The sequence below is a fragment of the Neodiprion fabricii genome, chromosome 3 (assembly GCF_021155785.1).
Source record: "Neodiprion fabricii isolate iyNeoFabr1 chromosome 3, iyNeoFabr1.1, whole genome shotgun sequence".
Taxonomy (NCBI): domain Eukaryota; kingdom Metazoa; phylum Arthropoda; class Insecta; order Hymenoptera; family Diprionidae; genus Neodiprion; species Neodiprion fabricii.
In genome coordinates, this window is record NC_060241.1 from 32,934,124 (window position 1) to 32,997,384 (window position 63,261).

The following is a 63,261-nucleotide window of genomic DNA, read 5'->3' on the forward strand; positions in this document are numbered from 1 at the left end:
ATTTAAGTGACATTCTGCACACTGGCAGCATATTTGCATGGGCTTTTAATTAGCCAGCCTTGTGTTCGCTGAGCCGGTGATATAATCAGGAACGTAGGCGAGCTGGTGCCCTGATGACGAAAGGAGGGGGTTGGTTATGAGCTTTCCGGTGCTAATTAATTATTTCCACGACAAATACCCGCCTCTGCTCTTCGCTGAAACCTCCAGATATATGCGACGTACAAACAGAGACAGTAAAAACGAGCTTGCACCTTCCACGGTTTGTCGTTACCTCTTATATCACCATTCGCTGCAGTCCGTTGAGGTTACTTTCTGCGTTAGAATTTGATGTTTGTTCGTCCCGATCGCCCGCCAATCAAGTGTCCAGACTCTCATAACTAAAAATCTGGCCACCTTTTCGATCGAGTAAGGACCGAATAGTTTGTCGTTGACGCGAATGAAGCTCAGGAATGAATTTCTGCGTGATTTTGAGCGTAACCAGCGCGACGAATGTAAACGGTATCGTTAATCGGCGTAACCGAAGCTTTTTCCCTACTTTTCCGTAATACTGAAATAAACGAGCTTCGCTTATACGCGTCTACGGGACCGCCTCCTCATTGTAATGAGCTTTCCGGCCAGCCCTCTTCCGCTCGCTTCCGTCTCTCTCCGTTTTCTCTCTCTCCCCTCTCTTCCTTGAACATCCCTTCCTGCGTCGCGCCGCCCCTCCTTCATCCCTGTAGCGACAACCGTTCCTCCCATTTCATATTACGCTCTTCGTCCTCGCAGGATCCTCCGTGAATCCTGAAGCCTTATTCAAATCAGAGAGTCCATCATCGACCCGGTCTATTACCGTAAAAGAACGGTTCGTTGATTTATTTATCCAGTACAATGGAGTGAACTTGAGCACGATTCAACGTACACTTGAATGATCATCATTACCGTGTTTGCCCGCTGATTGTATTTTCGGACTGAATTAATTCTCAAACGACAATGTTAAAAATTATTCGAATAATTGCCGACAGCCTGAATGACGTTTATCAACAAATTACAGTACAACTCAATCGAAGCGAACCCCGTTTCCGGTATGGAATTATATTGGGAAACTAGATACTATTCTTCTCGCTGCAGCATTCGTCAATCCGTGGAAAAGAGGGAAGAAAAAATACGGTAGGGGAAAAAGTAAAGAATAAAAATTAAAAGGAGCTGAAATATGAAAGTTTGTAATAAGAATATCAGATTCCTGGATGAGGGTAACTGTTTGCCGAGATCTCTAAACAGGCATTGCAACAGAACTGTACCTATATTGTATGGTTAGTTGGTTCTTGTTATACCTATCCTATGTACGAACGTCCTCGAGTTTAGTTAGTGGTAACCTCATTTCTCGGGTTACAAACTTAACTCGCTGTGACCTAAAACAATATTGATGAACTGACAGGGGGGTGGGGGACGAGGGTTGCCCATAGCCTTGCACCACGGATGAATATTTATTTTGGGCTTGTTCTGTTCTCTGCCCTTGTTCTCTACTGCTGGCTCTTACCACGACGAGGGCTAAGCATCTAAGTACCCCGAAATGTTGACAGAGTTAATAGCCATGTGTTTGATTTGACTACTGTTCGCCAGGTAACACGCCCCCCCCCCCCCCCCCCCCCCCGCCGATCCCTGGCCCTTACATAGGTACACTTAACAGAAGAATCGTAAGTTGCGCTCTCTTCAAGTGCAGAGTTAATTTCGGAAATAAATTGTTACGGTTATACTCTCACAGTTCATCGGCAATATACTGTCGGTGAGTAAAACATTTACTGATCCTAATAAGGCGAGCACTGGTTTATCGTATGTTCGTTAATTGCGTAATAAATTATTGTGCAATCAGTTATTGAAATGTTTCCTTCTCTTGTATTAAATCAGCGAGATTTGTCAAATTTTGGCGGATGAAAAAGGACGAATGAAAAAATTAATATCGAGCATCGAATACGATTTGTGAGGCTTCGAGGGAACTTTTTTTGTCTGTTCGTATTATAAATCTCTTGGGCAGGAGAAAAATAATATGCGGCAATACAGCCAGTTAGAGTGTACAACTTCGTCAAAGCAACCTTGTTATTTTCCGATTCGCTAATTCGTTTATAAATTTGCATTTTCTGTGTCAACGATTTCGAGAAGTCGGGAGTCCGAGACTAATTATCACATAACAAAGACTGAACAAAAGCGGTGGAGCGGAAGCCGAAAAGGTTATGCAGATTGGTAACTGTGAGCGAAGAGCTGCGAGAGCCGAAGCTGCGGAGGGATGAGCTTCGGAGACGATTCGAAAATTATTCTCATAATGAGATCTGACAGGTTATCCAACAGCCACGAGTAAAGCGAATCTCGCTCTGAACGTCGAGGTGTTTCAGCAAAAAAGAAAAATAAAAAAAAAAAAAAAAAGAAAGAAAGAAAGAAAAAAACGACCTTTCGCGAATATAATAATAAATTCTTGTTTTCCTGGAGGATAGCTTACATAGGTACCAATGCATTTACCAAACTTCGTCATTCAAGCGTCCAATCTGCATTATTGCGTTAGGGCGTAAAGCATGTCTTGAATGAACTGTGCAGGTATATTCCTCGCCATTTGGAAAGCCTCGATCAGCGATGAAACGTGAATACCAAAGTAAGTAAATAAGGCTGGAATACAGACCCCGGGGGGCACGCGAAGAAATCGACGGATCCATTGATCGGAAGCCACGGTGAACCGCATCATCCTGCGACAATGGATCGATCTCTCGGCCGAGCGGACACTCTTAAAAGTCCGGCAAACTCTCGCCGATTCAAAACGCGAACCCTCGACATACTGCGTGCCCAATCGACTGTTCAAGCCCCGACCAAAACACTTAATTCTTGCCGGTCACTATACGCTACTGTGCGTGCAGGCTTTGCTTTACGATGAAACTTTACTCAAGTATGCGAAAATACCAGCCCTAATTCTTGTGACTTGAAAAATTTGCGCCAAGTTTGACAAGCTTCTTCAGATCCGTGTAAAAACGAAATTCTCCCGGGTCCGATGCGACGTATTTTAATATTTCGTTATTGTATAATTCGTCGGCACTATTTTGAGCGACAGCTTGATTGTGGGTATTTTTATTAGAGGCCATCGATACGATGACTTGTCAAACTCCTGCGCTGAAATGGATTTTGAATGTCTTGTCGACTAAATTTTCTTGCTTCGTTTTGATTTTGCGAAAAATGTTATGAATTTTTTACTTATTTGACGGGGGTTACAGGCAGAGTTGAGACGTCCCTGAATTCGACACTTTTGCAAACGACCATTTCGTTCAGTCAAGCGTGCAGGCGAACAAATTCAACACACGCAAGTTGGAGTGGGCTTACGTTTGGTTCCGTAGGTCTTTAGACCTAGGTATGTATGGTTTGCATGCCGACTTATCTTTGCCGAACTTACATCTGCGCAAACAATTTCTTAATCACTAAGTAACCTTCTATATAGCTACGAAAGCTGTAACGTTTACGAGTATGTGAGCGTTTTTTTTTTTTCTATTTTCAAAATGCAAGATATGAATTCAGACAGCTTTTGTACAGAATAAAGGAACGAGGTATAGCTTTTATACATTCGCTTATAGCTTGTGGTACGATTGTTTGCGAAAATAAGAGGTGATTCTCGTAAAGAAGTTACGTAATGGAATATGAATTAACGTATGATTCCGCGTTCGGAAGGTATTAAACTACGTATGCGTGATATTATAGTTTCAAAGTGCATTTTTCGTTCGACTCTTGACGTCGTCGTTATTGTTTGAATTATTGTATTTCCGAATACGGCGATTCAGATTGTCGACTCTATATCTGAATACAAGAATGAACTCGCCCTTGGAATCCGCAGGCTCTTGTTTTCTTAGTAAATATTTTTATTAAGGCCCTGGAGGCTTGAATATCTGAATACCAATTGCTTCTGAAACGCTTCGATGCAAAAATATCGAGAAGATTGACGTATATTTATCTTGCTAAAATGTTTAAATTTTCCGGAATCCAAGGCAATCGGTTAACAACGCTGGAAGCGATTTATATTCGCGATTTATATTTCCGATGGAGCGGGGAAAACGGCAAAAGTATATTATCATTGCTCGAGAACCGCGTAGTGGGCTTTAAAATATTTTTCCTACGATCCTGACGGTGTAAAATATGTTATAAAGAAAAACTGTATTCACAGACGCAATTTCAAATAAAAATTTAGATAGTAGGTATATTGAAATACTGTGAAAATGCACGTATTTTAACCAAAAAAAAAACATACACCATTCTTTAATATAAAACTTTATTCGTAATAATAGAAAAAATACAATGTCACAGCTCATAGATTATAAAATGAAGCGAACATAGTGGAAAAAAAATAATTAATAACCATATTGGATTAATTCACGAATAATGAAATGTCGTGTAATTATTAATCGATTAATTGCGTACCAGTTATCACGCAATCATCACCCTTGCAGACTACAGCTTTCTTGAGGCGATTTCTGAACAAATGCCTTCGTCTAGAAGGCATAGTGTACCCGATATTGGTTATTTGGAAAGCGTCCGTTTTCAAATCATACGCCTCGACATAATTCTGTAAAAGAAAGATAAAATTACCGAACGAATTTACGGAACTGGTACGTGTCACATCATTCTTTCAGTATTCTATATGGATCGAATAATCACATCGTTATCTTCAAAGATGCAGAAGAGATTGTCATCCCCGTTAGCCACTCTTCTAATACAGCTGTACGTGTTGTTTTTGCAATCCTGACATTTGCACGCAAAATCCGCGCTGCATATCTGAAAGGGAAAAAAGTAATGGAAATTCTAAAATTGCATAACGAGGTATTGCAAGAGATGATAAAAATATAAAATATAGCGAATTACAGCCATGTTTGGATCACTGTCCGTTGGACATCCGGAGGTCTGCGGTTTCTCAGATTTCTCGCCTCTGTATTCGATGAGCAGTGTTCTGTCAGTACGGAGGTAATGACTTAGCAGCGAAGTGCCGTCGGATGATGCATCAGTGCCAGCCATATCTAAAATAGTTGTAAACAGATCCACGCTACTCGCCGGATACTGTACGGTTCCCTTCGAAATCCCTGGACCGCGAATCAGTAAGGGAACTCGAATGTCTGTTTCGTACGGCTGACGTTTGTCGAATGGCAGGCTGAATTGTCCTACGGAGAAAAAAGAAAAATCGGAAATGTTATTGAGTGAAGATTTGAAAAGTACGAAAGAAAGAAAAAAGGTAGAAAACTTGAATGTTCTTTTTTTTATGCAAAAACGATCACTCGAATCACTATTTGACTTGTTTTATCAAACGATGGAACATTCAAGTGTCCCGGTAATCCTGCCATTTATTCAGACATCGCGTGACACGTGATATTATTTTTCTCACCGACGTGATAACCGTTATCCGATGTGAAAATGATGTAAGTGTCGTTTATCAAGTGACGTTCGAGGAGTGTGTTGTAAACGTTTTGTACCAGGTCATCGACGGCTAATAATGCCTCCCAACGACGTCTGTAGATTTCGTCCAATTTCGGCAAGATAGATTCCGGCAGTGGCGCTGTACCAAAGCGTGCCAAAAAATGCTTATCCTGTAGAAAGTTTTGACGTTACGCAATATTCGGCACTATCATTACGTCTGATAATCGACAATTATTTCTGTATATTTTCAAGTGGGATTCATAAACCGAGTGAAATTATACCCTCTGTCGAGGAGTGTTAAAGTTCGGTGTTCGCATGGCTTTCGTCCCTTTAAAGGCGCCATCGTGTCTCGGCGCTGGTGTGAAGGGTGCGTGAGGAGCCGGTGGTGCCAGAACCATGAGAAACTGATGGTCATTATTAGTGTTACGCGTTTTCAAAAATTCCATCGCAAGATTTCCCTGGAAATAGACAGCTTCGTTCAAGTAAGAAGAAAAAGAAAAAGAAAGCCCCCTTGTATTGGATTTGAGCAAAATAACCCCCAACAAATACATAAATATATCGGTAACTGCAGGTGCTTATATAGTCTGAAATACGTATAAATTTCGGATAAACAAATTTACACTTACGATCACGTCAGTAAGGTAATCCCCGGGTTTATCACCGTACTTTTTTTCGGTACCATTTATGGACAATGTGTAGTCATAGTATTTCGAATTACCGACCAGTCCAGCCCACCAATCCCACCCCAGTGGAACATGCGATGGCCCGCCTGCTGCCCTGCTTCCATACTGAATCGGTTTTATTGTTAGATGCAAATTTCGCTGGTTCAAAATCGCTACCAAAATTATTGACTTTATTTTTTTGCAGAACCAAACATGTTTCAAGAATGCTTCGAAACTATCGGTTGTACATATAACGATAATAATGATCATAATAATCTCTACCAACACTCACAGTAGACAATAATGTTTCGCTTTCTTGGTTTTAGCAGCAGTTGAAATAAAAAAAATAAATAAAATAACGGAAAGGTGAGTCGTGTTCCAAAAACTTTGTGTCTGTATGTATTTCTCGCCAGTCAATTGTCCACATCTACGTGTAAATATAATTTTCTTTGTCGAAGACTTCAGTTGACCCGCAGATCGAGTCGCGTTCGAATATATGTATCTCATTTTGAAATTTTTCCTAGTTTTACGATAAACTCGCACAATGTTTTGGTTCGAAGGCAAGTTAGTGTTATAGGTGAGTATCCTTTCTTAGCGCGTTAGGTATTGGATTGATTATTCAACGATTACCTGGTTCAAATATTTTCCAGCATAAAAAGTGGTGTAGGAGGATGAGTCACGTTTTATCTGTTGTGCGAACGTATTCGGCTCTTGGTATTTCTGCCATTCCGGGCTGCTGCATCCACCCGCAATCGAATTGTTGACGGTCAAGTGATTGTGCTGGTATCGACCAGTTAGAATCGACGCTCGATTGGGACAGCAGATCGGCGAGTTAACAAACTAATCAATAATTAATGTAATTTAGACGATTCAACAGTGTTCTCAGTGATCAAAGTGCTAACCCATGTTTATAATTCAATTTCATCCATTCTGAGATATAAATCAGAACCTGTGAGTCTATGTGAAGAATAAAATATCCTGTGCATGATTCAGAGCCAGTGCATTTCGGTACTTCGATATCGGTTTGATTGTAATTTATAGATGACACAGTAGAACAGAGATTTTGACAAGGAATAGCCATAAGACGCCAAGATGTCAGTTTCTTCGGAACTCAGTTGAAAAAGATGTTTGAGGTATGCTTGGTTTCATGAAAATTGCTTAGTTGCTTAAAAAATTGAGAATTTATAGATGGTATGCTAAATGATGTTTCATTATAACTTTCCCCATTCGAAAAACCCGGTGAGTTTATATGTCTCGTCAACCGCGATCAACGTTTCTTCTGTCAGGCGACATCTGGTGGAGAAATACAAAATTGGTTGCATATAGGTATATGCATATGCCAAGGTACATGCATACATCCAGGTAGCTAAAAATGCAAGCGATCTTTCACTTTTCATACAGCGCTTGGTAAAGGCGGTTACTGCTTTCACAATTCGTTACTACAAGTATTTAAACACTTGAATTTCCACAATTGAAAAAACCTAACTGAAAATTTTCGGATGAACCCAAGGAATCTCTGTTTTCATTTTATACAGTGGTACAGAAATCCTTAAGATTCATCTCGAATTTCCTTAAGGCGCCATACCACAGTAAAAATTATAAATTTTCAGGTTTTTTTTTCATTTTCTGTTAGATGCATGTTTTAAGAACGTTCTCACCAAATTTTATGAAAAAAATCGTATAATTGACAGAGATTAAGCATTTTCTGTGAAACTGTTTCGAGCACGCCAGCAACTCCATTATATGGAAACTGCCGCTGATATTGTCACTATACTTTACAACTACGGTCGTACGGGCCTCGCGAAAGTATTTAAAGTATTAGATGTCAAAATCGGTAAATTAATAATTTTTGTTTCATATGTGAATTAGCTATCACTAAAAATTTGAAAAAAACATGCAGTTGTCCACCATTTTGTTGATTTTTGAAATACACATTGACTTTTTGCTACGTGGTGCTATAGACGTAGGTATCTAGTTTATATTTATATTTTTTTTATGATTAACGGTATAGTTTAATCGCAGTCAACGGCCGAGCAACAATTTCACCGGAGTGCACTTTAGGCTGAGAGAAGGGGAGAGGAGGGGGGTAGAGTACCGCATGAGGAATTTACTAAAATCACGGCAATTGATTGTGTAATTTATGCAAAATAATCGGCTGTCAACAAGTGTTCGCCATCCCCTGAAAACGACAAACATCGCACAGTATTCCAATTAAAGAAAGAAGCAATTTCGCGTTCATTCGGTCCATGACTGCCTGCAGCGCTTTGTATACCGATAATAATAAATAAAAATTTAAGACAAACAATTTGTCTTACGCGCATCATCCCAGTATATTCATCATGGTTATATGAGGGATTCTCCGTCAACTCGGCCACTTTTTTTTCGGCCATCTCAGATCTGCCCCATAATTCCTCATATCAAAGTACTACTACAAGGTACTCTATGTGAATTTTTTCAGAATTTTTAATTCATTATTTGAGAAATTGCCATTTTTTTTTCAAATGAATACATCTCGGAAACTTGAAGTAACTGAAAAAAAATGACTCTACACAAAAGTTGTAGTTTTTTGTCAGCTTTCGAGAGGAATTTTTGAAAAAATTTTTACGTTTCGGTAACGCTGATTTTTTACCAAAAAAGGAAGAAATCATTTTTTTTATTCAAAAAGGACCCTTTTTTTTTGCTGAAAAATTTCAGTCTTCCAAGATGTGTGACAATATCGCCAAAAAATCGCCAGAGTGGCACGGATCGAGGTTCTAGGGTAAAAAAAATGAAGCCACACAAATTAATTTTTTTATACCGGAACCTCGACCGAATTTGTGTGGATCCGTGCCACTCTGGCGATTTTTTGGCGATATTTTCACACGTATTGGAAGACTGCAATTTTTTCAGCAAAAAAAAGGTCCTTTTTGAATAAAAAAAATTATTTCTTCCTTTTTTGGTAAAAAATTAGCGTTACCGAATCGTAAAAATTTTTTCAAAAATTCTTCTCGGAAGCTAACGAAAAACTACAAGTTTTATGTAGAGTCATTTTTTTTCAGTTACTTCAAGTTTCGGAGATATATTCATTAAAAAAAAAATGGCAATTTCTCAAATAATGAATTAAAAAACCTGAAGAAATTCACATATAGTACCTTTTAGTAGTATTTTGATATAACGAATTATGGGGCAGATCTGAGATGGTCGAAAAAAAAGTGGCCGAGTTGACGGAGAATCCCTCATACATAGAATGACATATGTAACTTGTTATACGTATATTATACTACACGTAATAAGAAAGCAACGCACCAATTCGGTGATAAATGAGCCAGTTAAGTGGAAATGTTTTATTATATAGCTCGGTTTAAGAGATGAGACGTTGTTCGGTTATATTAAAAAAATACAAATTGCACTTACGCAGTTGGCAAAGACAGCTCCTTGATCTCCAATAAGTTTCTTCGTGTTTCGCAGTGGCGTCTATAATTGTGCAGAAACAAGACAACTGTATTAGTAAATTAAAGAGAATAAAATGTGAGGCAAATAACCCATTATTTCAAGATGATCGTAACAATTACATTCCTATTCGTACAAATAGGAAAAATTTTTAAATTAATAATAAGAATAACGTGAAATTATAATTTATTACTTACCATTCCACCGATCGTCAAATCCAAATCATCAGCTATGATTAAGACTATATTCGAAGCTGTAATCGCAATCGGTGTACAAACACATATCAACGCAGTGAGTATTGGGATACTCATTATGCAGCTTATCCTTACGTATTTTAACAAAGGAACGATTTGCTCAAAGATATCTCAAACATAAAACAACTGTACTTTTACATAACTTAAATAAATTCTGAAGAGTGATAAACATATACCAGTGCCACTGCAACGTTTGCGTATGAATCTTTATATGAAATGACGCACTTTACGCCGCAATCACGGGTCTACTGCCTTCGATGGTGCTTCCCCGTCAATTGTTTCAATTTGAACATAGCATGTTCATAGTCATAAATACAAACAAATATTAAAGAAAGTTGGCCTTAGGAAACAATATGTAACAGTTGAGTAGGTAGGGTGATCGTTGGTGGGTAAATACATACTTACCCTAGGGACTTTCATGTCTTACCAGCCTGTACAGACGCGCTGATAAAACAGAACTCACACACCTGCATATTACAGAACATACTTATGGCCTACTCATCTCTGCTTATGGTATATATCTAGGTTTTAAATTTATCCAATGTATTTGTACTCTTCTACCATGCAATACTCATAATAATACCTTGATTATATCCATGCTACTGTATTGTGCTCTTTTGCTGTTGTAAGGGCCGTTTGACCCCAGAGTCTAATAAAACTCTATATCTCTCTGAGATCTCTAGGTATATACGAAAATTGTCAATACTGCTCGCGAAAATGTATACAAACACAATACTCGAGCCTGTCAGAATTTTTTTTAGAAAAATTCCAAATCATATTAAGGAACAAATAACAACATAATTGATGCTGTGGCATTATATCGATTACAGCAAAATTTTTGCAAACGCCTTTCGCCACGTGATCTTGGCTGATACCAGCGCTGCCTGCGACGCCTACGTCAAGTCATAAGTTCACAATGGTTTACAATAGCTGCGATTGCGAATGACGAGATCCTAGTGTATTCCAAAAAATGTGGTACGATTGTTTTTTTGAATTCGTTCCTCTTTTCGCGTAGATAAAAGTAGACAAATTACCACTGCGTAGACAATTCGACTAGTACTCTGAGCAGTCAGTAACTATTTAATTAGCGTACATTTTACGAGATACCTAGGTGCATAGCTACACTAATCTGATTACTTAATTAATTCAAGGCATTTGAGTTATTGCTCAGAATCAAATAAGGCACTGAAAAATTACCTCGAATGACAGATAAATGTGAACATTGTGAAATACATCAATAATTCTGTGGAATCCAGAAATTATTCGTAGCTAAGGAGCTTTCAATTACTACGTGGGCGCTTATCATTGAGGTTAAGGCTAGTGATTCAAAGTATGTCCATGTGATAATTAGTGCGATAGTGAAATCTTCAAAGTAGAAAGTCACGTTTGTCATGGGGAGTAACTTGTGAGGTGAGCTTTGTACGTTAGAAATTATTCGTGTGCGTTGTTCGTTTACCGTTCTTCGTTTGTGTCAAAAATTTTGAGAAACCATTGCTTGTGCCCTAAGTAAAAGCTGATTCTACAAGTATTCGCAGGTATACATCCATTACTTTTGCCAACTCATTCTGACTCAGATAAAACTGTCGCGAATATCACGTCCTGCAATTTTGCTGACATATTTTACTACATTTCATTCATATATGCGTTACGACTTTTGATTATCATCTATGTATATACCTACTTCTAATAATAACTTTCTTTGTTAAATAGCTTGAGCCAAAAAATTGTTCAGGCACCAATTTGGCTTGAAATGTTTTTATTTTTTACTATTGTAAAATTCCAAGCATTCTTGTGCCATTTATTGTAATTTCGTAACTGAAAAATACAAATTGATTAATGTCTAACGGGTTAAAAAGGTAAGGGTAATCCTCTCATTGTGACTTGCATGTTGTTCGCTGGTGCTGGTGCTATTTAAACTGGCTGGGATCTGGCTGTAATTGTTATTTTCATTATCACCAGAAGTTGTTGATCTATTTGCAACTCACCACTTCACTAACTCAACAAATAAAGAAACTAACACACGTGTATTATTAGTCTAAGAATAAGGACATATCCGTGTATTGCTTAACTCATTATTTTCACAATACCATGCGATGGTGTTTTTCAATTACTCAAGTGAGTAGCCGTTTAGCTAGATATCTTAGTCGTATGATTATGAGTTTTCGCATTTGTCCACCAACGCTTATTGTTTTTCAACCTTTTGTAATTCATTTATTTCAAATGTTTATCATCTTGCAAACTTTGCTTTCCAAGTTGTGGTTTTACATCCTTGAACTATGTTATATTAAAGATTACGAAAACCTGAAACGACGTGATAAGAACAAGGCTACCATTTTGATATATTCTAAATGTAGAATCTGACTGATTACTTTAAGCTCACAGCTTATATATTTTTTCATTTGGATAGTACTTTAGAAGTTGAATAAGGAAGTTTAAACATTTTTAGGGTTTTCAATTTAATTGCCATTGGTAAGTTAAAGCTAGTCCCAGTTAATGTGTCTTCACAGATATCGATACCTTTATGAGATTGAGAAAATGTCGCTATCGTTTGCCAAAAGTCCTTGGACGATGTGATTTGTGCTACTGTGGTTCGTTATCTAACTAACATCTATGAAATAAGTCAGAAAAGAAAATAATTTGAATCAACCAAGTTTTTTCTACAGTTTTCACTAAATCATTCAAATGATTTTCTGTTAACTTTGCTTCCAATTCTCATGAATGGCAATTCATACTTTTGAAATATAGTATAATAGTTTTGCAAAGGCCTAAAATTTTATCTTGTTTGAGAGAAATTTAAGAAGTTGGGGAAAAGTATTTTTAAATTTTCCATCATTTACTCCTTGCCCAAGTTGTATTTTTTTTCATATCATTTTGTAAACGATCTTATAACAGAATGTTCTTACATTTTAATCGTACCAGATCCTGGTTTCTCAAATTCTGAAATACTGTATCTCATAATATGAGTGAAAGATTGCTACTAAAATTTGTTAATACGGACATCCTTGGCGTTATTGTTCTAATTTTTTGCTGATCATCCTAATCGGAAAGATAATTTTATTCATTGTCATATGGTTCTTTTTTACAGCCGCAGTTAAATTCATCACAAACCATTGAAAGAACAAAAGTACAGTTTATGGAAAGCAATTGGGTGAATGATTTGTGCGACCAATGATTGCCAATTATTGGTTGTCGACTACTCCTAGCGATGCTATATGACAAGCAAAAGTTCAATATAAAGTAATCGGTTTGTCCAACTTATCGAACTTACCTTAAACTCCAAATAGATTGGCTCTCCGTAATTATCATCCATCTCGTACCAATTGGCTTCTTCATTCCTAAAATAGTTTAAGAAAAACACCGAAGGTACAGATCAGACTCTGTCCCTGGCTTTTGTGGTGATGGTGAGGAAGAGAGTAGGTCGAAAGGCAAACCATACCACATCCACGTCTTCTACTACCACCACGGAGTATTCTGAGAGCAACTTTAATCAACTGAGTAGCGGTGGTTCGTTTAGCAACTCTGCTATCACTTCCTCTCTTCGGCGTATGACGCGCGAACAGCTTAAAGGTTTACTAAGGGATCGAAGGCTACCTGTCTCAGGAAACAAGACAGACATGGTATACAATCCTCGGTCATATAAAAAAAGCAATGCTGCTGCTACTGATTAACGTTATAATACATGACACAGTTTTTGAAAATTGCTTCGGTAATCCTTAAATCTGGACACAAAAAACGCCCTTCCAAAAAATTTCTTTTCCAAGTAAAACTTTGAACGTTTAAGTAAGATTTAATGCAGTAACTTTGCATGTCAAAATTTTTCATCACCGACGGCTTTTCTTCAATAATGTGTATTTGGTACCTATCAGTAGCATCAGTTTACTTTATATGGATTCATGTGATATATTATCATTCATCCCATACGCACTACAGTGGTATTATTTTAATTTTCATTTGCCAGCCTCTTCCTAGAATTGTGTCTCTATTTTAAATTAATCTTGAATCCCAACAATCTAGGGTTTCTCTGAAAATATTTAGAGATCTCTTGACAGATTAAAAACTTGAAAAAGTGTCGTAAATTCAAACTTATTCCATCTAACCAATTTGGCTCATACTGTATGATAACACAAATTTATTTAATTTTTAATTTATTTACATTTATTAACTATTAATAAAACGAAAAAAATCTGTAACTGTATGTCATGCATACATTTACTTAATAATTAAAATTAAAATACTCTGCTTGCCAAAAATATTTTTGTCCAGTTTTTTTTTTTTTTGACAAAATTGACATATTTTAGGAAAAGTCAAACATTCAAATATCCTGTGTGGTCTCTGAATATTTTGTTATCCGGCCCAAATTTTTGGGGAATGAAAATATCTTTGATTATGGTGGAAATTTGAATATTAAAATTTAAAATAGCACCTCTATAGTGAAAATTTGATGATAGAAGCTAACATCTATATTTGGAATTCAAAACAGTTGCATCCAAAATCATGGTTCACGTTGATAACAAATTTTTTTCACCTTTCACCTAAGCATGAATATTTCTACGACTAGCAGATCATTTCTATAATTAACCAAATAACTCTTTATAGCCTACACGCATTATAAAGACTTGATAATTGCTTGCATGTTTTACTTGTGTTCATTATGATCCCGCCATACTAATAAAATAAGTAGCTATTGCTTAATTCATCATTTTTTTTAAACATAATTTGTTGCTAATGTGTGCTATTTCAGAAATGTATGTCTGGGTTTAGGTACTGCTGATAAACACGTGATTTTATATCATAGACAGATGTTGTTAATAGGAGATTCGATGTAACTAAATACCACACTTTGGACACCACACAAATTAGTCAATTACATATTTTCGAACAATTTTAGAGTGTGAAAATCGTCTCGATTTGTTCATAAATTTATTATGGTCACTATTAATTTAAAACGTGGCTTCAGTCACTAATTGACTTAATCCAATTTCAATTATCGGTACAACAACAAATAATGATTCGTAGTACGAAATTTAGTATCAGTTTGTAGAATGATAGTAGGGAGACAGTTGCCCCTTGACCCTCCACTAAACAGACTGCCCAATGATAATGAGTCAATGATACACCAGTCAGCCAGTACTCACTGGTCAGTTCTATTCGGTTGCTCGATTTGCTTCACTTTAAATTTAGAGGGGAAATAACAATGGGTAATCGTGAACTGAGGCCATATAAAGACTATCTGGTCATTGATATGAACTTGGCTGAGCTGTTTGAAGTAAATTAGACGTAAATAAACAGTTTTCCTGTACTATATAGTTTTCGCGTTATTCACTCGAAAATGGCCGTTCGTAATATTCCTTTTAAAACTGAATTCTCCACAGGCTTTGTAGTTTAAATCAACATTAATTATCGCACGTTATAAATACATTTAGATACAATTTCGATATTTTACAACGCCATATGTTTGAAATGGTAACATAATTAGTTGCGTAAGTGAAGCTAGTTTCAAAGCCAACATCACGACTGTGATACAAGCCTTGAAATCATTGACAGGGATAGTGAGAGTTTGAATACTGAATTATTATGCCCTCACCCAAATAGTTGGAACCTTAGGTCTTATCGTTCGTGTGTTTAAATTAGTTGAACTAAATTTATGTCAGAAATCCTGCTGAGTAATACATCAGCCATGTCGTAATTCTGCAAGTTTTGCAATTTTATTTGTGCTGACAAGCATAAATTTTCAATTGCAATCACAGTATTGTAATGCCGCACTAAAGTAGCTTTGTTAATTTTGACCTAGCATAGATGTTACTAATAATGGAAAATTCTCTCGTTCAACTTACAACAATTTTCGTTGAATAATTCTTGTTTTTGACCATCAGATAAATCGGTTGGGAGCTACAATGTCGGAGAACACATCAGCCGTCAGACGTACTAAGGATACTTCAACTGCTACAAATGGTACTCGACAAAGTACACCGGCAGCAAAGAAATCCTCCCATACTTCACAATCGCATTTGCATTCCAACCAAAACAGTGATTTGGATGTAGATCCCGATAGCTTAACGCTATGGCATCATCCAATAAAAACATTGAACTTTTTTCTACAAGAATTACTTATCAATGTTGTTAGTTTAACAAAAAACACTTTCAAATATAGAAAAACAGTATGGAGTATAATAATGATCGCCGGATTATTTTTACTTTCGAGCAGAGTCTCTGGACCACAACAGCAGGTGAGATTATATTTTTGAATATCCATATAACTATGATTAATACCAAAACTTTAGATAATTTTTAATATATTTAGATATTACTAGACCTTTATTAAACAATGAGAACAGAGCATTGAAGTTTCATATTTTCTTCTGCAAAATTCTAGTGTGTAGTTTCGAAACAAAAAAAAGAGCACCACAGACTTATATTAAATAAATAATAGATTTCAATGTAAAAATATATCTATCGTACAAGTGGATCAACCCGAACTTATTTAACCTGGTTACCACAGCTGTTTAAATCCTGGGAGGCCACCGTCGTATGGTGGTTCTACTGGGTAGGACTAGGCGTATTATCGAGCGTTGGCCTGGGAACTGGGCTTCACACTTTTGTCTTGTACTTGGGACCTCACATAGCCTCTGTGACGATGGCAGCTTATGAATGCGGAGGGTTAAATTTTCCCGAGCCTCCTTATCCAGACCAGATCGTGTGTCCATCTACAGTAGATCCAGCATGGACGGCCAGCGTCTTGAATATCATGAGAAAAGTACGCATTGAAGCAATGCTGTGGGGTGCTGGTACAGCTTTGGGGGAATTGCCACCTTATTTTATGGCACGAGCTGCACGACTTAGTCGGCAAAGCGACAAAGATCACGACCAAGGTCAAGATCAAGAAGAGTTGAGAGAACTCGAAGCATTGGAGGCACTGGAAAATGGAGAAAAATGTGTTTCATTGGGAATGCGTGCCAAACTAGCAATGAAACATTTTGTCCAAAAGGCTGGCTTCTTAGGAATACTTGCTTGTGCATCGGTAATTTTACAATACCCAATATCCATTTATTTCACGATAAAAGTGAAACTTGCGATTGTAATTAAATATTTGCATTATAGATACCAAATCCGTTGTTCGATCTTGCCGGATTAACTTGTGGACACTATCTTATTCCATTCTGGACTTTTTTTGGTGCAACACTAGTCGGAAAAGCTGTAGTAAAAATGCACATACAGCAATTAGCAGTAATTGTGGCATTCAACGAGGAACTTTTAGATAAAGTAATTGCTTTGTTAGCAATTATTCCAGTCATTGGCCCAAAGTTTCAAGAACCCTTGAAGCGGTATCTTATTGAACAGAAACAAAAATTGCATGACAAATCCTCTATAGTAAGTATCAAAATAATGATCAATATTATGTTGATTTGGTATCTTATTTTACTTAGATTTCGAATGAATGCAATTTATTTCGGCTATGCAAATACTGTATAATCAATGATTTGCACTTTTAGGAAGGATCTACAACAATTTCTTGGCTCTTTGACAAGTTCGTCATGTTGATGGTGTGCTACTTTCTCGTCACAATTATACATGCTTTGGCACGTAACCACCATCGTCGACGTACAAAGTCGTCAACTGATTAATCTTTAGAAGAAAATTGAACACGGACTGAAAAATAACTCTTAAACGGTGGGAGGTAGCACTGATGGAATAGAAACTTACACCATAGGCAAAGACGTGCATAGATGATTCGAGTATTTTCCAAAAATGAAAAGAACTACTCGTCGATTATTATGCGCAGAAATGAACACTAACAGATATCATGTGAGATATCATTTCATATTTTGATACCTATGTAGCTAGGTTAGCCAATCTAGGTATACATGTTAGAGCGGATACTAAAAAGAATGGTTTGCTCAATTGGTGTGCTACTAGCAATGAGTGAAGATCATGTTGTTAGTTGGGGCTTATTGTGGTAATACAGAAAGGCAAAATTATTTATTATTTCCTAATTACAAATGTCATTGAGAGGGTGATTTTTTTTTCATAAATAGTACTTTTGGGTTTAAGGTAGTACATATAAGTTGAGCCTGGTACATCAATAGACGTGTGCAGCTAAACATGGCATAAAAACTAAGTACATGTCGCAATGGGATGCTTTCTGAAGTTACTGAAGCGACACAAAGTCTACTATATGAATTGGTATTTCATTTTTACATTGTCCGTATGCTTATACTGTACCTAATAGCCAATATCACAACAATATAAACTTTCCATTTTTAATGGAAGACTTGTGATTTTCAAGAACTTGATAAATGATGTTATTTAAAGACTTCAATACACTCGTCGCACGTAGTATTTGTGTTGCGTCAAAGTAATCCACATCGACATATAAAGGCCTTGATCATTATAGACATAAGCATAGTTAATTTATGAACTGTAACAGTCCACGGTAATCTTAATGCGTCAATATAGTAATGGAACCGCAGAACCATAGGACAAATCATAAATTGGATTTTTATTTATCCTAAAGCCAGATCCCTACATTTGATGCAGTATTACGCAGTGATTTCATGGTGGGAAAATAAAAGAAAATCAACGGTATTGTGAGTAACAAAATTTTGCGTGCTTGATCTGCAAAAAGTAAGAAGTCATAAAGATACCACTACACTTTTTGTATGAACGCGGGGAATTTCATATATAATAGTTATTTGTAATATAGGCATCTCTGTGTCTAATTCAAATTTTTTTCATAAAATCACAAAAGATTTAAAAATCATTGGGCACGCACTCACACTGTATGGGTGAATCGTTATTTTCACCGTGTTCTTGGGCGTAAATGGTAACATCTAAAAGTAAGGAAGCGAAATATGCAATTTGAAAGAAATCTATAAAGACATAGTTAGGTAAGAGGCGGATATTGTCTGCCATTTGTATTACTCAAACGATAAAATAGATCATAGGCTAGGCATTATTATCAAACTACTAGCGAATAATTTACTATCCTGATTTTTAACATGGTGTTGCAGATAGAAAAAATCGAACGTCAGTACCTATTGAAATACATTTTCGATATATTTTAAAACTACATCCGACCGGAAAAAAAACAATTATAGAATTCCGTAAAAGTGATTTAATTTAAATAGCTACGGGAATCAATTAGGTAATACCATTATGGTGAAGCAATGAATTATGTCGCACCGATTAGAACGGTCAACAAGAAACTAAGAACGTGTTCAGCAGAATGATTGTTAATAAATGACATTCTTCATTAGAATAAAATTTAGTTCCAAAATTACAACTAAATAATGTGTACTGTATCAGGTGATTAGAATATTATTTGATCAACACATATTATTGTTGTTTATATATATTGTTGTTATTATTGATATGTAATTATTATTTATTATTATAGAAATAAGTGGCGTGCTTCCCGAGTAATCTGTGTAATGTAAGTGTGAAATGTCTGGACACATTCGTATGCAATTGAATATGATTAAAAATAAAAGGTATAGTAATTTAAAAAAAAAGAAAAAAAAAACTCAAAACAGACAATCTGTCTAAAACTTTTATTTTTCAAGTTATCATCGACGTACTGCTTCACAGAGTTTGGGGCAAGGAGCATTTGGTGACTCCCTAATTACAAGAGTAGCCATTGCCTACTGTATTGCAAGTTAAAATAAGTAAGTAGTATTTACATTCAACAACAGCTTGTATTATTTTACTAGATTTTACGTTTATTTGGATTTTACAAGATGACTAAGTAGTTGAACTTGGTTCAGCGATAAAGGTGATCTGCTTGAATATTTGCAGCTATTTCAGATTCCCATTTATCTCCATTGTTGAGTAGCTTCTCTTTATTATATAACATTTCTTCATGAGTTTCAGTGGAGAACTCGAAGTTAGGTCCCTGAAAAAAGAATTAATAATTGAATTTCATTAAATTATAAATGAAGTTCCAGTTAGCAACAGAACGTGTTTAATTTTTTTGTTTGACAGAATAATGCCTTATTTAATGCCTTCTCTTCGTCTAATACCTTTACAAAATGCCATATTTTGTATAAAAGTATTAACTTTCTGTGAGAGTGATCAATATTTCGAATCTTGGATGTCGATAGTTCATTTCAACGAAAACTAGTGCGCTCATTCGTTAGCATTAAAGTATGCTTAGGCTGATTTTTGATAGTGTATCAATTTATATCAAGTGTTCATAACCTTAAGCGAAACGAAATGTTACTAAGACAATCAAAAGTCAAATGAGGTAAGATTTAAAAATATGCCTATTCTTTCATACCTCCACGATGGCATCAACAGGACAAGCTTCCTGGCAGAACCCGCAATAAATGCACTTGGTCATATCTATGTCATAACGAGTTGTGCGTCTAGAACCGTCTGGCCTTTCCTCTGCCTCAATTGTAATTGCCTGAGCTGGACAAATAGCCTCACATAGTTTACATGCGATACATCTTTCTTCGCCTGATGGGTACCTTTACAAAATTTTAGTAATGATAACAACTTGACTAATAACAAGTGATTAAAGCTTGAAATAGTCACCTTCTTAACGCGTGCTCTCCTCTGAACCTAGGGCTTAAAGGTCCCTTTTCAAAAGGATAATTTATAGTAGCTGGTTCTCTTAGCAAATAAGAAAAAGTGATTCCCATTCCTCGAAAGATTTCTAAGAGGAACATATTGTTCACTGCGCGATCCGTAACATCGTTCCATTCCATCGACTCCTCTGGTGGAGTAACAATGTAGTACTTGTTCCGAATCGAAGGACTGGTAGCAACTGCACAGCGAGCTGCACCCAGAAGCTGCTTACCTAAAATTCAGATATTTTTCAAAAGACGTATGTAAATTTCTTTAGAAGATATTGCCAAATAATAGTAAAATTAGTATTTCATAACGGTTTTGAGGTTATGAACCTATTACACAATAATCTTCACTTTACACAGAACTTGGTTATTGGATTTCGACTTCAAACAAAGGCCATTGGCCAGAACGTAAAATTTTATTCAATGACAATTGTGTTTGCGGGTTTTAATGAAATTATTATTACCAGTCTGTCGAAAGATCTGCACGGTCGCCATGGCCGCTACCTTTTAAAAAAATCTGTGTGCCAATGCGAGTGAAGTTAACAAATTTCATGTGAGTGTTGGTACAACGGCTGGAGGGGCGAAAGAAGAAATACGCATGCATGCGCAATTCGTAGTGCATTCGAAAAATGGAAAGTTCAATTTTATGATTCTATTTGAGGGATAATAAGTTATCAGTTATCACGAAACCACGGTCGGTTTTGGGTAATGTGCTACGCAGTTAACGTCGAGTAGCATGAAAAAATAATTCACTGTGCATTAAGTGATGGGCCAAGGATAAAATAATGCCCAAATTTTGCGTTCATCTGAGACAACAGTCGGCTCGTAATTATAACATTGTTTTGCCAGTGCCGTACATATTTATATAACATAATTCGCACACAATTGTGCGGCTTTCTATTTCCTAATTAGCTGTATATAGTTGAGACCGCACAATCTTTGCACAGACAGCTTGTTTCTATAATATCAACTGATATCATACTAATTACTACACATAATAGTACTATCACAGCATAATCAGCGGGCTACGCGTGAAAATCCATCATATCGTATTAAAATAACGTGAATACGATGTCTAAACGCAACATGTGCAAAGGTTGCATGTGTACAGGCATGTCATGCCGAGGCACACCGCGTAAACGCATCGCACAGTCGAGCTGCGCCTGTCAGCGGTAGGTAGCTTCACTGCTGAGGTCCCGTATTCCCGATTTCACACTTGGTGGGTTAGATTGTTGTGTCAATTCCTCGGAAGTTTTTATTCTCGGTGCATGGTGGACGGAAAATATTTTCATAAGTATCGATGAGGTGATTGGCGTGTAATTATTTATCTCTATTCAAAGACCCAATCTCGGTATGACGTAGGGTAGGGGAAGTTGGCTCGATGAAAAATTTCGACAAGAGAAATCCGATCTAGGGTATCAGCAAGAGCCTTGTTCCTTACTCCATGGTGCCAAAGGGTCACGTGACCCCTATGTTTACCAAAATGGTGTTCTTACTGTTTTGCAAGAATTTTTAAGTTCTAAAAATGATTAAATAAGGTCCCGCCTATTGTTTCCGAGTGTTAATGTCTCATTACTGATACCCAACGGATGCCCTTTCTCGCATCAGTTACGATGCGAATGTTTTCAAGACGAACTAGCATCGTTGAACTACCGAGCATTCTCTCAATCAAAACGGAACTGCTGAGCAGAAATAGACTAGATAAACTGACTAGATTCTTCCATTTTCGCCACCTTTCGCTCATTATCCACCGTTCACGTTATTATCGAGTATTTATCTTACAGCTGTGATTTTTTTGTCATCTCATTGTAGAATTATCACGGACAATGAACTCCATTTTGGGTGCAACTTTACGGTGTGTATTTGTGTGGCAGGTGTTAGACGAAGGTCTTGAATGGCTTTAAAGAGCTACACGGTACTGCACCTGCTGTTATGCTGAGATTCTTTAATTCTAGGTAATGTGCTATAGTTTGCTGTCAATATAATTTTTTTTTTCTCCATCTTTATTCTCTTTACGCTTACCACTGATGCTGCTTACCAACATTGTTTCACATGTTGTGACTGTTGTACATATCTACAATATTAGTTCAAGCTCACCTGCTTTTGTTGTGATTCTCTCGAATGAATTCGTGTCAATGAAGTTCAAAAGGACAAGTCGACCCTGTTATTTACACTTCAGGACGGCACGTCTTTTTAAGTTTGCGGCTGATAAACTTTTTAATGTGTACATAGCTATATGACTGCACCAATTGTGCACACAGATCTAACAATAACATTTCACCTGAAAAAATTTCAATTGTTAAAAAAATAGCGAGTTCAATTTACATAATAAATTAAGTAAATTCAATGTTATTATAATTAAGAACAATCTATTGGGTTTCAGTTCAGTATCGTCCTTACTCATAAATACAGCAGTTCAATACAGATGAATAGTATGATTATTGTTCATTATTTTACCCCTCGGTCATTGCACGAGTACAAAGTTAGTTTTATTGCCAGAAAACTTTAAAAATATAAATCCCAATATCAACTTTCAAATCGATTTGGCCTAATATACAGATCTAGTGTTCAATTCAGTTTGATACATTCTTGAATAATTATATTGCATATTTTGTTATGTCCGTTTTGAATTAGCTGGAGTAAAATTGGCGATGACTGAACAAACTGTAGAATTAAAAACTTTCTTTGTTAACTATATTTTATATTTATGAAATACAGTTTTCATTCATCTTCCGCTGATTCCTATTGAACTTTGTTTTCAGCTGTGGCTGTAGATGATCTAAGGAACCACTCAGCTCGGATGGAAAAGGAAATCTAAATGACACGCAGTGTTTCAGTATAGCATTTAGAGCTACGGCCATAGGCTCGTCAAAGATGGCCACAAATCAAGTGGATTATCAGTGGTGAGTACAAAAAGTTTTGTCAGTCATGAGTCAGATGTGAAATATTTATTTAAATGCACGATATAAATACATAGGTATGCATAATAGAAAATATGGGTATAAGACGCCATCAGATATACAAATAGCTTTTTCACATTTTTACAGGGCTTATTCCATCATGGATTCTTCCAGAGTTTCAACATTTTTGATATCAATTTTGTTGATTGTATACGGCAGTTTTCGATCACTAAACATGGAACAAGAAGCCAGAGAAAGAGAGAAAGAGAAAGAACGAACTAATTTGCTGTCAGGAATAGTTAGCACGGGACCTTCCGATTGTGCTAATGGCGGAGGCGTTCAAACTCTAGAAACTATGCACGCTCTATGTTTGCCTCTCGGAGCTTCAGTCTCCCTTCTGATCATGTTCTTTTTCTTCGACAGCATGCAAATGCTCTTTGCAATATGCACTGCAAGTGAGTATTACTTTAATATGCAATATTTTATTCGAAAAGAAAAGATAAATTTTCATTTTTCCTCCCAATCCCTCATACATACAATACGTATGGTTTATACATAATAATCAAACTGTGCTGTTTGTGTACTAGAAGTAAATTAATCGTTGATTAGCTCACTTAAATTTTTCTCAGATAAGAATGTTGTTACCTTAGTATAACCGAAAATTGGAAATTTCACTGCCAAAGCATTGAAAAAATTTTCATGTTTTTGTTCCAGTTATAGCTACGGTAGCGCTGGCTTTCTTGCTGTTACCAATGTGTCAATATATCATCCGACCTTGTTCTGATGGGAACAAAATATCGTTTGGTATGTGTGGGAGATTCACAGGTGCGGAGCTACTGTCATTTTCCCTGAGCGTGAGCATCGTGTGCATCTGGGTACTCACTGGTCATTGGTTGTTGATGGATGCCATGGGAATGGGTCTGTGCGTTGCATTCATAGCATTTGTCCGATTGCCAAGTCTCAAAGTTTCCACTTTACTTTTAACGGGACTCCTCATATATGATGTTTTTTGGGTCTTCTTCTCGTCCTACATATTCAGCACAAACGTCATGGTTAAGGTTGGTACTTGGCTTACAGGTGATCAAAACCATAAGAACTTTCATGCAGATAATGTTTAGATATCTACGAAAGATGATTATACTTTATTTATTATCGTATCCAAATATTCATTAGATAAACATTTATCCTCCACAGGTCGCAACACGCCCTGCAGATAATCCAGTCGGTTTGGTGGCACGTAGATTGCATTTAGGAGGTGTAGCCAGAGAAGCTCCTAAACTCTCTCTACCTGGCAAGCTAGTATTCCCATCTATGCATCAAGCAGGGCATTTTTCAATGCTGGGTCTTGGAGACGTGGTTATGCCAGGTTTACTGCTCTGTTTCGTCCTACGTTATGATGCATATAAAAAAAGCCAGTTATTGCCGGGCGGTTGTGAAACAGGTGTTCCTCCGCCACGCCATTTAAGTCGCATTAGTTACTTCCATTGTTCGTTGATTGGCTACTTTCTTGGACTACTCACTGCAACCGTCAGTTCCGAAGTCTTCAAAGCAGCCCAACCAGCACTTCTCTACCTCGTACCTTTCACACTACTGCCACTACTTACCATGGCTTATCTGAAGGTAATAATTTTAATGTTTGTTACGCTTGAACGTATTCTTCTTTCCCTCTCAATGAGAAATGGGAAGTAGTAACCAAATCTTTACTCAATGAAGAATGTTGATTTCATTTCACTACAATTAACTGTTTGATATTTTTATTGAAGGCTACTAATTTTATACATTACAGGGGGATTTACGTCGCATGTGGAGTGAACCGTTTATAACTCATCCACCTTCGAAACATATGGAAGTTTGACAGCTGTCACGATCCATGCCAAATCACAATTTCCACCACATAAACATGTATCGTGAGAATTTCGCTGTCATTCAAGATCATTATCTTTCTTTCATCAACATCATTTTGTGTAAGTAATTTTTTTCCCCATTTACTATTTTATTCATGCGCAGTGGAGTAGCGCATAAGTGCAGTGTTGAATTTGCAAAGAAGAAAGAATTGTTTGTGTTATTACTTTTGATCCAAAAAAAAATAATGAAACAATAATTGACGTCAGAGAATCTATGCAAATGGACTGCTTGTTAATAATCAATCGTTGTATTATGGGTAGATTGTATAGTTCAATTTAATTTTTTCTGACATTACTAGCTGGGGAAAATGGTACTGGATTACAGGAGAACTAATAATTAGCAGTTTATTGCAATTTCTAGTTTTCGCATTTTATACGTGATATAGGTAATTTATTATTATGTATCTCAATTACTTAATTTGGCTTTGAAGAGATTAAGAGTTATATGACATGTAGAGGTAATTATTTCCGAGAATACTAGTTTCCTGATAATTATCTTGCATGTCGACTTTGGTTTTAACGTGTAATTACAGTAATACCTATTCTAAATTTAATAACAATAGAAAATATTTCCTTCAATTCCTCAAAAACCCAAAGAATATACACGTTGGTGCACTGTACGACACAGCTGCATGTATCAAAATTATACGTATATTACTTCAAGTCCCTTTTTCAAAAGTAAATCTACAAAAATATGGTTTGTGGCATAAGGTATAATTATACGGTTTAATAGAATAACAACTGTGCAAAGTTTATATTAGAATAGATTTTGGTCATTCTACTGTTTGCTTTGTTAATATAGTATTTCTTAAACCCTACAAAATATTTTCAAAAGTCATTTCTGTCATTTAACGCAATAATGTCACGAGCATTTAAAACATTCAATAAATTTGTATGATCGATTCTGAAATATAATGTGATGGTAGGCTTGTATAGCATTCTGTAGCTAAAACTCATTAACGTAATAGGGCAAAACAAAAATTTGCTAATGTGAAGAATTTTAATTCACATTCATTTTTGTGAAAATCATTTTCTGAGTTGTAATCTAAAGTTATGCGTGATTTATGATAAGTATTATCATTCATTAAGCGCATTTCATTTGTTATATTGTTGAATATTTACGTTAGATTATTGCACTCTCCAGCAATTTAGAGATTATATCGGATAGATCATTTGGTAAATTTGTTACTGTTGGTGGCATCCCAGAATTTCTAAGACTGCCGGTGCAGATTTAGTCAAATTAGGTATTTATCGAGAAGCTGAGTCAGCGAACAGATTAATTTTTTTATTTTTATACTATTAATTACTCCCTGTCATCCAGTACCTTTTGGTCTATCATACTATTATTTGAATGTAAACACTAAAGGTACATAATTCATACAGAAAAAATATGTTTTAATTTATTATGGAACGATTATAATTTGAAAGTGTACGTAACATATTATTAGAGTTATGACTATAAGTGATCATTTGACGATTTCGCAAGTGCATCCAGTGAAGAAGTGTGCAGGTTGTGACTTTATTTTAAAACCGCTTTAGTTTCATACAAAACAACTTTTCTGTACATACATACATATATACATGCATACATACATACGTACGTACATAAGTACATACATAGGTAAATACACGCACACACACATATATGATAATTTTTAATGTTTTAAGATTATCTAGAATTATCCGACATCGTAAAAAGTTGAAGTTATTTAAGTAAAATTGTTGCACGAAGTTACGGACAAGGAAAGAAATCTCTTGCATTGGAAATATTAAATATTTCCCTACATAAAAGTCTACAAAAAAATATTGAATTTCATCATTTTCAGGAGCAATAAAAGTAGGTAACGAAACATAATTGCTTGTGTGACAACGGTAGTACGCGATTTTGGTGAATATAATATTGTTTCTTGATATTGAAGAAAATTGAGGCACACTCCTTATAGCTCGTCGAGTTATTCAGTCAAGTTAGAAAATTTATTATAACGTGTTATCAATGGGTAATCTATGGTTCTTTCTATCTATGAATCCCCTGAATGCATTTCAGCAGTTATGCACATACTAGTCTTACCCCAATTCATACGTTAATTATCAGAAATTACAGCGTGCAAACCTAGAATAACAATCAATTATTCTGTAACTTACATCTGCAACTTTATTTATTTGCTAACTTAATATTAGCACAGAAAAATAGATCCTATATAAAGTAAAATGATGTGTTGATATTAATGTTTTGAGAAGAAATCGATTTGAATTTATTCAAAAGTAAAATGAATGATTACACACAATGATATTCAAATTACTTTTGGAATAAAATAAATATATATACATATACATGAATTCATACATGTATTGAAAATATTCAACTTTCTCCTTGCCAGATATTTCGAACAAACATCGTACCCTTGCAAGAGACTGCTACGTTTCACTTATTGACTTAATTTTAAAATGAGGAATATGTGGAGAATAATGAATTAAGGTCAAACATTAAAATAACACTTGTATATGAAGAATTGCATCTTTGTCAATAATACCTAAATCAATAGGTTCATTATTACATGAGAAACATTGGTAAAAAACTTTAAGCTCCTGTGTGCCGACCAAGCCAAGCAAATGATGGTTCATTGATCATCAGAAAAATAGTATTTTGACATCAAATTACGTGTTGATATTGAAAAAATAGAGTTTAAGTATACATAATATATAATATGTACAATCAAATTTTCTTAAGTCTGTTACAACTCAAAGACGACTCGTATGTCTTTAAAAAAATTAAACACTGTTGTTGATCTGTAATCTATAACCAAATGCATCAAAAATGTGGTTTAGAATTACGATCTCAAGATTCTAAATTATCATACAAATGCAATGCTTGATTAATTTATTGAGATTTCAAAGTTTTAAAAGATAGCATATCGTTCATTGCATGAACTTCACCCTTACTGTCAGCAGTTACTTGATATTATGTAATTTCAATATAAAATTGAAAGTTGACCAGAATGGTTGACTCTAAATGCCAAACATAATGTTCCATAAATTAAACTTTGTGTTCCAATAGTTTTATAAATTTATTTTGGACCTCACTAAATTATAATTGCTTCCAATTGTATGACAGAAATCTCAGATCTTTAACCCTCGAACGGTACACTTTCACAGCCGATCACTAACCGTACCCTTGAGTGTTTGCCACCCGACCGACTTCAAGATACAATGATTTCAGCTGCAATCAAGATTTCTTCATAAATCCAATGCATAATTGTCTGTTAAACGATTAAAAATGCAAGGGAGTAGGATAAAGTCGAATATCGCAACAATTGGTTATAAATACATATGAGTCATTGAAGTCTGGCGACTGAAAGCATTACACAATGGAAAAAAGAGCTGGGTATGCCACACCAAGTGTAACGTTCCTGGGTTAATTTTGAGCAATTTTCTTGCAGGGGGCGACAAAACTACCATAGAGATTATTCATGACCATAAGACTAAACCTTAGTTTATAAAATACGTGAGAAATAATACATGTTCAAATAACCCAGATACATACTAATAATACATTTTCACGGTAGATCGAAACAAATTCGTATGTACTCAAGTATTGAAAAAAATGTTACATACCTAACGTCTCTGAGGATATCAGATTTTACGAAAATTATTATGAAACAAATCCAATGAGAATTCGGTATAAAAGATATTTATTTGTATAATTTCTAATGTATTGATAAACTAAGTATAACGTTTAAATTAAAGAGTCTAAATACATTAGAAATACAATTTACGCTAGTATAAAAAAGAAGAACAAAAAAACGAATTGAAATAAAAATCGCAAATTGAAACTTGAAACAGTAATTTTAATTATTTTTATTATTATTGTTACGATGTACGAGATGTTCTAACAATAAGAGCTCTCGCTTGTACTATCGCATGTGTGTGCGCATGGGCACCTGTGTGCTTGTGTATTATATACACCCTTCTATAGTTGCAATTTTCGCTAAAGATTAAATGGATGTCAAATATTTTCGAAACTCGATAAGTTTTAAACTTTTCTATTTGCAAATTTTGACACGCCTGCCACCGTATATGTTAAGGTTTATTTTCTATATTACTTTGTCAATCAAAAATTCAGAGAAGTCTAATCGTGAAGATCTTATGATTTAGATTGTGAAATGTTAGCGCGAATTTATTGAGCACTCTTACCGTGTTTGCAAAATTATTGTAACTCACCACACCTTACAAAACTGTCACTGAAGGAAACATTTTGTTTCGTTCTATCTAACTAAAATTTACGAATTTCATTGTAATTGTTAGTAACATGAAAGATAGGAATTTGTTTCTTTTTTTTTTTTCATATTGATCACAGGTATAAGCTTTATTTTGCTTTCGCTTATATACTTAAACTATTTTCCCATTGCTATTATAGTGTTTTTGTGAATATGCGAACGAGAATTTTAATTTTTTATATTCACATAATATAGTTTGTATTATAAAAATCTGATATTCCGATTTATTGGACACTATTTCAATACTTATACATTATATATGGCCATCGATTACAACAGTGGACTTGATATCTTGTCATTCTTGCCAATTTTATCTGGGTATTAGAAGAATTTTGTATAGTTTATAAATAATAAGTCACCACTTATTTCCATCCAACCCATTCAGTTAATAATTTTGCTTTTTCTATTGACAATGGGCTGATCACAATTGGTAAAATTTGACGTCCTATTAATTTCACGATAAACAGTTTGCCATTAATGGAGGAAAATTATCTTTACATAAATATCACAGACTGTATTGGTCATCTATTTATTGCACGTCATTCCATCGTTGAATGTTTTACCTAGTTAGTTATGTTTGAGCCTGTTATTTATTGCCATCTTGTTATGCTGCTGCTTTTGCATAGCATGACACAAACGCATAACAAACGTCCAACTTTTGTTAATTTGTGATACCAAGGTTCTTGCAATCGTTACAGAAATTACCAAGTTGAAGTTGACCTACAGGTCTTGTCATAAGAAATACTTATTTTGTACTTGCTTATTGCATGTGAGTAAAAAGTATGCTTGATTCAAATTGTACATCGTCTTGCCATGTTCTGTATCGGCGACTTCCGCAGCTGATAGAAAGTTATGTTTTCATAGGTTGATTGGAAGTGAACCAATTCTAAATAATTCGTAATAACTCAATTTATTTTTATTTCGATAGATGCTTTCTTTGAATAAATTCATACCATCAGAATTTACTATTTCTTTATTTTAGCCGAATAAACTCACTTAAAATAATTATGCATAGCTATGGTCATGTAGTCGACAAATATGCATGCATATATTAACAAGAACCATTCACATTTTCTCAAACTATTGGAGAAACCAGCTTCCCTGAAGCAGCAGAACTTGACATCGTAAATCACACGGTACTTTGACTAATTGTCACATTATCCAAATTCTTTCTGATACTTTCTAACTCTTTCATATCTGAAACGGAGGCTTCACATTTATAGACAACCAAAGAATGATAGAAATGTACAGCGAATGCTATGAAAACAATAAGTACTGGAATTACAATAATTGTGCTAGCTGTGGCAGCTGTGAATGAATAGTCCCAAAATTTAACCCAGCATAAAATAGCTACTTCTACCAAAAAGAGAAATAGCCCTAATACAGTTGAAAATGCCCAAGCAAGTTCTATAAAGCCGCGCATTCGCTCATGAGGGGATTCAGTTACTAACCGAGCAATTTGAAGTTTACTTATAGCTTCGACATTAGGCAGGAGATACGTACTAATCATAAGCGCAAAGATATGAACTGATACCAGGACAGTTGTACAAACAGCAAACATTACAAATAGCCATTCCGGTACTGCTGTCGGTTCATTTATTTGCAACTCCACCATAGCTACCTGAAACAAAGAATGACTTAGATTAAAATCTAAACTTATTTTCAACATAGTTTGCGACACATAGCAAATTATATATTTTTCATGTATATTTTGTTCACCCCTGTTCAAATACTGAAGTCAGCTGGTTCAATGTGAAAAAAAAATCAAGTTTGCAATTCCTTCGCACAAGATATTTTGCAATACATATTTAAAATTTTTATCCTAGCAGCAGTACATCACACGTTAATAGCTGACGTAATATTATTTTATGTGGTGTTGTAAGATTAAGCATCACAAATAATTGTAAATTTCTACAAGTTAGCTACTCCTTATTTCATTTCATATAGTTTCAGCGTTTACGATCCCAGAGTAGGTATATATGAAATGTGTATAATATTATGGCTGATAAGAAATTGTGTGAAACCATTTGAGCTAGCGCACATTAAAATTTGTGGTGTCCATAATTTTTGTGTCCTTCTACAGACTGAGACAGTATGTGTGCCATTAAATTAATAATGTTGAAGTATAATATTCACAAGCACGTTGGAATTAGTAACAGGAAATATCAGAAACTTACTGGAAGTAACAGAAAATTGTTTGGAAATAATTATTCGTTAGCACGTACCTGCATCAACGTTCTCGAACCTGTAATTTTGTTCTTGTTGTATTGATGATAACTTTGAACTGATAAGGATAATTTATGACCTAAAGCACCTACATCAGACTTACGATATATACCGAGACTGTAAACCGAATATTCTGCATTGTTCCAGGAGCAATACTGTCAATTTGGTTGATACTCCAAATATCAACCCCAGAGTTAAACAACCATAATACTTTTTTGCCAATATTCGAATCGACATTTTCCGGTTTTTTGGAATCTATGTAGCTATACCGAAATATTATAAATTTATTTATTTTTCGTTTACGAAGTTTGTCAGTAACATGTCAAAATGTAATCAGCGTTTTTGAAGACGAGGATTGATTATACAAAAATCAGTTACACAGGGCAAATGTTCTACAGAATATGTTCTGCAAAAAGGAATTTGAGATTCTTATTATAAATAATCCTGCATAAATTATTCTACAGGAGAATTTTTCTACAAAATATTGTTCTACAAAACATTTTTCTACAGAAAGTTTTCTATGGAATAGTTTTCTAGTTTAACACAGCTACCATAATACTTGTTTGACACAAAACACACATAAATTCAACACAAATAATTTAAATTGAATTAGACTAAATTAAATTAAATTAAAATGTACGAAATTGACGATTCAATGTATGATTTTGAAGATTTGATGATTGCTCTGAATGTTGTGGGTTGTGCCAAACATAATCTGTAGGAAAATATTGTTTAGCATTTACTATGTAGAAGTGATTTTTGTAGAATTGAACCGCATTGATTTTTTTACATGATTTTACTGCTTTTTTTGAAATTTGATGAAGCTGAAGATAGCTGCTAGAGTTAGCATCCAAACGTGTTAAACATTTGGAAATAGAAAAATGCAGTTTAATTTTATCCTCATGATTCTATAAAAGTATTAGGGGGTTGAAAGTATTTTACGAAATTTTGATACACGAAATTTTTTTCATCACCTTATTCGAATGAACATTAGAACGTTTCGCTGCTACCTCTGGCTGCTAGTTTCAGCCTCGTTACAATTTGTTTTCATCTCAATGCAAATTAGGGAGTAGCACGGTGCACACGATAGATGATATAATTCCTTTCCTGCTCTATCATTAAATCAAATGGCGAACTAATGACTATCATCTCACCATGGCAAATCCACTTAGCAGTTCAGAAGTAGTTGCAGTAGCTTTCAGCTTAGCTCTACTCATGTGTAATCGCCTCCACGATAGTCCCTGAGGGCTATCCTCATCCTCAAGGTTTAAAGTTCTACGCGATTGCATACCTCTGTTGCTCATACACATGCAACAACAGGTGTTGCACGAACTGCTCACTGGATCCAAGTAATTACTATCGTTATATGAATTGTTACGTGCAATATATGGAGGTGTAATCATGTCCAAAGCAACATATTTGTTGTTTTGCCTGTGCTGCTGAGAATTTAGTGTAATTTCATTTTGCATCGAGTGAAGCGGTTGTTTAGATCCATAGCTCAGGTACATATCATTAACTCTGTTCAGTTTCTGAAAATATCCCGATGTTGAAGGTCTCATTTTTTGTGCGTTGTTCAAATACTTCCACGAGGGCAATGGTAGATCTATTTGGGTTCCTTTTGTACACTTTTTGTAAAGCTCGTCTTCTGAAATTGATCTGCTTATTTCTGAATGCTGATAACTGGATCCGCTTGGTTCTCTGAAACTTTTATTATCAATATGTTTCTCCAAAGCATCATTTTGTATGATTTGGAATCTGTTTTTATCCATTTTTATGTTATGTTGAAAATTTAAATTAGTTTTCACAATTTTCAGTTATTCGCACACTTTGTAATAAATTATACAGAAAGTTATGCTGCGCGTATAATATAAGTTGATATAACGCATGTACATATATACGTATATATATTCACTCTGTTCATTGTAACAATTATTTTGAAAAGACACGTGAGTTCTAGTTCTTAGAAAAAATCATCAGATCTGATCTGGTTAAAATCCGTACCACCAATTCAAGAGTGACATTGGTTGTGTACGTGAACAGGTTGCACAGAAGTGAGTTACAAATGTTGATAAACACTGGTTATAAAAAATTCTTGTGCAGTTTATGTGCAATACCAAGAGTCTGGCCACGAATCAAAACAGAGCACAACTGTCAGCTGGGCTGACTAGCAGATGTCGTATAGCTTCAAAGGAGAAACGTGTACTGGCCTGGCATAACAGTTTCTAGGTACATACTCAACTAATGCTAAATCATAACAATGCTAATAATTGCCCCCGAACCATATCGCCCACGTAACTACCTGTGTGCTTTGTCAGTGTGAGTTAAACTAATGAATATACTAACATTACCATCCAAGTACATAACTGTGCTGCTTATTTTCTCTCCTTCTGAAGCATTGAATGGAATTTTATGAAGCACGGCCCTCTGGAGAGAGAGAGAGAGATAAAGTGAGGGAGAGAGACAGAGAGACCGAGCTAGCGCGGGAGGGACAGAGAGAGTCAGTGACAGAAAAAGACGGGGAAAAAATCGGAGTGAGATGGAGTGTGAAGAATTCCGCCCCTCCGTCAATGTAAAGGCTAGTCGTCAATCAGGAGATTCATACAACAGGTGAATTGTTCAACTCTAACTCATTGTCCAAGTGACTTGCAAAATAAGTACATCGTGTGGTTTAATATCACCTTGGCGTGGATAGGGCTTCCCAATTACATCACTGGTCAGCTCAACAGGATGTTCTAATATTCTGTTATTCGATTTGAAAAACAATACAACTATTTATATCTAACCTTTTAACTATTATTTCTCATCCTAGTAAATTGTATCACCAGAGGAGAAATTTGCGTAACTTTTTCAATTTCATTCAATACACGAAGCATTTTTATATTATGATCGCACACGATAAGTCCGTAAGTGCTGCATAGGGCGTGTTCGGAAATTGACTGAAAGTACTGTCAGTATTGAAAATAGTATAGTCCAAGTGACGTATACTGTAGATTTTCAGTACTGACAGTACTTTCAGTCAATTTCCGAACAAAGTGTTGGTAGGAATTATACAAGAACTTTTTCATAACATCGTTAAATCGAAACTAGAACTTAGTATATAGTGAAACATAGAATTGGATATTATGTGTATCTATAATTTGCACTTTGTGTGCAACATTTAATTTACAATTTGGTTTTAAATGCAACAATTAAAAGACGATTTTTTATTTATTACCGTTAACTTGGCGTTTAGCGTTTTTTTGAGTACATGATAACTGGTAAGAGAAGTGTATGTGTTAATATTATGAGTGGTGTTAGGTTTTTCTAGAACGTTGAATAATTTTAAAAAATCCCCACGCTTAGACTGAGAGAAAAATTCTTCAAGACACGAGATTTAGTGAAAAATCCAGGGCAAATTCACTTTCAAAGATATTTAATAAAAATGAATTTCCTCTGGAACTGATCCCATACGCTTTCTCTACTTATTTTGTTATTGTAGATCAGCTAAAAAAAAAATTTTTTTAGTATTTTACGGTCTTTTTTAGTTGTCCTTAATAATACCAAGGAGTCGTAATTAGCAGAACTTTTTAGAATTCTCGAACGAATTCCAAACAAGTCATCAGGTTAGCATAAATTAAAATATAAAAGAAAGAATATACATATCCCCAACCGAGTTTCTTTTGTTTAGACATTTCATTTAAATTGTTCAGAAGTAAAAAGTAAGAGTAAACATAACGACGTGATCAATGTCAACGGTTTGAGAACGTCGTAGTATTTCTTCTATAAAATTCAAATAATTTTCGGCTATCGAATCCAAATTAATTATTTACGTGATGCTTTTTAAGACCAACCAAAGGTAGATGTTCTTACGACTTCGTGAACAGTTTCCGCGTTGCATGTCATTTATTTTTAAAACATGTCATTAAAAAGAACAGGAAATACAAATTATAATTAAATTTTGTCAATGATTACGAACGATCGCGAAATCGAAAGAGCAATAGAGCTCAATGTTCAATACATGTATTACGTATAATAAGAAGAAGTAGTAATAATCATACGAGATTTATAAATCAATGATACGCAAAAGGTAAGACGAGACATGCAACTTTATTTATCATCGTTAAAACCTAGCCCAATTTAGCCTCCTGCAATCTCTGCAGTCTGCACGCAATTTCATACGCAATTGCGCAGTTGCGTAGAACCACCAGCTGAGTGGAATCATAGTGGATTCAACGTCGAGTTGGCGATTCGAGCACTAGATGGCGCCAGATCATCATCATCGCCTCCCGTCACTCCGCTCCCCGGAGTTCGTAATTCATATGTGCGTACCAATCCACGAAGCGCGCTGCTGCGCTCGTGACTGCGCCTGAAAAAATAAAATGGTCGCTGGTCATCAGGGTGATGTGTACGTGGAATTTCAAGCTTATAACAATTACTAGAAAGAGTATATAATTGATCAGGAGTGTTAAAAATGGGTGACATAAAAGCGCAGCATGGTGCGCAAGATATGAAGGGCTGGCTGTTTAAGTGGACTAATTACCTGAAAGGTTACCAAAGAAGATGGTTCGTGCTGTCAAATGGCCTTCTGTCATACTACAGGTATATATACATATATATATATATTTTTGACAGTACCTATCCCTTGTAATTTCTATTTTCAAATGTTTATTACGCAACATGACCTCAGGTCCATCGATTCTGAGTCGCTAAAACTGTGCGATTTTCAACGATAGTATTACAATTTTAATTCGCCGTCTTACAATTGATTACGTGTAGTATAAAACCTTATGCATACACGTCGCGTGTTCGTATTGTGCCATACATATCTATACACGTACATATGTATTGTACAATCCGCAATTACGCACATTTCACGTGTCACCGCTATTAATTGTCTCGATTCAATAATCAATATACAATAAATGTCCAGCTGCTGTTTGAATGCACGTTAGCTTTCTCTTAATTTCTACTATTTTTATTTGCTTGTTATTATTCCATAATGCAACTATATTATTGTCGAAATATGCGCGCGTTGCACCTGCAGCTATACTTTAATATTACTTGAATGTTATTTCATTTACTATTTTCCATAAAATTATTTCTTCTGTTATCCAATATATGTGATGATTTTGAGGCATCGTGTTGCGATACTATAGGTAGCATATTATATCACCGCTACTAGATGCAGCATTGTTAAGTTAAGCTAAGGTATATTACTTAATTTTACAGAGAAATTTTTGCAAGCCCGGCATGTATGTTTTTCAAGTCCTCGTTCACCGTGCTCTACTTTTAATACACACAATAATCTCTTCCTATTTTTATTGCTGTACTTCTATGGTCCAGATAGAAAAATGAAAAGTCGCTAAGAGAATGAAAAGATTTTTCAAAAACCAATGTACACAAAGTGAATGGGGCGTGTTTGTTTTGTGGACTGTTTAGGGCTGAACCAACGGGGGGGCCAAAGATATCGATGCGACGCAGGCGGAGAGGTGGCAGAGCCTCCGAGTAAGTAAAACAATAAAAAAAAAAAGACAGAGCAAAGAAAAAACTTAGAAAAACCCGAATGTACTTAAAAAAATTCCTAGATATCATTTCAGTCCAGCTTTCCAGACATATCATTAGATCTCCCATTAAATTTCCATGTATTTATTATATACCTTGTTCCTGTCCTGTATTCCTGTTTCCGTTGGTGTACATGCAATTTTTCGAACAGTTTGAAACATTTCATTGAAGCTCTGACCGCCTCTGTGTCCTGTGTCTGTAGATTGTACATGCTATTTTCAAGTGGTGAATTTATCATGAAAAGAGCTTTTTCTGTTCTTCTATGAGTAATATAATTCATACGCAGACAGTGACTAATCATTAATGGCAGTAGACATAATCTCAGGGTTTAATATTTACTGATGTTTCTCAACGACGGATTTTGCTCGCAAATGTATCTTCGAACAAGCCCTATCTATTATTATCATCATTTTTGCTGTTATTGCTATTATTGAAATATATAATTTTATGACAAAACTGTCCAATGATACCTGCCTTTCTAATGAATATTGAAATAATTAAATTTGATACCCTTATTTGTGCTGTAATTGTGATACATTCTGCTTGTCACAATATTAGCCTGGTAAAATGTGACTGAAAACACTTATTTTCAACATTACTATTCAGCAGCAGATCAGAGAAACGTGGCTGTACATTAATGAATCTATATACTACCGTAACAATATTGCAAACAATATCTGCTATTGAATACGTGATGTATGAACAAGATCAAAAATAACCCATAGTTTGCATACTTTGATTACTCTATACACCAAGTACCACAGCATATTTACACTTTGTATCGTAATTCATTTTAACTGCAACTATCAAAGACAAGAGTTATACTAAAATTGCTATTCTTTTATGAAGAACGTGAAATTTGATATCGGACATATGTATAAAATGGTATTCATAATTTCTTTGATAAGCGTGTACAAACTACGACTTTATTGTTTAATTCCCTAATTATATAAGTGTTCTTCGACATTTATTTTTGCTAATTAACTGGTGAAGGATGTCTTGAACACCTATCGATATGACTGCAAATTCTCCCCGATATTATGTATTTTTAACCATTTCTTCACTAGATATGGAATCAAAGTTGGATGTAAGTCCTCTGCATTGGGCATCTGTGGTGGTTCACAATCATGCAAGTTTTAACATATTGTGGGCAAAGCTGTTAAGGGACATAGTTGTCTTACAATTTTAACAATGTATATAATATCTACTACATGATTGTATATTTATTTTACTTTTATCTCATTATATCAGGACCTCTTATACCATTTTATTTTGCAAAACAGTAACTGGTGCCTCAGAAATTCATCTACCTGTTAAGAGTTCCAGCAGCGTAAACAGGATTCAAAGAGAGAATTAAATATTACAAGTATATATTTATTTGCATCTCTTTTCTTCATGTTAACAATTTTTTTTTTCTTTTCTTTTTCTAATCGTGATGTATACATGCATTTATTTTGATGCTTGTATTTCAATTATGGGTTTGAATTATCGTCCGTGCCTACAAGTGGTGATTAATAGTTACTGTTGATGATCATTGTAATGTAAAATATTTCCCAGAATTATTCAGTGTTATGAAACTGTGCTGAACTCCTAGATTTATGGACCGTTCAAATAATACGTGATCTTTAGGATTATAAACCATTTTTTTTTTTCGTCATCACTGTTTTTTGACATCTTAAAAGCAACACTAGTTAGAAATCATAATCGTAAAGAGGAGTGTGGGGGGCATGATGTTATTAAGAAAGTCTGTGAAAATCTCACACACTGTACGTAAGGAAATATACAGAACACGTAACTTTATGTGTTATTCGACTGGTCCATAAATAATCATTTTCTTTTAGCCCCAAACAGCTATAGTGTTATGTTATTTTTATGTTGTTAATCATAAATGTATTTTGAAGGAGTGGAAATACACTTGTAAGTGTTTGTGAGAGAAACTTATTTCGATACCTAAAAATGAGATTTTCACTCATGTTTCATCATGTGCTTTTTTGATCATCGAACATTCTACACAAACGTGCATCAATATTAATTTAAATATCATATAAGTTTTGGTAACAGTCAGAAGTAGTGCATCATTTGCTAGAAGCTGTACTTTCTGACTTAGGAATTGAGATACATTGTAGAAGGACTCGTATGCTTTCATCTTTCGCTTAGGAACCAGGCAGAAATGGCGCATACGTGTCGGGGTACCATATCATTGCACGGGGCCTTAATCCATACTGTCGATCCGTGCACCTTTGTTGTGAGCAATGGAGGGACACAGACATTTCATATAAAAGCAGCTACAGAGATTGAACGCCAGCAATGGGTCACTGCGTTGGAATTAGCAAAAGCCAAAGCTATTCAAGCAATGGAGTCAGGTACGTGTTGAATTTCAACAAAAAACATGATCTACATGTTTCAGTCTGTTAATTTGAAGATTCTCTAGTTTCATTTTATAATGAAACAGCTCAAGCAAGAAAGTAACAATAATTTGTTGCTGAAAATATCGCCATAGTTTGCACATTGAAGTGTAAAGTCGAAATTTACAAAAAGTAAGGGCTGTCTATAGAACCTGACAATGCGATAAAGCAGAAACTACTTTGAGAAACATGTTCTAATTATATAATACTATAGTACACGTTATGCAAGTATCTTTGTTTCAGAAGAAGATGAGGAAGATTATCAAGACAATGACAATCAAAAAGCTGAGCATGCCTCCATCGTTAAAGATCTAACTGACCGCTTGGAAGACTTACAGACTTGTAATGATCTAATAACTAAACGGGGTACTGCCTTGCAGCGGGCTTTGAATGAGCTTGAAACTCTGGATGTTTCGTCTAATGTTTCTCCCAAGATAAAAACAGTTAATGAGCGTGCAGCTCTTTTCCGATTTGCTTCAAGCACGATGATTAATGTATGAACTATGAGCTGTTAGATCAATTCAAAACTGTCTGACGAATTTTACCATTTTAATCATTTCATTCTATTGCAGAAATGTTCCGACTATCTCAATCTTGCCCAACAACAAGGACACAAGTGGCAAAAGTTGTTGCAACATGAACGCGAACAAAAATTACGGTTAGAAGAAATGGTAGAGCAGCTTGCAAGGCAACATTCTCATTTGGAACAAGCGGCTCAGCATGCTTTACCTCCAGCTTCAGGACCTAGTGGACATAGATCTTCTCGTGAGTATTTATTTAATTGGTATTAACAGCTTGAATATTTTTACTTTAATATCTTCAAATAATAGTAATATATCTATGGTTTCATATAAATATTAAATCAGGCAAGTTTATAACAGTATGCTTTTTCATATACACATGGATCGGATACTTCAGTACGATATTGTTTGAACTTTATTGTAAAAGGTTACTATGGAAGCAAAGGGTATTTTCATCAAATAATTGAAAGGTCAATTTGGAAATAGATGTCTATCAGAACCTCTAATTTTTTAATTCTATTATCGCAAGACTTATACAAACTTAAGTACGAACAAAAATTACATAAAAGGAGATAAATTGACAGTTTCAAAATTTTTAATATTTTAACACCATTCTTTTGAAGATCAGCTCGTTTCACATTTCCTAATAATTAACATCAGCAAATAATTTTTATGCCTTATACAAGTGTGTTATTTGTACTTTTGTGGTGAAAGTGATTCACAATTATTCCTTTATCAGTTTTTAAGTGAAAAAAAATGAACAATTGATTGGGTGGTGTGTTGGCAACTTGTTGAATAGATCTGGAATTATCTGAAGCAATGCCTCTAGACGTAGTTCTACTAGTAATTAATAACTCTACGGTTAAAGTTATTCAATCAACAGGTCGTTGCTCTCCACACTTTCTCATTGACAATCATTCCTTCGATAGTCGTTTTTTTTTCTTTCCCTTTCGTAGTATCACTAGTACAAACACGACCTAAGCAGTATACCGATTGAAAAAACGGCGGGGTCGGTAAGTTCTCGTGACATTCGCCAGATGGCGAATGAAGAGAGTTTCCGAGTTCTAGCCATCTTTGCATAGTGACAGCACACAGTAGCGGAAATGTGGGTGGCGGAATGAATGGTTTTACATTTGTACACGCGAGTGTTTTTTGTCTCAGGCTTGGAGGGTGTCATTGAGATAGAGTTGGCCTTGCGGGTCACGATTTTCGTGCATTCGTAACGTGTAATTTGGTATTTAGTAATATGTAAGTCAAATTTCATGTGAATAGTTTTGTAGAGGTATTACTGGAATTTTTGAAGAAGTATTATTGGGACAAAATAGGTAAACCTAAGACCACCTGAGATAACAGTCAAGACCTTTAAAAAATTTGTCACACTTGAGATAATTCTAATGTTTTACTTTCGATCTAATGACACGTCACTATGTCGTAGTTGGAAAAAATATACCTATGTATATACGCATATTTTTCTTTCATTACTTCCTACTTGAGTAGATTAGTTTGACGTAGTTTTTAATCAGGCCAGTATATTTTACAAACTCTGCTTATCATACCTAAATGAAGAATCTTCTCACCAATCTTTACTTTGTAATTTTACTGAGATCTTATATTTCGCGGTTATCTCGTTTGCATATGCCCGGACTAAACTAAGGTTGATATGTCACAGAAAATATGTGTGAAAAAGTTTTGTAAATGTTTTTTCTTTCATTTTAGTGTTTTAACTTACCACAAAAAAAAATTGTTTAGAGTTATTATTGTATACTAGCATGGTGTATAAACTCGTTAACGCTAGAGCTTAGGCATAATTTCTTTACTCAATGTATGTATCTATTTTTGGTGAATTTCGATATTCATCTTATGTCCATTTAAACAGACGCCCCAGTGCATGCCTCTCCGTCGGAGGACGAAGAAGATAACGCTGAGTTCTACGATGCCCAGGAATCAGATACATTTACCTTAAACATTCCTGGAGTAGCAAGTGGACACTCCACATCGAGGGATCGCGATCGTACGGATTCCCAAGGTAGTGATGATGGTTCAAGCTCTGAGGGTGATCCAGCTAATCCATCTCCCGGTCCTGACTCAGCTGCTAATAACTCGTTCCATATTCTGACTGATCCATCTGTTTCGGCATCTAAATCGAGTGATACAAACTCCACAAGCGAACTGGCTACTGTGAGTAATATTGATTCTCTGTTAGACATATACGTCTGATATCTGTGATACACACATTTTTGTTTTAATAACAATGACTAATGTTGAGTTAAATATGTATCATTGTTTACAGACGGCTTGGAATTCTAACAATGGCACCGAAGCAGCAGCTAGCACCGGGATGACAGTCTCAAAAAGACAACGTCGAACTAGGGTACCTGTTAAACCTAACTATCCACTAAATCTCTGGAGCATAATGAAGAATTGCATCGGAAAAGAACTTTCAAAGATCCCAATGCCTGTAAATTTTTCCGAACCACTCAGTATGTTACAACGCCTTACAGAGGATTATGAATATGCAGAAATACTCGATAGGTATTACAAACCATTGGTTTATCTACATAAGTAAAAAAGACAAGGCTCTTTTTCTATTCATCTTTTGTTATATAATTTTGGCAGTGCATTTATTCTTTATTTTATTTATATTCTTCGTGTGTGTGTCCTTCAAGAGCTGCAGAATGTGAAGATAGTTGCGAACAAATGGCATATGTCGCAGCATTTACGGTTTCGAGTTACTCAACAACAGCTTCTCGAACGGGGAAACCGTTTAACCCTTTGCTAGGTGAGACATATGAATGCGATCGTACTGATGATCTTGGATGGCGAGCTATTTCCGAGCAGGTATCCCATCATCCACCAATGGTAGCACAGTACTGTGAAGGGCGAAAGTGGCGTTGTTGGCAGGAGTTCACAATGGCTTCGAAATTTCGTGGAAAATATCTACAGGTAATTTTTACACTGTGGTGAAAATTTAATTCAGACGATTGTCTGTAAAACATCTGCTTTCATCTAGCTTAATTTGACCAAATTGCTGCATTGATTTAACCTTGACTATTTGACTGGATCGTAGTACTGTTGTATAACTGTATGTATTATGTCGTTTGGAAACTAAACTTCCTGGGGTCTGTGCTAGTGGTCGTGATAAAGAATTCAAAATGGACTTCTTAAAAAGTGGTATATTATTAACTGAGAAAATCCTAGGCAATAAAATTTTTACGTAATCGTCCGTTGTTTTTCTCTATTTGAGAATACAATAATTTTAATTTTAGATTCAATAAAAATCACTGAAACGAACTTTTGAACGTCCTTCTTGAAGAACATGTGAAATAACTACTAAAATCACGGGAAAATATTGTGGAAACTACAGTGAATCAATGGTTTTGGCATACAAAACTATTTATATGTTAATTATTACAAATTAGTATGGTTTATATCTAATTTCATATACTTCTCTATGAAGTTTATTATAATAACATTATAATTATAAAATGTAGGTTATTCCCTTGGGTACGGCTCATTTAGAGTTCATTGGAACCTCACAGCACTACACATGGAGGAAAGTAACGACCACTGTGCATAATATTATAGTTGGAAAATTGTGGGTTGACCAAAGTGGGGACATGGATATTGTTAACCATCATGACGGTACGAAATGCCATCTGAAGTACATACCATATTCGTACTTTTCGCGCGATAGCCAACGCAAAGTAAAAGGGGTTGTAATGGATGCGAACAACGTTGTTAGATGGGTTGTGCAAGGAACTTGGGATACTAAAATAGAAGTTGCTCCCGTTATAAGTTCTTCCGGCACCCCTGATAATCCTGTTTATAAAACTGGTCCTTACAGTCTTGCTTGGAAACGACGTATGCCGCCGTAAGTAGTACGAATTGTTTGAAAATTATATGCGTTGTTGCCATCGATATATGCTTGCATATTGAAAAAGCAATACTTTGAGATCTACAATTTATCGAACACTGAACACCTAACCCTTGAGGGAGAGAGGGCCGCTTACGCGAGCTTCAAGTAAAATCAGTAGTCAGTCGCAATCGTGGTCAGTATTCAATAAATGACTTTGTATTGGAAAATGTACGTCCTCATCTCAAAATAAAAAAAAAGTTACATGGTTGAAAGCAGCCTTATTCTAATTAACATAAAGGGAAATATTTTTGACGTAGAATCATGAAATTCTACTTTGTTTTCTTTCTTTATCTGTAAGAATATATTTTTGCATTAATAGTGAGGACTGTGAGAAATACTACTCATTTACGGAACTGGCTTGTCAGCTGAACGAACCAGAAGATGGTGTTGCACCCACTGATTCACGGCTACGTCCCGATCAACGATTAATGGAGAATGGACTCTGGGATGAGGCGAACGCTCATAAGTTACGGCTAGAGGATAAACAACGAGCAGTTCGACGAAGCCGTGAGGCAGATGCCGAAAAAGCTGCGGCAGAAGGTAAAATCATTTCAGTTATCAACGCAAAGTTGATGATCAAGTTGTTCAAAGTATAAAACTTTCTTTTTTGAATGCTTTAAATTCTATGAATTTTATTGCTATCTTAGTATGTACATTGTTCTTGAATTGCAGGTCTACCATATGAGGGGTACGAGCCCATTTGGTTCAAGAAGCAGAGAGATCAATTTACAGACAGCTTATGTCACATTTATACCGGGGAATACTGGGAATGTAAAAACAAGGGCGACTGGACACGGTGCCCCAACATATTTTAGTTTATCATTTAAACTAATAAATCCAATAATTCATTATTTGACGTTTCATTTGTATTGAGAGCTGGAAATTGTTGGGAGGCAATCATATTCAGAGCTAATGAGCGATGGACGAGAAAATAGTGTTAATTGTGCAGGTCGTGTAAAGCCACTTGTCTTTCGCTTATTGTACGATTTATTCGGACTTATAATACATTTACCATAAATCAGTAAGTATGTACCAAATTGTTTGCTACCTGACAGTTACTGTTAAAAGTCTCATTCTTGTGAAGTGAAATAGAAATATGAACTGGAAATCTGACAGTCCCGTCGGAGCCTTTACTTTATTATTTAATCAATTATAAACGCAGTTTCATCTAAAATTGGGCATCCTCGGAGAATTTAAAAACAATTTAAAATTACAGTGTACTAAAAACATGAAAATCGATGCCAGTCAAATTCGTTGGAGTTTGTTTGTTTGACGAATTTCCTTTGCATCAAGAAATGAACTAAAATTATTTCATAGGATTTATAAAAAGTTTCACTGTTTGAAAAGTAGTTTTCGACTTGAAAGTTATTACTTTTTATTTTGAATGAATTTTACCCTTATTAAAGTTGCATATAGTATTTTTTTTTTTTTTTGCGATACTCTTTACTTGGCAACGTCTTGCAGGCTGAAATTTTAAAGAAAAGAGGATGCTTAAAATTCCCATGCTGCACAACTAATACATAGTACAGAAACAAATATGATATAATTTAATAAATTGAAATAAAAATAAAGGTGGCGTGTGAGCTTCCAAAATATTTAATTAGGGAAGCAACTAGGCTTTGTATACAATATTATTACGAATTTTTCCTGTCCCAGATTTACATTTGTTATTTAATATTATTACTTTATTATCACCATTATTATTATTATTGAAACGAACTTATTGTGTATAGGGATTCCCTGCTGGAATTACATAATAGTGTTGGACTATTTTCATTAAGACTACATAATTTGAACTTGATTTGTATCAGTATCGGATGAATTGAAAGTAACAGACTGTACGGAATTCATTTGTCCGCTTTCAACTTGTTTACGATCCACTGTTATTTCAATAGTGTCATCACACTTACAATTAGACATGATAAATTTTCAAATCGCAGATTATCCTCGAGATTATCTAGGCTCAGAAACGAAAATTTCAACATCTCTTACATCTATGTATATCAATCAAAGAATTAAGCACCAACGACTGTACTTCAAAGTCGGATGACATTGCCCACCAGCTTTTAACTACAAATTCCTCTCCAATGAATGTCCAAAAATGAACATTTGAATGATTCATATCGTGAGGGTTTGAGGAAATTGAAGCTCGATGAGATTGCCATTTGTCGATCACTAGCTGACACCTTGATAGATCAATGGGTGATTCATCTTGAAATTTTCACAACTACAGATTTCTACTTGCAGTATGTTGTACTGTTATGTTAAATCCGTACGATTATTCCCAGGCTGTAATCTAATTTTAACTGTTGATAATTATTGAAAAGATGATACATTATCTGTATACATATAAATACAAAATAATTATTAAATAAATAATATTAAAAACATAAATAAATAAAAAAATATAACGATAATCTGGATAGCGAAAATATTTGGATATTAGAGCTTGTATAGTAGGCATTCGTTGAAGAAGAAAAAATACAACTGCTTCGCTATATGAAGTTTTTATTCCATGACAAGATTATTGAATATCCTTGATCACTGTTTCATACCAACACCCGCATTCCCCACTTTAGTCTCTTGACATTTTTTTATAAATAATGTTTTCCTATCGTCAATAAAAACTAATTTTATTATATGCGCATCGTGCGCGATGTATAAATTAGTATACAGGTGTACATTTATACATACGTAAAAATACACGCGTATTTTTTCATGTGTATTTTTAAACTTCCTTACAGCCCGCCGGGCTTTAACATTTCAAATCACTCTGTTGGCTATTTGTGAAAATCAGCATTCGCTTTCTGACGGACAGTTCGTAATAAGATTACTAATTACAAGTGTTAAATTCGCATTCGTATTAAACGGTGCGTATCATTGCAGAAAAATTCACTAATCTTTATCGTGGATGGGGGATTGAAGTTATTTTAAAGCGGCGGATTTACCTGGAAAGCGGACCTACTCATCGTCGTACGGCACTAACGTGACGTCACGCGTAGTAATACATTCCACGGCCGAATCACAATGAGTCTTCGAACCTACGCCAATGGGACTGCTTTCGATTGTTGGCGGGCGCCGCCATCTTGGTCAGTGAGCTTGTAAGCAGCCGTCCGAGGAGGTGTCCGTTTTTCGGTGATACGTATCTAGTGCGAATTCTCGAATCCTTTCAGCGACCCCGTGAAATCCGCTAGCATCCAGGATGTCGGAGCGGGAGGACAATGTCTACAAGGCAAAACTGGCCGAGCAGGCAGAACGCTATGACGGTGAGTCGTTATTTTTAACGAAATCTTTCGGCTTCCAACAGAAATTCGGTGAAATTCGTCGATGACCTCACGAAAAAACCTTTCCACAGCTAATTATTCCGTGGTCAATTTTTCCGGTTGTTATACTTGACAGACGATGGGCGTCCTCTCATGTATTTGCACACTTTTTTTTGCCACTTATTTCCAAAGAACTGTCAAAATCTAACTTCAAACGTCAGAACTGACAAATTCGCCTACCGCGCGCAATGCCGGTCCCTCGAGGTGACCCTCCCTTTTGCTTCCTACGCGTTTCTCTACTCTTGATCGGCACTTTAATTACAGCAATGAATAATTCTAGAGTTCGTCGTGGTTATGCCTCGTTAATCATAATCCATGCCGAGTGACTCGGGACAACGTTGCTAGGCGTGTAATCGAACGTGCGATAACCGCATTTCGAGTGACGCATAGACATGGGAAGGCAAAGCTTTTAACCGCACGTATCTATCAACTCGTGTCTAGGCATAAAATCCCTCAAACTTATCGGGATTATCTTCTTCTTCATTGGTTCTTTTTTCAACCTTGTCCCCATGTCGCGTCTCGTCCTATAGAGTTCCATCATTTCTTTATTCCCGTCCAAAGTAAAGTATGGCTATTCGCTTGGGGACTTTTCCCCCCTCCCGTCTGTGGTGCCTTCAAAAATTACGCTCTACATCTTCGCGCAGTCGTTTACACGCGATATCGCTGTTTCAATTTACAACATTGCGTTTTAAGTAACAGTACAATAAGAACAAGTCCCGTTTTACGAATTCTTGAAAAGGAACGACGAAAAAAACACTACCATCAACTTTTCCCGATTTCTTTTACCATTGAGAACAATTGCGTATACGCAATGTCGTCTTCACTGTTTGACAGGAACATGCATTACCTCATGAGCTGTATATTATCTGTTAAGAGCTACGTGAACGAACAGAAGAGATAATTGAAAATCCGCCTTACTACGGAGCTAAAACCCATTAAAATGTTGCAACAGTTTATCTGTGATGGCAAATCACTTAGATGTTCATTCAGATCCAAACGATATTTCATGATATCACTAATCTTCTTCACAAATATACGTGCTGTGATTTTGGAAAAAATATATAAGTACATTATTTTTAGGTAAAATTATTAATCTAATCTTGATTGGATGCCAATCACAGCATGAACCTATTAATGACTAGGCAAATATTTGAATAGATAAAATATTTATCAAGAAGATCTCAGTCAAAAAAGGTATCAGTGGAGGGGTTAATTTTGAGGGTAGTAAGAGCAAGCAGGCAGAGGGAGAACCAGGCAAGGGGATGAGTGAAGCAAGGGAGGTCGTAGCTGAAGGAAAGTATTGATCTGTGCCTGCTATCCTGTGTCCCTGTACACTCTCTAGCCCATGTACTTTATTCGTGTTAACTCTCTGGTCTTATCAATTCATTGAATAAAAGGAATTACTATGCTACATCAATCATGTATTTTATGCATTTTAGAGAATTATTCGTTTTGATTGTTTTATATATGCATTTAATTACAGCTGATTAGCTTACACAATTTTAATATTGATTTATCGTAATGATTGCTCGAAGGAGTTTCACCCTTTTTTAATCCTCGTTAAGTTCTTGTTGCATAACGATAATATCTCCATTTTTCAAATTGCTACTTTGGTTGAAGAACTCTCAAGGACTTATCTGCAGGTCCATTTGCTACTGTTTCTCATTCGCTGCAAGAGACTTTAAACTTCATTTAAAGGCAAAGGATTGCTATTCTGTTCCGTTATTTGGCTTTAAGAAACAACTGTAAAACTTTTACATTAATGGTAGTTGTTACATTGCTATAGTGTTAAGTTTCATTATTCTTCGTTTAAGATGTCAACACATATTAGATTTTAAGATGTCTAATTTTCCACTTTCGTCTTTACTTTTAAGGATAACTTTGAAAAATCTTATATGACACTTTAAATTTTCCAGTAAAAAATGCTTTATACGCATATTTGTCCGTGTCATCTCCAATGACCTAACAATTATGAGAAAACGGATCTTGATTTTGATCTTTTTAACAGAATAATTTTAAAGGTCATTGAGACGAATTTTGCTGTTGTATTATAGGTATTTCGAATTGTTGCAGGAATTTTCTTGTTAAGAAAGGTGAAACAATGCTTTATTTCCTTTTGCTAATTTTTTCTTGCAATTCTTTTACATAAAGTAGAGAAGTTTTTATCAAGAAATTTGAATTATTCAATACATGATTTACAAACCAAGTACTGGACCTCTGGTTTATATGTTATTTAATGAAATGCCAGCTGGAGCAACCGGAGTTCGAAAATTATATCACAGTGATTCTATGTAAATAATGAAATAGTGAATAAAATGGTGTAGATTGCAAACTCTGGATCATAAAATTTGACAATTACCTCAGAAACTCCCAGTATCTCCGAAAATCATGGAACCACTGACATGGTACTCTGAAATCTATGAATGATTTATGAATCAGAAATACCTCAGAATTTTATTTATATGCATGTAACTTTGTAAGTGTTTTTTTTTTTATTCGTTAGCTCTGAAAAAATACTAATTTTGACAGTAATAGCTACCAATTAACTTACTATATTTGACCCCTTAGTGACACCTAATAAGTTCTTGACTTAGATAAAAATAAGAAAACACGAGATAAATGAACTTTGTTTGTCCTCTTCATCAAGTCTTCATTTTCGTTCTTACACATCTTTCATCAGCTAAAAACAGAAGTGTGTGAAAAAATTATTGCTCTTGTCTTGAGAAAGATGTTCCGTAAAGCAAAACTGCATCCTGGCATTTGTAATCCTATGTTAGTTAATTGTATCATGTGTCATAAATTTGACAAACGTTTGAACTTTAGTCATAATATTTGTATTGCAGAGATGGTCGAGGCGATGAAAAAGGTAGCATCCCTCAATGTGGAGCTTACCGTCGAAGAGAGGAACTTGTTGTCTGTCGCGTACAAAAATGTGATTGGTGCGAGAAGAGCCTCATGGCGGATAATCTCTAGTATCGAGCAAAAAGAAGAGAACAAAGGGGCTGAGGAAAAACTGGAGATGATTCGCCAATATCGTTCGCAAGTTGAAAAAGAACTCAGAGACATTTGTGCCGACATACTCAATGTCTTGGACAAACATCTTATCCCCTGCGCGTCAACCGGCGAGTCTAAAGTCTTCTATTACAAAATGTAAGGACTGTAACTTTATTCTGTTTTATCATTACCTCATTTTCCATATGACATTTTTACTGAGAAACATTGATTCGGTTACAGGAAGGGTGATTACCACCGTTACCTTGCAGAATTTGCAATTGGTAACGACAGGAAGGAGGCGGCCGAGAACTCACTGGTTGCATACAAGGCGGCGAGCGACATCGCAATGACAGAATTACCACCTACTCATCCTATTCGCCTTGGACTGGCTCTTAACTTTTCCGTGTTTTACTATGAGATTTTAAACAGTCCCGATAGAGCGTGTCGCCTTGCAAAGGCTGCCTTTGACGATGCTATTGCTGAACTGGACACCCTTTCAGAAGAGAGCTACAAGGACTCAACTCTCATTATGCAACTCCTCAGGGACAACCTCACCTTATGGACCTCGGATATGCAGGCAGACGGTAAGTCATAGTTATTGTTCTATTGACTCAATAAGGATTTATGAAATGATATTCTAAATCTTGAAAATTCGTGAAAAATATAAAAAGAATTAGTCTTAGATGGGACATTTTCAATCTAGAATCTGAAGTAGAGCAGCCAACTGTTCAAGGAGATGGTGCTATACCCATTACAAGTGATTCCCATCCTTAAGAACACTGTCCAACTCTCCCTCCTTATACCATCATCAGGTTAGAAATGTCTCCTTACTGATCAAGGTCAATTTAAACCAAGAACACCTGTTAATTGAATCGAACAATCAAATTATGAGATTTTCAATAAGATAATTTTCTCTGTAGTTTTTAGGTAAAATTATCATTGATAAAAAATTTGTATTTTCTTGTATTACTACTTAAGTTTTCAAAGATAAAATTGAGCTGCTTTTTGTAATAGGCGAAGGCGACCAGAAAGAGCAGCTGCATGATGTGGAAGACCAGGACGTGTCGTAACTTAAGTTGCAGTGAGTGTCATTCGCGCATACAAATGAAAGAAAGAAAAAAACTGTTAATAATTCTTAAGCAAAAAAAAAAAAAAAAACAAAAACAAAAAAAAAACAAAAAAAACATACAGCGGGTGGGAGTTCAGGGTGGGGAGGGAAGCTCTTTAGCTATCATGTGGTCGTACGTGTGGTAAAACACACATGCGTTCACTCCAAAATCATCCAATCACATGTTGTTGAGTTATGGAGCACGCAGAAAAAGTATAAGAGAAGCATCCTGCGTATTAGTGAGATTACAAGCATTTAACAAAGTGAAAATCCGCTGCCTGTTGCAATATTAGTTCCTGGCTGAGTGTAGCTTACACTGTTGTCCTGGGGACCAATTTGCTGTATGTAGTTTTCTACATTGCGTACGCTTGGATCCAAATTCTTGAATGCCAATGCGCCGAGACCCTAATTGATAATCAATAATTATGTAATCTTTTAAAAAAATGTAGTTGAACTATCATTAACGTGGATCATGAGAAGAGGTTAGAAAAAAACATAAACATTAACATTTACTCCGTGTAAGAAAAAAAATTGTTATTACCATTTTTTTTTTTACAAACATTCTTATGCTATTGATACGTGCTGAGACATTAAAAATACGAACACTTTGCTACTAATGCAAAATTTTTCATTTTTCCTTCTTTTTTTTTATAATCATAACATTACGTGTATCTATGTGGCGCATTGAAATAAATTATTTTATCCATCATCACCTACATTCATGTACATCAACGTAAATTAATAATCAAACTTATCAAGTTGTGAATCTTCAAAATCAATTCGTAAATTGAGAAACTAATAGCTCTCTTTTTATTCGCATCCCTTTTTTTTGTTCTTTCTCTTCGTCTTATCCACGTAGCTTAATACTTTTTCTGGAGATTTTACGTAAATATCAGGTATTTCTGTGAAGAAGCTGATGTCTGGTAATCCTGCATGAAACATCTGATGGTAAACTTTTCATTGTATTGCATTCGTTGATCATAAAATGTCATGGAGAGTACCACAATATCTCTTGTTCCTCATATACTTTTACTTACGTAAAATCTGTAAGAGTTTGAATTGAGCGTACGCTTGCAAGACGGACACCGGGCATGCTTAAAAGAAACAATAAAATAAAATTGAAAGAGAAACAATTTGTGGAAATTGGTGTGTGGCGTGCCCCTACATTTAAGTATTATAGCAGTAATATTAATTCTTAATTATATTATAAATATATTACAAAGAATAACATTAAATAATATTGATAATACCATAAGTAAGTATATTAATAATAATTTTAATTGTACAAGGAGCCGATTGAAGTAATTAAGATTAACTTTTGCAATAGTGAAACGTTATATACTGTAAAATTATGGAAATACCACGGGGTATTTAATTATTGAATCTAAAAACAAGACATTTAAAAAAATAACGTGAAAATAAGACAAATGCCAATGCTGACAATGTAGGCAACACACACACGCAATTCGATAAACACTTAGAATCAGTAAATCATATTTTGGAATTCGCATGCGTTCACTCTGTATTAGGAAATTAATACAATACACCAATTACGACTTTTCCTGTAAAGCCACACATGAAAACTGAAAATAAAGTCATTATTACTGTCTATTTTGTGGCTTGTTAATTGAATTTCGATGGAAATAATTCAATACTGTAGACTTGCGAAGTACTGAGGTTCGCAACTAATGATTTAATCTTAATTGAAACTATTTGCTATCTCTGCTGAAATCAAAGGTGTTTGTGTCATATACAGGTACTTTTATGATGTATCAGTAACAGCCCAATCATATTAACCAAATTCAATTTAGACCATGGACATATCTATAACTGTATATGTGTAGGTGACAGAGAATTAAGTTGGAATTGAATCAAACTAGTAGTAATTAAATGCTCATTATCTTTTTGTTTTTCATTACTATCGTCCGTTGTTATGTATTTTGCTAATTTCAAGATGTTCAAACGCAGAAATTCCAAGGTGATGAAGTAAGTTTAGGTGTCTGGAATTTTGATTCACCTAATATAATATGGAGATATTTTTCCCTCTTGTTTTTATCCAACTCACTCATTGTATTGTGTATCGAAATATTAAAAGTAGACATAATCTGAAGTTGAAGTATTTATAACTGTCACATTATATTTTGATATAATCAACATGACTGAAATATCATTCGTGCTATTATCACATCATTTATTCGAGGATGTTTATCTGCAATTACATGATAAAAGGACATACAAATTCACATCTGATACTAAACGAATGTGTCTCGGGTTTCAGTGGTATCATTATCACAGATTATTTAAATTTTCTAAAACTCAACAGTCTACTTGTATAATATAAGTGATTCTGCATTGTTGATTCTGATTGACACAAAAAGAAGAAACGCCCTTTCTTGTTTATAAAACGAAAGGAGGTAACTTATTTCAGTTTAATATAAATATATACAAAATTTGATATCTAATACAATTAAATATCTTCCACGGAATTCAAATAAGTACACATACTTCACAAGTTAAGTAAATTACAGAATAACTTCTAATTTTATACACGGGTTAATGTCTCCATTTTTTCTGTAACACCATGTTTCGATTATTATTTATTTACTTAAGTTTCGTCAAATTCGTTATTTGTTCTTCCGAAAAATTTTCGAATCATCTTGCTAGTATCTTGATTACACATAAATAATTTTTTCTTTATAAATATCTTCTCACAATATTTTTCAGTAACAAACTTGGCATGAGCCGTTGTCATGAAATAAAAAATTTTCTGTACACTTAGTACTGGTAAACCAGACCAGGTCGCTAATTCTAATCTTCTAATTTTATACATGAGTTAATATCTGAAAAATGTTTTCGAACATCTCATATAAATCATATTTGCTTACTTATGTTTCGTAAAATTCGTTATTTGTTCATCCAAAAAAATTTTGAATTATTTTTTTTCTTTATACATGTATAATAATCTTCTCACAATATCTTTCAGTAAAATTTGCTGTACTCTTAATTCTGGTAAACTAGATCAGGTCACTGGTCTCTCAAGTGTGATTCACTTGAGCATTTATATTTTAGTCTACTAATTTCATATGTTCACAGTCATAATATGATCAAAAAATTGTATGGCATTATATCATCAATGAGTCAGACTTACTGTGTTTTACTATGCTGAGATTGCGGGGACTGTTCTTGGACAATTCCACATCACTGTACATTGAATTGGATAAAGCCCGCTTTGGTCCTCGTTTATTGATGTCCACCTGTCGAAGGATTCTACCCAATGGACTTTCTATCCCTGCCATAATCGGAGACAAACTGATAGGTGTGAGAGAACGTGCTCTCGTTGACAGTGATGTACTTCTTGGTGATTTTGAACTCCTGTCAATTGATCTACGTCTTGCCGATCTTAGTTTCACACTACGTAGCATGTCCAGCGAGACTGCTGGACCACGAGGGTGTACAGGTTTGTGTAATTTGTTTTCCTGGAAGTGAATGTTCATGATTTTTTTCAATTCGATGGAAGGTTTTGTATTATATAGCATGTTTCATTGGTAAATCTAATTGATGATTGATGACTTCTTTGGAAATATCTTGATTAGAGTCAGCTGTAAAGATTGGACCAAAATACAGAAATCGAAATTACTTACGAAAATACATTGACCATTCGCGATATTCTAAGTATAGAATAAATAAATTTTATGCCTTGTCGAAAAATATCATTTTTATAGCCCCACAATTTAAGACCTTACCTTGGCTGATGGTGCTGCCTTTTTCAAAGTAACTTTCAACAAATCTTCTACTGTAATAGCTGGTCTGCTCTGATGTAATGGAGTAGAACACTTTCTAGTGGGTGTTTTGAGTCTCCTGCTACTCTTTGGTGTCGTGGGTATTATTGGCTGTAATGGTGGTGGTGGAGGTGGTGGAGGTGGCGGAGGTGGCGGTGGTGGTAAGGATGATTTCACATGTGTACACTCCAACGTACTGTTTATTGACTTTAATTGATCTGATAAAATCGTGTTGTTTTGCACAAGATTAATATTGGTTTCGCGCATGCCAGTAACTTCTGTGGTCAAGACTGAGAATGCCACTTCACTTTGCATTCGAACCTATAACAACATTTATTTATTTAGAGTGTCAAGTTTCAATGTAGTGATGAGAATTTCTTGTAGATAAAATTTAAATTTATAATTAGTATGTAATGTTGGCGAAGTGAAGTTGTCAATTTTTCAATGAAATCAAAATACCTGATTCAGCTCTGCTGTAAGTTGCGTTACTTTTTCACTTAACATTGATATTGATTGTTCGTGTTCACATCTTATCGTCGTGACTAATTGAGTCAACTTGTCAACTATTTCATCCGAGTCATTTCTTTCAGGTTTTCGTACATTGGTTGCAGCTATACTTTGGAGCCATACCCATCCCTTCAGGAAAGAAGCAGCTAAGTTACCATCTTAGAAGACTTAAAGTCGTATGTAACATGGCTTACATATATTATGCTTACCTTTCTAAGTAATTCAACAAATTTTTTTGTAATCCATATACAAAACTCTGTAATTTTGGTCAAAGGTACTATTACAGCTCTTATTTGCACTGCCGGAGGTTGTGCTATTCGAAGGCAGTACTTACAGTCTGGATGTGGTTTGGCATAATGGAGCTCCTGGGATTCTATCTATGAGAAAGGTTCAAAAATTAAATAGCTAATTCATTTTGTCAGTCGGCAGATTATGAGAGCACTTTCTCGTCGTACCACCGTTATGATGATCAAAATTTTAACTTTGGATGCCCTGGAGAGCCTTAGAGCTCCCAAACAGTGTCAAAATTAATACAGCTAAAATTCAGTTCAACACTGAAACAGGAATAATTATATTTTACCTCTGACGCAGACACTTTTGCATTCAAATCTGATACTGTTGGCAAGTCAACAGATGCTGGTGAGCACGAGGAACTGCTGCAGTATTTTTTCAGAGCTATAGTATATTCACTGTCATCCTGCTCCGTAGCAATCGGTTTACTTTGAAATTTTAAATTTGGGGGGTGAGCTATAGATGTTTTTGGCTTGTTCTCACTTTCAAAATGCAATGCTGTTCGACTCCTTTTGGCTGGCGGTGAGCTACTTCTCGAATAATTGATTGCGTCATCTCCATCCGCATTTGACCAGCAGTAAGTATCTCCATTGTCATAATATGTTGACTGTGAATTAAATTGGTCACACAAGTTTGTGTTACTAGCTTTGTCATTTATATAATTAGTTGGCAACGGTCCAGGTTCAGATTGTGTGTGCAGAATGTCTAATTGTTCCATGCTTGGAAATATTTGTTTCTTTCTGTACCAATTCTCATCTACTTTCAGCAACATTTTATCAGCTTCTGAATATTCCCCCCCTTGGTTACATTCAAATCTAAAACATCTATTCACTGAAGAATTCGTTTGGCAACTCTTTGAACTCAAAGGGCTATTTTTTTCCAAGATACATGTATCAGAATTACTTTGTTTGTTCAGATCATTGAAATTAAAGCGGTCATTAGTCTCGTTAATTTCGTTATTTTTAGGCTGATCAAAAGTCGTAAGAGTTATGCTATTTTTTTGCGTATTATTGACAATGTTGTCATGCGTTTCAGACCTTGCTGCGCCTTCGGCTTCTAATTCGATTATCACAGCAGAGTCAAGAGATACAGTTTTATTCATTAGATAATTATCGAGATTGGTATGACTATGTTCAACTTGAATATCCTTCAACATGGAGGAAGTATCGTCACAACGTTGCGTCTCTGATATCACATTTTTGAAGCTTATGTCGAGCTTTCTGATGGATTCCATGTTCAATATTTGTCTGGTGTCACAATCTGGTATTTCAAGGTCAAATTTGGATCTTGAAATTTTTCCAATTAACTTTGGACTCAGATCCTTAAAATGCAACGGGTCAGTCGAATTTTGGGAATTACACATCACCGCTTCAGGAGTCCTTAGATTTGGATCTGGTGTATCATGATCTACTCCCAAACTTTGGTCAAGATAGTCAATTTCAATATTTTCATTTGATTTATCCAGTGTAAGACAAGAATCTTGGAGAATTTGCTTTTGGCGAGCTCGACGGTGGTTCTTACGCCTCGTCATTTTTGCGGCTTGTCGATAGTTTGTTCTTAAAGCGAATGGATCCAATTTTCCAGGAATTGTCACTAAAAAATAGTGACGCTTCAAATAACCGAAAGATGCAAAAGTTTCAAAATAAGGATAGTGTGGTTTATTTTTCTAAGGTGATAGTTTAAATTTTTTTAACTTCTAACTTCTAATGCGATAATTTGAACATCATAATTCATTGTAAAGATATCACTAATTACGAAGATCTTATTGTGCTATAGGAATAAATATTTAATTATGAGTTGACGTGTACCTAAGCATGAATTGTAGTTTCCAGTGTGAGTTTGTGTGACTAATCGTAACCCCAGTTTATACAATAGTATGGCATGTAGTTTAAAAAGTATTTGGTATGAATTACCTTGAGCTTTAAATCAGGAGACTTATGAGAAAAAGTTTGCTACACAGAAAAGTCTGGTTGACTCGTTCAGTATTTTGTCACGACCGATGCAAATTTGAAATATGTTAACCGACTTTATTACTTCAGACATTCTGTTTATTTACATTTTGAGAACGTCTGTATGACAGGTGTCTCTGATTGGGTGACAGAATGCTTTTGACATTGGATTGGAGAGACAACTAAACATTCCCAAAGTTTGCTTGACTCACAATATTTCTGCTAGCTTTTTTTTAGTACACACAACCACGATAATAGCGCGTGCAACGGATTGGGTTTCAAAACTATTATTTGAAAGCCGTACCGTTGACTGAAGAATATACAGTTGCTCTAATGGGCTTTGGTGTGACAATCGAAAATCGACGTGCGCTTGCGCCCCTTGAGTTGTTCGAACTGTAAAGTTGAGAACTTATTGCAGAACATGAGAGAGTTACCGATTTCGACATGAGGCTGGCTGCATTCACCTTCCGAGTAACAGTTATCGCAATGGTAAGCCCACGCCAGTGCTTAGCCTGTGTCTAGTTACAGACTTGTCGGCGATACAAGAAATTAATAAGAGTATTAATTTCTTCCAAAATTCGTAGCAAAACAGTGATTTAATTAAAGCATAAGTACCCGAGAGAAGAATGTAAACATAGATTATAAATAATGTACGATATTAATATATATGATCCATTTACGATTAATACCTGACTCATACAATAAATTTTATAATTTTTCAAGAGACAAACTAGATTATCTACAATCTTCAGGAATAATATGAAAACAGAATAATTATTCGTTTCGAAATAGGATTCTATTCGACGACCGCTCGATGTATTCCATAACATTGATATTCATAATTATTGCAACAACTTTTCATTTGCTCTCTCGATTTTGAATTTTCGTATGCATAGAACGATTATGCATCAAGGTATAATCCGAGGTGCTTATCGGTGGTTGTTGGAGGTGGTTGAAAAACTCGTAGGGACAAAGTTCAAGTTCCAGTTTATTCAACGTAGTACAAGTGTTCAGGTGTCAGTGTATACTACTTTACCAAGTTTCCAACTACTATAAATTTATTATGTTATACTAGTACATTATACTAATGATTTTATACCAATAATTATTATAATAATATTCTCATTGATATAATTAGTATGTTATTTCTATATGGAATAGATACTGCAATATATATTGCGTTCAGCAGAATATGAACAATGTTGTATAAAATTGATTTGGCTGGACATGCTGATATAGATTTATTCACACCCAGTATCAACATAATTTTGCAACGAATCAAAACTTACGGCTGAAAAACATCAAATTTGCACTGGATTTTTAACGGGGTGGGAAAGAAAAATCACGAACTCGTAGGGACAAAGTTCAAGTTCCAGTTTATTCAACGTAGTACAAGTGTTCAGGTGTCAGTGTATACTACTTTACCAAGTTTCCAACTACTATAAATTTATTATGTTATACTAGTACATTATACTAATGATTTTATACCAATAATTATTATAATAATATTCTCATTGATATAATTAGTATGTTATTTCTATATGGAATAGATACTGCAATATATATTGCATTCAGCAGAATATGAACAATGTTGTATAAAATAGTTATTGATGTTGTTTGTAAGCGCAGTTTGGGTTCCAGTCTGACTACCTACAATGCTAGAAGCTACAATGCACCTCTGCAGGATTCGAGATGTGTAATCTTGTATTACTATTATACGTAACGTTGAATAAATTGAATAACACCTACTGGAATTTCTCTGTAATTTTTCCGCATCTTCTCATATATTGGTCCCACGACGCTCCAAATACCTTTTTGTAATAATAGAGTTCCAATAAGTCTGGAAAGGGGTCGTTCAAATTGATTCTATGACGAAAAATTATCCGTTCGAAATAAAGGAAGGTAGACCTCGTCAGTTTTTTTCTATCCGTTCAAAATTTCGGCAAATTTTCGACTCCAAAAATGGAGAAAAAGTGAAGCTAACCCCTTTGCATTTTTGGCGAAAATTTTGGCGATTTTGAAAAGTGCCGGAATAAATTCGTTCACGCACCATACCGACGTAATTTTGCGAGAGAAATCGATTGGGCGGAGTCCCAATACGCTGCGATCAACCCATCAAAAGTTACGGCCAAAAAACAAGACCTGTGTTTTCGACTTATTTCAGCAGGTGCTTTTTGCTTTATAATTTCTCTCCTGTTGATCCGACGCTCTTTTCGCTGCATTTTCTGAGTTCCTAGGGGTCCGATTAATCAGGGAAGGGTCATTCAAATCGAATCTCAGACCAAAAATTTTTTGCCCTGAAAAAAAGTAAGGCTAACCCCTTAGTGTTTTTGGCAAAAATTTTCGCGATTTTGAAAAGTGCTGGAATAAATTCTTCCGTGCACTTTTCTGACGTAATTTTGCGAGAGAAATCGATTGGGCGCGGTCCGAAAACGCTGCGAGCAGCGGATCAAAAGTTAGAGCCAAAAAACAAGAACCTGTGATTTCCACATTTTTTGACATGTGCTCTTTCCGTCGTCATTTTCCTGCTGTTGGTCCTACGCTGCGCTTTCTGCGTTTCCTGAGTTGCTGGTGGTCCAATTAGTCAAGTGAGAGTCATCCAAAGCGAATTTGAGATCAAAAGTTTTTTGCCCAAAAAAAAAGTAAGGCTAACGCCTTTGTGTTTTTGGCGAAAATTTTCACGATTTTGAAAAGTGCTGAAATAAATTCTTTCGTGCACTTTCTCGACGTAATTTTGCAAGAGAAAGCGATTGGGCGCAGTGCGAATACGCTGCGAGCAACCGATCAAAAGTTAGAGCCAAAAAACTAGAACCTGTGATTTCCACATTTTTTAAATGGTGCTCTCTCCGCCGTCATTTCTCTGCTGTTGGTCCTACGCTGCTTTTGCTGCGTTTTCTGAGTTGCTGGGGGTTCAATTAGTCAGAAAAGAGTCATCCAAATCGAATTTGAGACCAAAAGTTTTTTGCCCAAAAAAAAAGTAAGGCTAACGCCTTTGTGTTTTTGGCGAAAATTTTCACGATTTTGAAAAGTGCTGAAATAAATTCTTTCGTGCACTTTCTCGACGTAATTTTGCAAGAGAAAGCGATTGGGCGCAGTGCGAATACGCTGCGAGCAGCGGATCAAAAGTTAGAGCCAAAAAACAAGAACCTGTGATTTCCGCATTTTTTATATGGTGCTCTCTCCGCCGTCATTTCTCTGCTGTTGGTCCTACGCTGCTTTTGCTGCGTTTTCTGAGTTGCTGGGGGTCCAATTAGTCAGGAAAGAGTCATCCAAATCGAATTTGAGACCAAAAGTTTTTTGCCCAAAAAAAAAGTAAGGCTAACCCCTTTGTGTTTTTGGCAAAAATTTTCGCGATTTTGAAAAGTGCTGGAATAAATTCTTCCGTGCACTTTTCTGACGTAATTTTGCGAGAGAAATCGATTGGGCGCGGTCCGAAAACGCTGCGAGCAGCGGATCAAAAGTTAGAGCCAAAAAACAAGAACCTGTGATTTCCGCATTTTTTATATGGTGCTCTCTCCGCCGTCATTTCTCTGCTGTTGGTCCTACGCTGCTTTTGCTGCGTTTTCTGAGTTGCTGGGGGTCCAATTAGTCAGGAAAGAGTCATCCAAATCGAATTTGAGACCAAAAGTTTTTTGCCCAAAAAAAAAGTAAGGCTAACCCCTTTGTGTTTTTGGCAAAAATTTTCGCGATTTTGAAAAGTGCTGGAATAAATTCTTTCGTGCACTTTCTCGACGTAATTTTGCGAGAGAAAGCGATTGGGCGCAGTGCGAATACGCTGCGAGCAACCGATCAAAAGTTAGAGCCAAAAAACTAGAACCTGTGATTTCCACATTTTTTAAATGGTGCTCTCTCCGCCGTCATTTCTCTGCTGTTGGTCCTACGCTGCTTTTGCTGCGTTTTCTGAGTTGCTGGGGGTCCAATTAGTCAGGAAAGAGTCATCCAAATCGAATTTGAGACCAAAAGTTTTTTGCCCAAAAAAAAAGTAAGGCTAACCCCTTTGTGTTTTTGGCAAAAATTTTCGCGATTTTGAAAAGTGCTGGAATAAATTCTTTCGTGCACTTTCTCGACGTAATTTTGCAAGAGAAAGCGATTGGGCGCAGTGCGAATACGCTGCGAGCAACCGATCAAAAGTTAGAGCCAAAAAACTAGGACCTGTGATTTCCACATTTTTTAAATGGTGCTCTCTCCGCCGTCATTTCTCTGCTGTTGGTCCTACGCTGCTTTTGCTGCGTTTTCTGAGTTGCTGGGGGTTCAATTAGTCAGAAAAGAGTCATCCAAATCGAATTTGAGACCAAAAGTTTTTTGCCCAAAAAAAAAGTAAGGCTAACCCCTTTGTGTTTTTGGCAAAAATTTTCGCGATTTTGAAAAGTGCTGAAATAAATTCTTTCGTGCACTTTCTCGACGTAATTTTGCAAGAGAAAGCGATTGGGCGCAGTGCGAATACGCTGCGAGCAACCGATCAAAAGTTAGAGCCAAAAAACAAGAACCTGTGATTTCCACATTTTTTAAATGGTGCTCTCTCCGCCGTCATTTCTCTGCTGTTGGTCCTACGCTGCTTTTGCTGCGTTTTCTGAGTTGCTGGGGGTCCAATTGGTCAAGTGAGAGTCATCCAAATCGAATTTGAGACCAAAAGTTTTTTGCCAAAAAAAAAAGTAAGGCTAACCCCTTTGTGTTTTTGGCGAAAATTTTCACGATTTTGAAAAGTGCTGAAATAAATTCTTTCGTGCACTTTCTCGACGTAATTTTGCAAGAGAAAGCGATTGGGCGCAGTGCGAATACGCTGCGAGCAGCGGATCAAAAGTTAGAGCCAAAAAACAAGAACCTGTGATTTCCGCATTTTTTATATGGTGCTCTCTCCGCCGTCATTTCTCTGCTGTTGGTCCTACGCTGCTTTTGCTGCGTTTTCTGAGTTGCTGGGGGTCCAATTAGTCAGGAAAGAGTCATCCAAATCGAATTTGAGACCAAAAGTTTTTTGCCCAAAAAAAAAGTAAGGCTAACCCCTTTGTGTTTTTGGCAAAAATTTTCGCGATTTTGAAAAGTGCTGGAATAAATTCTTTCGTGCACTTTCTCGACGTAATTTTGCAAGAGAAAGCGATTGGGTGCAGTGCGAATACGCTGCGAGCAACCGATAAAAAGTTAGAGCCAAAAAACAAGAACCTGTGATTTCCACATTTTTTATATGGTGCTCTCTCCGCCGTCATTTCTCTGCTGTTGGTCCTACGCTGCTTTTGCTGCGTTTTCTGAGTTGCTGGGAGTCCAATTGGTCAAGTGAGAGTCATCCAAATCGAATTTGAGACC

The 63,261-nt window shown here is 35.6% G+C and overlaps 8 protein-coding genes and 1 long non-coding RNA gene across 37 annotated transcripts; 5 read left to right on the forward strand and 4 right to left on the reverse strand.

The window, feature by feature from the left end:
* Positions 1 to 4,272: 4,272 nt before the first annotated feature.
* Positions 4,273 to 10,038, reverse strand: LOC124178011 (N-acetylglucosamine-6-sulfatase-like). Of its 2 annotated transcripts, XM_046561045.1 has the most exons (9): positions 9,698 to 10,038; positions 9,465 to 9,524; positions 6,702 to 6,911; positions 6,036 to 6,197; positions 5,691 to 5,867; positions 5,378 to 5,579; positions 4,864 to 5,156; positions 4,660 to 4,776; positions 4,273 to 4,567 (listed from the first exon to the last, which is right to left on the reverse strand). In XM_046561045.1, the coding sequence occupies exons 1-9, from the start codon at positions 9,809 to 9,811 to the stop codon at positions 4,403 to 4,405; spliced, it is 1,500 nt and encodes a 499-aa protein (XP_046417001.1). In that variant the 5' UTR covers positions 9,812 to 10,038; the 3' UTR covers positions 4,273 to 4,402. The 2 variants fall into 2 exon arrangements, with proteins under 2 accessions (XP_046417001.1, XP_046417002.1); XM_046561046.1 differs by lacking the exon at positions 6,702 to 6,911 and having other exon boundaries at positions 9,698 to 10,037.
* A 597-nt stretch (positions 10,039 to 10,635) lies between these two features.
* On the forward strand, positions 10,636 to 18,243 carry LOC124178014 (vacuole membrane protein 1-like). 14 transcript variants are annotated; one of them, XM_046561055.1, is made up of 7 exons: positions 10,663 to 11,289; positions 12,840 to 12,991; positions 13,099 to 13,371; positions 15,628 to 15,981; positions 16,254 to 16,772; positions 16,853 to 17,122; positions 17,245 to 18,243. In XM_046561055.1, exons 3-7 carry the CDS (start codon positions 13,153 to 13,155, stop codon positions 17,374 to 17,376), a joined length of 1,494 nt encoding a protein of 497 aa, XP_046417011.1. In that variant the 5' UTR covers positions 10,663 to 11,289; positions 12,840 to 12,991; positions 13,099 to 13,152; the 3' UTR covers positions 17,377 to 18,243. The 14 variants fall into 14 exon arrangements, with proteins under 14 accessions (XP_046417021.1, XP_046417011.1, XP_046417013.1 ...); XM_046561057.1 differs by lacking the exon at positions 12,840 to 12,991; XM_046561056.1 differs by having other exon boundaries at positions 10,663 to 11,164; positions 12,840 to 13,371.
* A 1,044-nt stretch (positions 18,244 to 19,287) lies between these two features.
* LOC124178018 (NADH-ubiquinone oxidoreductase subunit 8) lies at positions 19,288 to 20,943 on the reverse strand. Its single transcript, XM_046561083.1, has 4 exons — positions 20,790 to 20,943; positions 20,288 to 20,552; positions 20,028 to 20,220; positions 19,288 to 19,643 (listed from the first exon to the last, which is right to left on the reverse strand). The coding sequence occupies exons 1-4, from the start codon at positions 20,818 to 20,820 to the stop codon at positions 19,512 to 19,514; spliced, it is 621 nt and encodes a 206-aa protein (XP_046417039.1). The 5' UTR covers positions 20,821 to 20,943; the 3' UTR covers positions 19,288 to 19,511.
* Positions 20,944 to 21,506: 563 nt separating this feature from the next.
* LOC124178015 (signal peptide peptidase-like 3) lies at positions 21,507 to 28,714 on the forward strand. The gene is made up of 7 exons (XM_046561070.1): positions 21,507 to 21,630; positions 22,138 to 22,280; positions 23,088 to 23,228; positions 23,373 to 23,680; positions 23,940 to 24,283; positions 24,420 to 24,845; positions 25,012 to 28,714. The coding sequence occupies exons 3-7, from the start codon at positions 23,200 to 23,202 to the stop codon at positions 25,078 to 25,080; spliced, it is 1,176 nt and encodes a 391-aa protein (XP_046417026.1). The 5' UTR covers positions 21,507 to 21,630; positions 22,138 to 22,280; positions 23,088 to 23,199; the 3' UTR covers positions 25,081 to 28,714.
* LOC124178016 (calcium release-activated calcium channel protein 1) lies at positions 22,375 to 35,355 on the reverse strand. Of its 9 annotated transcripts, none has more exons than XM_046561079.1 (3): positions 32,784 to 33,457; positions 30,907 to 31,024; positions 22,375 to 22,606 (listed from the first exon to the last, which is right to left on the reverse strand). In XM_046561079.1, exons 1-3 carry the CDS (start codon positions 33,396 to 33,398, stop codon positions 22,494 to 22,496), a joined length of 846 nt encoding a protein of 281 aa, XP_046417035.1. In that variant the 5' UTR covers positions 33,399 to 33,457; the 3' UTR covers positions 22,375 to 22,493. The 9 variants fall into 9 exon arrangements, with proteins under 9 accessions (XP_046417035.1, XP_046417034.1, XP_046417033.1 ...); XM_046561078.1 differs by lacking the exon at positions 22,375 to 22,606 and adding an exon at positions 34,308 to 35,355 and having other exon boundaries at positions 25,813 to 31,024; positions 32,784 to 33,327; XM_046561077.1 differs by lacking the exon at positions 22,375 to 22,606 and adding an exon at positions 34,308 to 35,355 and having other exon boundaries at positions 25,813 to 31,024; positions 32,784 to 33,333.
* Positions 34,147 to 46,534, forward strand: LOC124178012 (oxysterol-binding protein 1). 6 transcript variants are annotated; one of them, XM_046561047.1, is made up of 11 exons: positions 35,925 to 36,207; positions 37,048 to 37,113; positions 39,328 to 39,533; positions 39,819 to 40,069; positions 40,148 to 40,340; positions 41,973 to 42,274; positions 42,387 to 42,628; positions 42,763 to 43,039; positions 43,588 to 43,967; positions 44,332 to 44,552; positions 44,685 to 46,534. In XM_046561047.1, exons 1-11 carry the CDS (start codon positions 36,080 to 36,082, stop codon positions 44,825 to 44,827), a joined length of 2,409 nt encoding a protein of 802 aa, XP_046417003.1. In that variant the 5' UTR covers positions 35,925 to 36,079; the 3' UTR covers positions 44,828 to 46,534. The 6 variants fall into 6 exon arrangements, with proteins under 6 accessions (XP_046417007.1, XP_046417003.1, XP_046417004.1 ...); XM_046561048.1 differs by having other exon boundaries at positions 39,822 to 40,069; XM_046561050.1 differs by having other exon boundaries at positions 35,973 to 36,013.
* A 552-nt stretch (positions 46,535 to 47,086) lies between these two features.
* On the forward strand, positions 47,087 to 53,048 carry LOC124178017 (14-3-3 protein epsilon). Of its 2 annotated transcripts, XM_046561081.1 has the most exons (5): positions 47,087 to 47,278; positions 50,179 to 50,485; positions 50,570 to 50,913; positions 51,033 to 51,141; positions 51,344 to 53,048. In XM_046561081.1, exons 1-4 carry the CDS (start codon positions 47,215 to 47,217, stop codon positions 51,101 to 51,103), a joined length of 786 nt encoding a protein of 261 aa, XP_046417037.1. In that variant the 5' UTR covers positions 47,087 to 47,214; the 3' UTR covers positions 51,104 to 51,141; positions 51,344 to 53,048. The 2 variants fall into 2 exon arrangements, with proteins under 2 accessions (XP_046417037.1, XP_046417038.1); XM_046561082.1 differs by lacking the exon at positions 51,033 to 51,141 and having other exon boundaries at positions 47,089 to 47,278.
* Positions 52,317 to 57,545, reverse strand: LOC124178013. The gene is made up of 5 exons (XM_046561054.1): positions 56,304 to 57,545; positions 55,933 to 56,100; positions 55,676 to 55,852; positions 55,181 to 55,537; positions 52,317 to 54,913 (listed from the first exon to the last, which is right to left on the reverse strand). Exons 1-5 carry the CDS (start codon positions 57,543 to 57,545, stop codon positions 54,560 to 54,562), a joined length of 2,298 nt encoding a protein of 765 aa, XP_046417010.1. The 3' UTR covers positions 52,317 to 54,559.
* Positions 55,500 to 57,186, forward strand: LOC124178020. Its single transcript, XR_006869710.1, has 4 exons — positions 55,500 to 55,691; positions 55,807 to 55,899; positions 55,998 to 56,591; positions 57,050 to 57,186. It is a non-coding gene; the product is annotated as an uncharacterized LOC124178020 (long non-coding RNA).
* Positions 57,546 to 63,261: the final 5,716 nt, after the last annotated feature.

What these genes read in the sequence shown, in the direction of transcription:
- LOC124178011 (XM_046561045.1), bottom strand. Translation starts at nt 9,811, where the DNA reads ATGAGTATCCCAATACTCACTGCGTTGATATGTGTTTGTACACCGATT. An exon ending in ATTTGACGATCGGTGGAATG is followed by an intron (nt 9,525 to 9,697) that starts GTAAGTAATAAA and finishes GCACAATTATAG; the next exon opens with ACGCCACTGCGAAACACGAA. An exon ending in TTAACACTCCTCGACAGAGG is followed by an intron (nt 5,580 to 5,690) that starts GTATAATTTCAC and finishes AACTTTCTACAG; the next exon opens with GATAAGCATTTTTTGGCACG.
- LOC124178014 (XM_046561055.1), top strand. Translation starts at nt 13,153, where the DNA reads ATGGTGAGGAAGAGAGTAGGTCGAAAGGCAAACCATACCACATCCACG. An exon ending in CAGGAAACAAGACAGACATG is followed by an intron (nt 13,372 to 15,627) that starts GTATACAATCCT and finishes TTTGACCATCAG; the next exon opens with ATAAATCGGTTGGGAGCTAC. An exon ending in TCTCTGGACCACAACAGCAG is followed by an intron (nt 15,982 to 16,253) that starts GTGAGATTATAT and finishes TGGTTACCACAG; the next exon opens with CTGTTTAAATCCTGGGAGGC.
- LOC124178018 (XM_046561083.1), bottom strand. Translation starts at nt 20,820, where the DNA reads ATGGCGACCGTGCAGATCTTTCGACAGACTG. An exon ending in GGAGAGCACGCGTTAAGAAG is followed by an intron (nt 20,221 to 20,287) that starts GTGACTATTTCA and finishes AATTTTGTAAAG; the next exon opens with GTACCCATCAGGCGAAGAAA. An exon ending in CTGTTGATGCCATCGTGGAG is followed by an intron (nt 19,644 to 20,027) that starts GTATGAAAGAAT and finishes TTCTTTTTTCAG; the next exon opens with GGACCTAACTTCGAGTTCTC.
- LOC124178015 (XM_046561070.1), top strand. Translation starts at nt 23,200, where the DNA reads ATGGCCACAAATCAAGTGGATTATCAGTG. An exon ending in AATCAAGTGGATTATCAGTG is followed by an intron (nt 23,229 to 23,372) that starts GTGAGTACAAAA and finishes ACATTTTTACAG; the next exon opens with GGCTTATTCCATCATGGATT. An exon ending in CTTTGCAATATGCACTGCAA is followed by an intron (nt 23,681 to 23,939) that starts GTGAGTATTACT and finishes TTTTTGTTCCAG; the next exon opens with TTATAGCTACGGTAGCGCTG.
- LOC124178016 (XM_046561071.1), bottom strand. Translation starts at nt 33,398, where the DNA reads ATGGATAAAAACAGATTCCAAATCATACAAAATGATGCTTTGGAGAAA. An exon ending in TGCTAAGTGGATTTGCCATG is followed by an intron (nt 31,025 to 32,783) that starts GTGAGATGATAG and finishes TCTTTGTTTCAG; the next exon opens with GTAGCTATGGTGGAGTTGCA.
- LOC124178012 (XM_046561047.1), top strand. Translation starts at nt 36,080, where the DNA reads ATGGGTGACATAAAAGCGCAGCATGGTGCGCAAGATATGAAGGGCTGG. An exon ending in CTTCAAGCACGATGATTAAT is followed by an intron (nt 40,070 to 40,147) that starts GTATGAACTATG and finishes ATTCTATTGCAG; the next exon opens with AAATGTTCCGACTATCTCAA. An exon ending in CGAAAAAGCTGCGGCAGAAG is followed by an intron (nt 44,553 to 44,684) that starts GTAAAATCATTT and finishes CTTGAATTGCAG; the next exon opens with GTCTACCATATGAGGGGTAC.
- LOC124178017 (XM_046561081.1), top strand. Translation starts at nt 47,215, where the DNA reads ATGTCGGAGCGGGAGGACAATGTCTACAAGGCAAAACTGGCCGAGCAG. An exon ending in AAAGTCTTCTATTACAAAAT is followed by an intron (nt 50,486 to 50,569) that starts GTAAGGACTGTA and finishes ATTCGGTTACAG; the next exon opens with GAAGGGTGATTACCACCGTT. An exon ending in CTCGGATATGCAGGCAGACG is followed by an intron (nt 50,914 to 51,032) that starts GTAAGTCATAGT and finishes TTTTCAATCTAG; the next exon opens with AATCTGAAGTAGAGCAGCCA.
- LOC124178013 (XM_046561054.1), bottom strand. Translation starts at nt 57,545, where the DNA reads ATGACGAGGCGTAAGAACCACCGTCGAGCTCGCCAAAAGCAAATTCTC. An exon ending in CAAAAGTGTCTGCGTCAGAG is followed by an intron (nt 56,101 to 56,303) that starts GTAAAATATAAT and finishes CCTTTCTCATAG; the next exon opens with ATAGAATCCCAGGAGCTCCA. An exon ending in TTACAGCAGAGCTGAATCAG is followed by an intron (nt 55,538 to 55,675) that starts GTATTTTGATTT and finishes ATGTTGTTATAG; the next exon opens with GTTCGAATGCAAAGTGAAGT.